This window comes from Vigna umbellata, chromosome 6 (assembly GCF_029865625.1).
Source record: "Vigna umbellata cultivar VRB3 chromosome 6, Vumbellata_1.0, whole genome shotgun sequence".
Taxonomy (NCBI): domain Eukaryota; kingdom Viridiplantae; phylum Streptophyta; class Magnoliopsida; order Fabales; family Fabaceae; genus Vigna; species Vigna umbellata.
Genome location: NC_142170.1, coordinates 2929031 through 3001119, shown reverse-complemented (window position 1 = coordinate 3001119; position 72089 = coordinate 2929031). Strand labels below are relative to the sequence as shown.

General features: G+C 32.9%; 3 protein-coding genes, 2 long non-coding RNA genes and 1 pseudogene across 7 annotated transcripts; 2 read left to right on the top strand and 4 right to left on the bottom strand.

Annotated features, from left to right (window-relative positions):
* Positions 1-1883: 1883 nt before the first annotated feature.
* Positions 1884-4404, bottom strand: LOC148196585 (uncharacterized). Its single transcript, XR_015780403.1, has 2 exons — positions 3943-4404; positions 1884-2082 (listed from the first exon to the last, which is right to left on the bottom strand). It is a non-coding gene; the product is annotated as an uncharacterized LOC148196585 (long non-coding RNA).
* A 2239-nt stretch (positions 4405-6643) lies between these two features.
* On the bottom strand, positions 6644-9164 carry LOC148196584 (uncharacterized). Its single transcript, XR_015780181.1, has 2 exons — positions 8703-9164; positions 6644-6842 (listed from the first exon to the last, which is right to left on the bottom strand). It is a non-coding gene; the product is annotated as an uncharacterized LOC148196584 (long non-coding RNA).
* A 4867-nt stretch (positions 9165-14031) lies between these two features.
* Positions 14032-17895, top strand: LOC124828780 (RING/U-box superfamily protein). Of its 2 annotated transcripts, XM_047302155.2 has the most exons (7): positions 14032-14189; positions 14430-14510; positions 15384-16208; positions 16577-16971; positions 17095-17178; positions 17282-17449; positions 17535-17895. In XM_047302155.2, the coding sequence occupies exons 3-7, from the start codon at positions 15416-15418 to the stop codon at positions 17679-17681; spliced, it is 1587 nt and encodes a 528-aa protein (XP_047158111.1). In that variant the 5' UTR covers positions 14032-14189; positions 14430-14510; positions 15384-15415; the 3' UTR covers positions 17682-17895. The 2 variants fall into 2 exon arrangements, with proteins under 2 accessions (XP_047158111.1, XP_047158112.1); XM_047302156.2 differs by lacking the exon at positions 14430-14510 and having other exon boundaries at positions 14034-14189.
* Positions 17896-32135: 14240 nt separating this feature from the next.
* On the bottom strand, positions 32136-37768 carry LOC124821253 (uncharacterized; annotated as a pseudogene). The gene is made up of 3 exons (XR_015780249.1): positions 37604-37768; positions 33596-33976; positions 32136-33514 (listed from the first exon to the last, which is right to left on the bottom strand). The product of XR_015780249.1 is annotated as an uncharacterized LOC124821253 (transcript).
* A 2937-nt stretch (positions 37769-40705) lies between these two features.
* Positions 40706-66644, bottom strand: LOC124828781 (uncharacterized). The gene is made up of 10 exons (XM_088093390.1): positions 66403-66644; positions 62077-62772; positions 61743-61859; positions 55809-55891; positions 54366-54802; positions 50672-50847; positions 41840-41925; positions 41634-41767; positions 41093-41392; positions 40706-40927 (listed from the first exon to the last, which is right to left on the bottom strand). The coding sequence occupies exons 2-10, from the start codon at positions 62446-62448 to the stop codon at positions 40737-40739; spliced, it is 1896 nt and encodes a 631-aa protein (XP_087949516.1). The 5' UTR covers positions 62449-62772; positions 66403-66644; the 3' UTR covers positions 40706-40736.
* On the top strand, positions 55994-58210 carry LOC148196583 (uncharacterized). The gene has a single exon (XM_088093391.1). It carries the CDS (start codon positions 56932-56934, stop codon positions 58207-58209), a length of 1278 nt encoding a protein of 425 aa, XP_087949517.1. The 5' UTR covers positions 55994-56931; the 3' UTR covers position 58210.
* Positions 66645-72089: the final 5445 nt, after the last annotated feature.

The window sequence follows — 72089 nt, the reverse complement described above, 5'->3', positions numbered from 1 at the left end:
TAGGTTTTCTTAAACTTATGTGCCTATATCTAGAGGTACAAAAAGATTATGTAAACATTTTTGGGTTTAAGGTTTATTTAAGAGAAGATTCTATCCGTTTTTAGATTAAAACTCTGATTCTTATCAAATTATAGAAAATTTTCACTTAACTTATCAATATGCTAGATTGTGGTATCAACATCCCTCTCTTATTCCACATTCTTTTTTTATTTATTTTGATTGTGACTCTTGAGAATTCAAATTCGGTTATACTCTTTTCTAGACATGATCCTATAAATCATAATAGGACATTAACTTTGATCTATAAGAGATTCAATGAGAATGTATTTTCATTCTCCAATCTACTTTTTTCAATCTATCTCTTTACCTTTCTTTCTCCTCTGATACTTTCTTGATAACTTTACTTTAAAGAACCTTATGACTAGAGATAAAACTTTAATTCCTTTTATAAATCAATATCCATTAAGTTGAGTTTCATTTTATCTTTATTTTATTATAATTTCTTATAATAACCTATAGGTCTGTATATCTTATTATATCACATTTGAGTCCATTATAATATTATAAATGAGTCCTAATAAAATTAAGTTGTCAATTAATTCTAACAAAAAATAGTTAAGCTTACTTACGTAAGTTTATTCACCAGTTGATTAAAAATGGGTCAGTTCGATATTATTTACTTTTTTATGAATTAAAATAATTTTTAATCTAATTCAACTCACCATTGATAGGTTCACCGATAGGTTAGTAGATTAATTAACGTTATTTTGTTCTTCTAATTTATTTGATATTTTTATTGTAATATAATAAAAATAAATTGAATTATCTTCACTTATTTCTTTTCATTGTAAAGTCAAATTGTTCACTTACTTTACTTAAACATTATTATAAAGAGAAAAAAACTAAAATGTTAGTCTAAGTACCTTTGAAAAAAATAAATTAAATATTTAAATTATTTAAACATTATTAAACAATATTTTAACATTTAAAAAGATTAAATTATCAACTTAAATAATTAAAAATAATAAATAATTATAATAAAAAAGTTGATAAAAACAAAATAAAATATTCATATCATATTACTTTCAACCCGGAAACTCATTTAATCAAAGAGTTAAGTTAGATTCGGTTTTCTCTACAAGTTGTTTCTCTTTCTATGTATATAATTTAATATAAAAACAACATACAATATCTAAAAATAATCTACCAACAGAAAAACATAGTTAATTTTCTTTTTACATGTTCCACTCAGCCTTGATCTAAGTATCAATCAAGTTATTATGTATTTTATGTAAGAAAACTCAATTTCTCAATTTGTGGTATTCACCTTAATTTCATCTTGGTTAAGCCATACAGGAAATTTGTAAAGTTGCTTTTACTTTAATCAAGACTGTACGGTATGTGATTGCTGAGGATCCACTAACACTGTTTCAGCAACAGAAGACACAGACTGCACAAAAGGAGAAGAACTGAACAGTGGTAAAAAAAAAGTTATTTTCCCATATCAGCTTCAACTTCCTGCTGTATATTCAGATAAGTACACAAAATGATGAAACATTTTGATGCATGCTTTTTTTCACTGTGACAAAACATCAACTTTAAAAATACCAATAAGCTATATATTTTTTTACCAATTAAAAAACATTATATATATATAGATGTGATATGAATATAACTAATTAAGTCTATTGTAGTTAGAAGATAGTCTTTTTACACTTGATGTTGAATTTGTGAATAAAAAACTTTCACAATATATAAAAAAAATTTAGATAATTTTTAGGTGGATAAGAGATTAAATTTGTTAGTTTCATGAAGCAGAAGCAAGAGTTTGAGTTCTTGAACATTGGATATTTTCATTTTACCTATTGTAACATCCCAATATCTCACACTGGATAATTCATAATTTATATATTGTAACATTACATTTACGGTAATATCCCGTAATCTCACACTTATAAATTCACCGTTGATATATTTTAAACTCAGATTTCAACTATAAACTCCTAAATATAACTTGAATTCTTCTAACTTATTCTTCGATCTCTTTCTTCCTTGGTATTGTTTCAGACGACATTCCTTCATCTGCTCCCGTATAACGAATTATACGATCATCGCACATACCCAAACAAAACAAACACAAACAAGTAGGGTGAGCTAACATGCAACAAATCATTTATAAAACATATATAATTACCTTGATATAAACATCATATAATAATTATGTTCGACACTCTCATACCACAATTCCTATTAGACACTCGTCTCACAATACCCAATAGACACCACAATACCCAATAGACACTCATCCGGATGATAAGTTGATGAGCGGTCACGGGAGGTTATGCACTTGTAATGACTTCTACTTCTTCTTTTTTTTTTTCTTTCTCTCTTTTTTTTTTTATATACAAATACACTTTCAAAATACTTCATACCATTCACAAGGTTAATCCCCTCACTATGTCCAAAACCGGCACATAGACCAGGACCTCCTGCTCCTCTCACCACATAATTCATCCCTCTCTACTTGAGAATAGATGATTATTAGAGTATCAGGATAACCTCCAACTACGGGACCCTCAACATCAACATATACACAAATACCATAACATTTACTTAATCTCTCCACAAGACTCATACCATACTAATATTCCTCAACTCACATTATACCCCTACAAAATCTCCCCATACTACTCATAACATGTTCAGATGCATAAATTCAAATGCAGTATAATAAAATACAATTATCGCATAAATCACAATTATAATTCATAATTTCATATCTACCACAATAACATGAATTAATCAAACATTTTCATTCCAACAACATATTTTGCATAATAATTTAACAGTACAAAATCTGTTCAATAGGATTTAAGTTAAAAACTTGTCGAGTAGACTTCCAGGAAAGAGAGGTGCGTCACAATGGACAACTTAAGTACCAAATCTTTCCTTAGCCAAAGCGTTCCTCAACTAGTTTTTAACAAATTTCTTATTTACAGATTTAAAACAACAGCATATAATATTAACACCGAAATTTAATATAGATATCAAAAAAATCGAAATTAAGCAATATTAAGATCCCTGAGAAGATACGAAATTAATATCTCTAAATCTGTAACTCCGATTTCAAATCTGATTGGTCACAATAATTCACTATTTGTTATAAACTACATATTAAAATTTCAGGTTGATCCAACGGTTAACTAGATAGATATTGAGGTTTTACCGAGGTAACTCAAGTGCAGAATTTTAAGTGGTTTTCGGTTATACTCAAAATGCGAAACTAATTTCCCTAATCACAGACATTTAATTACAAATCTGAACGGTCAAAATGACTTAATATGTCTTATGAATTACATACTAAAGTTTGGGCTCAATCTAACGGTAGATGAAATATATATGAAATTTGTACCATGATAGCTTAAGAACAACAATACAGTGTTCATCCGATTGTTTCACACTTTCGAAATTTCTTTCTCTAAACATAGACCTTCAATTACAAATCCGATCGGTCAAATTGTATTAATATGTCCTAAGAATCATATATCAAATTTTGAGGTTGATCTAACGGTTAAATAGGTCAAAATCTATATTTTTACCGAGACAACTTAGTAACAGAACTACAGGGTGACTAATTTACTCAAACTTGCAGTATTTATTTTTCCAAGTACAGACTTCTATTTTCAAATCCGAACGGTCAAAGTTTAGTAATAGGTCTTAGGATTCACATACTAAAATTTTAGCTAAATCCAACGGTGAAAACAATTAATAGAAAATTTTCACAACAGTAACTCGAAAATAAGAAATTATAATAATGAAAACTAAATTTATATAAGTGAATAGATAACTACCATTACCAAAATTTTAACATACTCATAACTCATATTCATTATCATAACATGGATAAAAAAAATCATAAACAAGAAGGATTAGCTCCCCTACCTCTATTCCAGACTTAATCTCCTGCTCCGAATTTGTTTCCCCGAAACCCTTCAGAACCTCTACTCTTCTTGCAACTAAAAATTTCTCCCTAACTCTTTCTTCTCTATTTCTCAAGCTCTCACTTGATTCCTCTTTTCTTGGTGCAAAATACCCTTCCCTCCCATGGCTATTTATAGTAAAAAAAAATTTACTATTCATTAATATTTTAATATTATTTATTATTTTAATATTATTTAAAAATAATATTTCAATCATTTTCTCACCAAATCTGATCCTAATTTCTACCTACTACTTTCTTCCATGCTAAGGAATCTTAATGCTGAAAATTTATTTTTACTATTTACTTTTTACTATTTACTATTTACTTTTTACTATTCCATTTAAAAAATTTTACTAAATAAGTTACCAAAAATTTGAACCTCTCCTTCTAAAATTACTATAATTTTATATCCAAAATTTACAATTTTCTATCCATTAAAATTATTATTACTAATAAAATACTAAAATTTACTACTATAAATATATATATATATATATATATATATTTTTTTATGGGTCTTACATTCTCCCCAACACAAAAAAAATTTTCGTCCTCGAAAATTCAAAAATTCGAAATAAAGTTATGATTATTTCACCTTATCTCCTAGTTTCCTTGTAAATTCATTTACTCTACTTATTTTGTGCATCAAATTTCTAGCATGTCAAATTTGAAATGTATTCACGAAAAAATTAAAATCATAAACCTTCAAAACACTTTTACTTGACACTTTTAGCCCCATGAAAACCACCATTAAACATACCTCACTAGTCTCAAAATAATTCATTAATGTTTTAAAAGAACTCATCACTCATAAACTATTAATCACAAGATTTCATAAAACTTTTCATTCCTACTATAACAAGAAAGTAATTCTCCTTATAGATCCCTATTTAAGACTTCCATGACCCCATTAAACTCTAAGAATCATTTTTTTTTTTTTTCCGTAACAACTTTCCATTATTTAATACAGTTTCTACTCCTAGAAATCGTACGCCTCCAAAAGCCACTTATGTTTACCAAAATTTTATACTAGATTGCTCCACCTTACCCTATACTTCTATTTTCCGTAAAATTTCTAATTACTCTGATGATTACACGGAGTCCAAAACACTATTACTAAACAATTCATCCTTATGTTTTCTTTTCTATACCCATTTAACAAGGACTTGTCCAAAAATAATACTTATATTGAGTATGCTTTATAACATCCATAGAAACTCTTCCACACTTAAGATTATGCATCATTTCCTTCACTCGTCCTTGATGAACTTATCTGATTCTCGATAATATTGCATTCACCCTTAACTACACTTAATGTTCAACAATCAACTCACAATTCTTGAAGACCATAAACTTCTAAAAACATATTGTAACATGACCAAACTATCCTTTCGATCATACCCTAGACTGCAATATCTATCCTTCACTTGCATTGGTCAGACATCCCTAAAATACTCATCCTCATCCTTTACATCACCATTGAGGTTTGAATACTACCACATAACTATACCTGATGAAATTTCTCCAATCACAACCTACAACTTCTTATTTATTCCAAATTCCCTAATCACATTGCAACCCTCCTTTTTATCTATTTCCAAACTCTTCTTCTTCCTTATCTTGTCATGTTCATAATAATATCAATTCAACCTACACTACCTCAACTAACTTTAATATTCCAAAATCAATAAAATTTATAACCATAAATCATGACATTTTAATCCTATCATAAAAATACCAAATATTTGCATAAGCCGAAAGCCAAAATTTTCGTACCTGGATTTTCTCCACTACTCCTCATACCAAATTCACATATTCTCAAATCTTATCTCTAATGCATTTACTGAAAAAATCTAACCATCTCCTTTTAATCATCCATTTAGCTTAGAATCCTTCCAATACTTCATTCTTCTCTAAAGACATCATGTTCTCTTAACTTATAAATTTCTCCTCCTATTAAACTTTCTCTCAATCCTCTTTATGCCTTATACAACTTCTTATTTACTCTTCTTCGTCTAATATTTGATTTATTCTTAATCTACTTCAGTATTCCTATCCCTTTTTATTTTAAACTTTATCTTCAAATCTTCCACCATTTTCTTTCTTCAGATTCCAATCATCGCTGATACATCAATCCATGTTACCAATCTCACACAATGCCACTCTGTTTCTCATCAATACTTCCTTCTCTTCTGACTTCTAACGTTACTGATATACTAAACCAAACTGATTTCTCAAACCTTGCCACATTCCTGCTTATCCAAAGCTTATCTTAATCTAGCCTTTGAACTCAACTCCTTTTTGTGAAACGTAAGATATCTCATCTATTAATTTTGTTCTAGAAACTTCTAAAAAATTTACTTCTAAACACCAACATCTTCACTCATCCATTGAAACTTAAACTCTAGTATTATATCTCCCTATCAAGGCTTTAACTAATTCTAATATATTTCCTCAAACCCTCAGAATTAAGAAAGGAAAATCATCTATGGTAAAAGTCATGGTAATTAGACACAATACTCTACTATCTAGATTTAGAGGAAATGGTAAATTATACCATTTAGACTCAATTCTTCACAGAGAAGACACGGAAGACCCACAACACAGAGGTCATCCTAAGGACGAACTGCTCTGATACCATTAATGTAACATCCCAATATCTCACACTGGATAATTCATAATTTATATATTGTAACATTACATTTACGGTAATATCCCGTAATCTCACACTTATAAATTCACCGTTGATATATTTTAAACTCAGATTTCAACTATAAACTCCTAAATATAACTTGAATTCTTCTAACTTATTCTTCGATCTCTTTCTTCCTTGGTATTGTTTCAGACGACATTCCTTCATCTGCTCCCGTATAACGAATTATACGATCATCGCACATACCCAAACAAAACAAACACAAACAAGTAGGGTGAGCTAACATGCAACAAATCATTTATAAAACATATATAATTACCTTGATATAAACATCATATAATAATTATGTTCGACACTCTCATACCACAATTCCTATTAGACACTCGTCTCACAATACCCAATAGACACCACAATACCCAATAGACACTCATCCGGATGATAAGTTGATGAGCGGTCACGGGAGGTTATGCACTTGTAATGACTTCTACTTCTTCTTTTTTTTTTTCTTTCTCTCTTTTTTTTTTTATATACAAATACACTTTCAAAATACTTCATACCATTCACAAGGTTAATCCCCTCACTATGTCCAAAACCGGCACATAGACCAGGACCTCCTGCTCCTCTCACCACATAATTCATCCCTCTCTACTTGAGAATAGATGATTATTAGAGTATCAGGATAACCTCCAACTACGGGACCCTCAACATCAACATATACACAAATACCATAACATTTACTTAATCTCTCCACAAGACTCATACCATACTAATATTCCTCAACTCACATTATACCCCTACAAAATCTCCCCATACTACTCATAACATGTTCAGATGCATAAATTCAAATGCAGTATAATAAAATACAATTATCGCATAAATCACAATTATAATTCATAATTTCATATCTACCACAATAACATGAATTAATCAAACATTTTCATTCCAACAACATATTTTGCATAATAATTTAACAGTACAAAATCTGTTCAATAGGATTTAAGTTAAAAACTTGTCGAGTAGACTTCCAGGAAAGAGAGGTGCGTCACAATGGACAACTTAAGTACCAAATCTTTCCTTAGCCAAAGCGTTCCTCAACTAGTTTTTAACAAATTTCTTATTTACAGATTTAAAACAACAGCATATAATATTAACACCGAAATTTAATATAGATATCAAAAAAATCGAAATTAAGCAATATTAAGATCCCTGAGAAGATACGAAATTAATATCTCTAAATCTGTAACTCCGATTTCAAATCTGATTGGTCACAATAATTCACTATTTGTTATAAACTACATATTAAAATTTCAGGTTGATCCAACGGTTAACTAGATAGATATTGAGGTTTTACCGAGGTAACTCAAGTGCAGAATTTTAAGTGGTTTTCGGTTATACTCAAAATGCGAAACTAATTTCCCTAATCACAGACATTTAATTACAAATCTGAACGGTCAAAATGACTTAATATGTCTTATGAATTACATACTAAAGTTTGGGCTCAATCTAACGGTAGATGAAATATATATGAAATTTGTACCATGATAGCTTAAGAACAACAATACAGTGTTCATCCGATTGTTTCACACTTTCGAAATTTCTTTCTCTAAACATAGACCTTCAATTACAAATCCGATCGGTCAAATTGTATTAATATGTCCTAAGAATCATATATCAAATTTTGAGGTTGATCTAACGGTTAAATAGGTCAAAATCTATATTTTTACCGAGACAACTTAGTAACAGAACTACAGGGTGACTAATTTACTCAAACTTGCAGTATTTATTTTTCCAAGTACAGACTTCTATTTTCAAATCCGAACGGTCAAAGTTTAGTAATAGGTCTTAGGATTCACATACTAAAATTTTAGCTAAATCCAACGGTGAAAACAATTAATAGAAAATTTTCACAACAGTAACTCGAAAATAAGAAATTATAATAATGAAAACTAAATTTATATAAGTGAATAGATAACTACCATTACCAAAATTTTAACATACTCATAACTCATATTCATTATCATAACATGGATAAAAAAAATCATAAACAAGAAGGATTAGCTCCCCTACCTCTATTCCAGACTTAATCTCCTGCTCCGAATTTGTTTCCCCGAAACCCTTCAGAACCTCTACTCTTCTTGCAACTAAAAATTTCTCCCTAACTCTTTCTTCTCTATTTCTCAAGCTCTCACTTGATTCCTCTTTTCTTGGTGCAAAATACCCTTCCCTCCCATGGCTATTTATAGTAAAAAAAAATTTACTATTCATTAATATTTTAATATTATTTATTATTTTAATATTATTTAAAAATAATATTTCAATCATTTTCTCACCAAATCTGATCCTAATTTCTACCTACTACTTTCTTCCATGCTAAGGAATCTTAATGCTGAAAATTTATTTTTACTATTTACTTTTTACTATTTACTATTTACTTTTTACTATTCCATTTAAAAAATTTTACTAAATAAGTTACCAAAAATTTGAACCTCTCCTTCTAAAATTACTATAATTTTATATCCAAAATTTACAATTTTCTATCCATTAAAATTATTATTACTAATAAAATACTAAAATTTACTACTATAAATATATATATATATATATATTTTTTTTATGGGTCTTACACCTATGAATAGTTGAAACGAAAAAAACAAATGTATAAGATGATGAGTATAATGAATATTATATTATTTAAATAATTTATTTCCAATCAAATCAATTAATTTATATAATTTTTAAAAACATATTCTTTTCTACATTTAATCTCACTAATTTATATTTTAATAAACACTTAAATATTTAATTTTATTTTTTTTATCAATTTCGTTTTTCTATTTCTCTATTCAACATCAAATATGGTGAGAAAGAAATAGCTATTAATGTATTAGAAAATGTGATAAGTGTGTGTTCAGCTCATTAAAACATAAGTTAATGTTAAAAATAGAAAAAAAGATCTCCATTAAACACTGGGATAGATTTTCTGCAGTCAAATCTATCAGGAGAAAGCAATGTGGATTCATCTTATAACCTTCTATAATTAAAAAAAAATAAAATAAATGAAATATTTTAGTGGTTAAGATGAAACTCTGACTTGATATCCAGAATTAACATGTATTGGTTGATGAATCACTGTTCTCTATCTGGAACATTAGATCTCTCCCTTTCAATTAGAAGAACAACAAATGTTTAAAACAGTGTTATTGTTTGTTAAAAACTCTTATCTAAGAGATCAGAAATTATATCAGTTGTTGTTTTGTTGTGATACAAAGGAAATGTTTGGCCTCAGTTAAGTAAGTTGCGTGAATGTGAGGTGTTCATCAGCTTTACTTCAGAAGAAAACTTTAACGCAAAAAAGCATTCCCACATAAACATGGTTTTTCATTGATGGATCAACAATAAATAAAACAAAATATATTTCTGAATTTCAATCCTATTATCCATATACACAAAATTTCATCCTAGAATTTAAAAAAAAATATATAATATTTGTTGCAATTGGATTTGAAGATTGGTATTTCTTTGAGGTTGTCCTAGGAATATACCTCCATGTCCCTTGTACATCTTAATTTTGCATAACTGCTCTTTATAACAATAAACATATGGAAGACATGAATTGAAGAACAAAGTTAAGGATTGCAGTTACCTCAAAATGCATGTCAAAGCATTCCCAGGCGTTTCACTTTAGAACATTTACTTATGGGAGTTGCAAACTAAACATAAGAAAGTGGGGCACTAAAAGACAAGATAACCTTATTTAATATTGTGGTTAAAGAAACTTATTTGAAACGTACCCATAACCTTTGCATCTGAACATGAAAAACAAATTTAATCAATTAAATTAATAAGGTATATTAATGATTCTATATCAATAACTGTATTGTTTGTTTTTTTATCATCAAATCAAAATCAAAATTTGTCAAATTTGGATTATTAAGGTCTTTATAAAGATTGACTATCAATTCATTTATTCAATCCAGATGAAACTAAAGCTCTTTTCTTAAAAGAAATAAATAAGAAATACTATATGTTATGTTAAGTTACATAACCATAACATATTAGAAAAAAAAAGGCTATAAGATTAAAAAAATAAAATCTTATAAGATTAAAAATAAAATCTTATAAGATTAAAAATAAATAAAATACTTAAATTACAGAACTCTATCTAAAATTAAATCATCTTTTTTTTTTCTTTTTTCTCTTAGTTTTTCTTTTTGTCACAAGTTGTTTTAAATTATTCTTATTCACTTGGTTATCCAGGTTTACATGTTTAATAAACTTAATAAACATCCTTACACATTATTACTTTACTTTAATCTTATCCATTTTCTACTAGGTTCTCCTTACTAATTATATATATAATTGTAATAATCACTTTATTTCAAATTTACATTTTATAATAAATTTAAATAAAGAGCCTTCTATGCAGTGTATGTGCAATTTTGTACAAATTTTAGTAAATAGATGGTAAAAAGATAAAAGAAAAATATATAATTTAATCTTAACTATTTGTTATTTTTATGGTAATATAGAAATTTAAAGTATTTTTTTACATTTAAGATTTTCAAAGTTATTTTCATTTAAAGTTATATTATGTATATAAATATTATTCTTTTTCTTATTTATTCTCTATTTATATTTTCTAAGATGTGTATGTTTTTAGTTCATTTTAATTTTAATTGTTAACATCCATTTTATATTATACTATCAGTATCTATTCTAATAAAAAAAGTATTTATCTCAATAAAAAAAATCATTTCTAACGTGTTTCATCGTTTCATCGTCTACCACGTGCTTCTATGCATGTATTCCATTTGTTATCTAAACATTTTATATACTTTTTTTATGTTAATATTAATCACACAAAATTACAATGAAGCTGTGATCATGCATGAAATGACATAGACATGATCGGTGAATTATGTCGTATTTGTAAGAAATTCAGACTGAAATTTCACCATTTCAAAATATTCTATTCTATCTTACTTTTTCTTACATTAAACACGTGTCAATTAATATCTATGATAAATTAACACTAACGACAAACTAATAATAAAGAGTTGGTGGTATTGAGAATAGTATAGTCCATTTGCGCACATAGTATTCTATGAGTGAAGTTAAGGTGAAGAATCAAATTACTGCATTTGTAAGAAAAAATTCAGAATTGAAAGAAAAAAACAAGGGAAAAAATAGTGAATATTTCAAACAAATATTACAAATATTTCATAAAAAAGGAATAAAACAAGAATTCTTCTTCCACGTCTTCAACAGCCATGCACCACCGCAATGAACACCATTCACTATAAAGATGAATGCAAAGATATGAATAAATTTTTAAGAAGAAAAAGAAACATGCATGTTAATAATTTGTTTGTAGTTGGAGGAGAGGGTTCACACTTCGAGATGTCGTGTCGTTTTTCTTTAGTCGTGTGGTTTAAAATAAATAAATTAAAATTAGATAAAAGAAAGAATATACTTTGGCATTTTTATTATACTTTTCAGTCTTGTAAATATTATGTATTTTAATCTAACAATAAAAACACTTGTGATCGGTGTTTTGTTTATATTATCCCACGTTAACTTAGTTTTACCATTTTAATAGTAATTTATTTATTTTTATAGGAGACACAAGTTGTTAATGTGGCAAAATTTAGAATACAAATTTATAGAAAATAACATTATTTATGGAAAAAGAAAAATAACCAGAAGAAAGGTTTGTTATAATAATCAACGAAGTGTGTGTTAATGGCAATACATTATTAGATTGAGAACCTAAAATACCTAATCCAAGACTATTTTTTCTTACATAGAATATCTAAAAATGAATTTTTAAAATATATAAGCAAACAAATAGGAGTATCAATTCATGTAATAAAAAAATTAAATTATGTCATTTTTCAACCACACACACTACATTAGACATCAACTAGAATTTTTTTATGGTTTACATGGTGAAGTTGGTTGAAAGGTGAGGACTTTTGATAGTTTACCAAAAACAAACCTATTACAATTCTAGGAAATCAAATATTAGTTGATGAATTGTTACATGCCTTATCATCTACACATTATTTGCATGTGATAAATAATATGGTTTCTTTTAATTAAACCAACAAATTGGTAAATTTCTTTATTTCTTTTACTTTCATAAGCACATTAAAAAGGAAAACTCAGTTTTTGAGGTATGTATTGTGGGTATAATGTCATAAATTCAATTACTTTTATTTTCCATAAAAATGTCTCGTATTCATATAAAAAATAGTTTTGACACAGACAAATAAATCTTTTATTTTTAAAAGAAAAATAAGCTTGATTAAATAATGTTTTTATTAATTACTTGTCATCATCCCTCTTACTTGCCTTGCATGTCAAATCATTTTTTGTCTATTGATTGAAGAAACCCATTCAAAGGGAAAAAACTGAGACTGATCCACTCCTTAAATTATTACTTCAATGGAGTGCTGTAAAAAATATACTTAAATTATAATAATAAGTTATGTAAAATATTTTTTATATTATCATACGTATCACTCGTTATTATATAATAAAACTTTAACTTATGTAAGATGTTAAGAGGCTTTATACAATGATTTTGTTTGGAAGTTTTATATCGACTAGAGATAAAATCAAAATATAATATATAAGTGAGGTGCAAATCACATCTTACAAGCCAATTTTGTAGAATTGAATTAGGTTTAAAATCCACCTTCTAATATGGTATCAGAGTCATGGTTAGAGCCTATCTTAAGGAGTTCTATGTGGGGATTCTATTCTTCTATTCCACCCGCTATCGGATCGTTATCGGACCACCCAATTTCTACTATCACGCAAGAGATGTCTATACCTCGACGTGAAAGGGTTGTGTTGGAAGTCTCACATCGACTACAGATAAGGCCAAAATATAATATATAAGTGAGGTGCAAACCTCACCTTACGAGCCGATTTTGTGGGGTTGAGTTAGACTTAAAACCCACCTTCTAATAGATTCAATTATAAATTATTATATATGCTAATTTAATTTTATAATAATTACTTTATAATATGTTTATTATGCTTTTTAATTAACTAACAGAATAAACTTTTTTCTTTAACATGTATAAATTGAATTCAAACTACAATTTTCAATTTTTCTAATATTTTTATATGTGGTCAAACAAATAAAAATTCATAATTAATTTAATAAAAATAATTATACACAATGAATTATAATGAAATAATGACATGAAAAAATTTTAAATATATATATATATATATATATTATTTTGATAACCTACAAGTTTAATGGAAATATAATTAGATTTTGATTTTCTCCCTTACAAAACTGCTCTATAATAAAGACAAAAGAGCAAAAAAAAAAAAAATAGCATTAATTCTTTTTTTTCTTATTACAAAAGGATCATGAAATTTTCTCTCCAATGAAAGGCACGATCCTCTCCTCCTCCATATTCATTCTCTTCCTCTCTCTTAACCCCTCTTGCTCTTTCTCTCTCCCCCCTTCCTCTATCCGATCCTTCTATCACCGGTTCTAATCATTCTCGCCCCCCTCGAATTCTCCCTCTGGTAATTCAATTCTCTTAAAATCAATTGTTCAATTTTCTTACCCAACTTTTCTGCCCCTTTTGCTGCTACTTAGGGTTAAAATTGTGTCATTTTTGTTCTCTGATGAAAGGAAGAAACTTGCATTCTTGGGCTGTGATCACATTCACCCGATTTTAGTTTCTGACATTTTCCGTTTATAAATTTGCCTTTTTGAAAGAAAAATTAAAAAGAAACCTTAATCTTTGTGTGAATTTTCAACAGAGTTGATTTTGGGGGTGTTCCATAAGTTATATTGATCTCTGAAACTTAGAAGCCGCAAGCTCTTGTTTTGATGATAATAAGGTACGGATTGTTATCTGTTCTTTTGATGTTGTTTGGTCGGTGATGAATTTGGGAGGTTGATATGGGTCAAGTACTTTCTTGTTTGGTTGTGACTCTTTGAATTAATTAAAGAAAGAATTTTTTTTCTCTTCTGGGTGGAGGATTTTTGTTTTTGTTTATGTATGCTCATAATTGCTCTCATCATTCATAGGCGTTATGAAATTCTTTACTTTTGAACTTCGCATAATGATTACAAGGTCTTCAAATTGCATGTATTTTAATTCTTTTACAGAGTCATTTATAGCACTCCTGAAGGAATTCTACGGGGTTCGGTCTCTTTTTTCACTGAAATGGATACTTTTGCTGTGTTTTTGTGGGTTGGAGTTGCCATGTTTATACAGCAGTTTGCTCTCCCTTGGAAGACGAAGCTGCATGTTTCATGTCCATTCAATGTTTCCTTGATTATTTCACATGTTTTCCAAAGGAATTCCTTTGCTACTAACTTACCTAATACCAAATCCTTTGCTATGCATAGGGTATTTGTTTTGTTGCATGCAAATTCTGTGTAATTGAAGGAGATTGGAGTAATTATATGAATGTAGACGGGTGTTTTTTGGACACCCCTGCTTACTTCATTTGGCAGCATTTTCTCATTAAGAAAATTAAATCAGGAAAAATATAACCATTTAGAGGAGAGTATTGTTATATTAATGGAAGCATTATGTAACCTGGAATGATGAAAAAATTTCCATAATGTTGAAATGAAATATTTGACTTTGATAACATTTTATCTTGTACTGAATATTTGCTTTTGTTACATGTAGATTTGGTTTTAATCTTTTGTTCCTCTGATGTGTTTCTTACCGGTTTCATTCACTCTGCTTGGAATATCAGGATTAATTTGCATCCAGGGAAATCTCTACATTATGGATCAAACAACGGATTCAGAAATGGATCAACAGAGACGAGGCTATCATCATTCTGAACCCTGTATCCTTACTAGAGGAACCGCAAACATCTCACAGCCGAATAATATGCATGCAATGGTGAGAGCTTCTGGGAACACAACTAATGTTGATTCTCACTTTGTGCCAGATGCTTATGACAATGCTAGGATGTATGGTGTTACACAATACAATGGCATTCAGCATCCCCATAATCTTGATATGGGTGTGCCAGCGGCAGCCAACTTATATTATTCTGGCATTAATCCTTCTTCTGGTGCTGGTGTTTTCCCTCTGCCTCTAAATCACAGAGCTTCTGAGCAGTTGCCTGGTTCAAGTACATTTGCAGTTGCTGGGGTTTCTTCAGATAATTTTGGAAGAAGTTCTGGTTTCATGGATGATGTTAGAGGTCCCTACAAAAGGAAAATTGCTGAAGGGATGAGAGGAAATTACCAATATTTTAATGCATCATCTAGCTCTTCAATTGCTCCTCCTAATGCAAGACGCACTGCTGATGGTGTTGCTATGATGGATGCTGCACCATTTTCATTCCGTGTCCCTTCACTTGTGGAAGTAGGACCACATGGTAGTGCATGGAGCAGGGCAGGTGAGTCTATCATGGTGCATGACCATAATCATATGATTCATGGAAACTATTTAGGACAGCACTTTCAGCCAGCTGCTCCTCCGTGGTTGGACCAGCAGTTGAACGGTAACAATAATGATGGCCATACTACACCCTGGAATCAGTCGCTTCCAATGCCTTATGTACAAGGTATTTTTTTCCTCTTCATGTGTTTTGTGGTTCTTCTTTCAGTGATTTACTATCATTAGTTCATTACTTGGATGTTCTGTTAGTGAATAATTTGCAAATTTCTTTCTTGTTTTGTCGTGAAAAAGTGTTAATTGCAGCTTCTTGAATGTTGTTTTTCAGTCAGGCAATAAATTTATAAGAAACCTTGATTTTATATCCCCTTAGTTTCCACCTAAGACTGGAGTTAATGCATAGGTGTTTTTTGTGTGATGTATGATCTGCCTCCTATGTTGTCAATTAAGGGCCAAACGAAGTGCTCAAATTTTTCTTTGAAGTTGTTGTGTTGGTTATGAGTTTAGGTTTTCTGACTCTCTCCATACTATTTTCAGCACCTACTGTAAATGGAGGTTCATTAGATAGTGCAAGTATGGGTTTGCAGAGATATCATGATCCAGCTGGAAGCCGAAATGGCCTCAGGTTTCCTCACCCTCTTCCTGTCAACCAACAGCACCACAATTATCATCACCCAGCAATGCCTATGCAAGGAGTAAGAGGTCATAATATCAACTTTCACCCTGCAGTAACTGCAGCATCATTTAGAGTTCCAATAAATCCTTCACGCGGTGTTGCTATTCCAGCGCAGCCTGGTTTTGAGCTAGGTCCTAGGCATGTTGGCCCTGCACCATCAGCCGGCTTCCGGATTTATCGACCTAATAGAGGGATTGTGCCTGAGACAACTCTTGGACACCGAAGTCTTCCACCTGTGGGCTTCCTCCAAGTTGATGTAATATTTCCTATCTCTTAATACTTTCTTTATAACTCTAATGCTGTCCTTATGTAAAAAGAATAATACTATTTTTATTCATTATAAATATATTGATTTTCTTGTCAATTACAACTTGTGCAGGATGTTGCTTTAATTGATGAAGTGGGAAATTTAGTTGACCATCACAGAGATATGCGCTTGGACATTGAGGATATGTCTTATGAGGTAAGTATAGAAAGATTGGTATTGTATTTTCCTGTCAATGCAGACATGTGTGATAGAGGTTGTAGATAATTTGTGAATAATTTACACTTGAAACTCATGACAGGATCTCCTTGCATTGGGTGAGAGGATTGGCAATGTTAGCACCGGTTTATCAGAGGAAACAATCACAAATCAGTTGAAAACAAAATCCTATTCCTCAAGTGCTACTGGTATTAATCTGGAGGAGGAAGCTTGTGATGATCAGGAAACAGATTCTTGTATAATATGTCAGGTATGAACATTTAGAAACAGATTTCATCAGTATATGTCATGTACTAATGAATCAACCCTTACTAACTGGACTGTTTATTCCACAGGAAGAATTCAAGAACCAGGAGAAGATTGGAGTTCTTCGATGTGAGCATGAATATCATGCGGATTGCTTAAGGAAATGGTTGGTTGTGAAAAATGTCTGCCCCATATGCAAATCAGAGGCTTTGACTCCTGGAAGGAAGGATGTATAGAAAGCAATGAAACCGAACATCTTTCTCTTCCTGCTTAGTGCCTTAATTTATTTTTGAACAGAATTCATATTTTGTTATGTATTTTGTATATGTACTTGCACATATATAGACGTCATACTGCCCAACTCATTTATTGTTGGCGCCAGAACTTTGTATCTATCAACTTGTACAGACTTTGTTCTGTTTGATGAAGTAACTTCAGGTAATCATATCACCACCTGCTTCATTAATCATTTCGAAATGTATGGGGTTGCATAGCGTTTATATATCGCTGCTTGTGCTTTTGGATTAGCTGAAAATAAAGTTGCTTTTATCAAATTGTCTTGTGTTTAGTATGTGATTTAGTATGTGATTAAGCGCAGTTTTTTTATGAGCCACGAAAATGTTTTTGAACAGATTCTTCCATCATGTTGCTTTGCATGTGTTTTTGAAAGAGTGAAAGATAGAATCGATTTTGGGTAAAATTATTTTGAAATGATTTAAGACTTTTTATACTTTGACGTTTTTCTTTCAAGAGTTAGTGAAAATTTCAATATAGTTTCTGACATTTTTATATAAGAAGTTATTTAGAATTGTTACAAACTGAGTTGAACAACCATTGTTGACTTTCACCGCACATGGGATATAAAAAATAGTCACATTTACAAAACATGTAAACGCGTCTCATGTTGATGGAAGTGTTTGTCGACTCGTTTTTTAACACATGGCATAATATTTTTGCACGACATTCTCATGTGTTTAGTCAGAGGAAATTATGTAGTCCCAAAAGTATAGGGTGTTTTTAAAAGCATGTTCAAAGAAAGAGAAAAGCCTCGTTTTAAGCCTTTGTTTTGGGAATGAGATCAAACATGGTCAGACTTTGGTCCTAAACTGTGTGACCTGGTCACAGTTTGACTAACCTGTTTGGTCAACAAACGTTGTAGTATTGCTCCACTAGGCCCTTATTCTGAACCTAGGAATATTGTCGTGGGAATGAGTCTATTCAAATCTTCACATGTAATCACTAAATTATACCAATATGTTAGATATTTTACATTAAACATTTATTATTATTAAATCAAAAGTTATATATGATAATTAATAAAAAATAAAAAAAAGACACATTTTTTTAACTCTAGCTCTAGAACATAATCTCTAAGGACGGAGTTTGGAAGAGAAGTAAACACAATCATCTTGCATGGAGGACTTGATTTCGCATTCTATATTCTCACTTATTTATTTTATTTAAAATGGTAAAAATATACAGATCATGTGTAAATTAACCTTAGGATATTTGTAAATTATTTATGTTGCTCGTTTTCGATAATGAATGCAACTACAAGCATATACACTATTAAAGAGGATCATGAATACAAATCACAACAACGACATCATTATTCTTAGGGTTTAATGATATTTAGATTATTCTATTTTAGGTGATAAAACAATTTATTTGTTTAATTTATTAATAAAATAAATTTATTTATCTATCTACTATAAAAAGGTTAATTAAATCTAATCTATCCCTTTAATTTTATAAATAATTAATAACTGAATTCATGTGATACCGATAAAAAAGCGTAAGATCATAAATCAAAATATTGTAATAGATACGATGACATCTCATTAAACACGCCAAATTATATTTTAAAACAAATTGTACGTTTGATAAAATTGAAAAATGAAAAATTTAGATATGTTTATTAATGTTTTGTTTATTATTATTAAAAAAAATTGATTTTTTTTGTAATGTTATATTTTTATGTGAAGTTAATGATGTTCATGTATTATTGATGATATTTGATACTGTATCACGTGTTCTGAAAGTATGAATGTTTGTCTTCACTATACCGTTCGTTCTAGTTATTCGTCCGGTCAAACTTAGAAGTTATCGTATTAAATGTCATCATTTACCTCTCTACTTTAAACTTATATTTATAGATTTTTGAGTGAGTTTCATATTAGCGACAGTTTAATTATGACTCAGTTAATAATAATCACACTTTATCGAAAGTTAATCAATATTGGGTTTGATAGTTGATCGTTCAATATGTAGATTACAGTTGTTCAATCAAGGGATGATCCTTGTGATCATGTTTGTGACATGACTTAACTGTTTGGACCATTCGGTCTAATGTTAACAGGACAATCATATGATATATTTATTATTATTTTTGTTAACTTCTTTTAAAAAATGATAATATTTTAGTCATATTTCACAAATGAGTTTATTTTAAGTAGAGAAATGGTGATGAATAATTAACCATCATAGTTGACTTTAATATTAGACAAGTCACAATATTCATCTCTTACTTGATTCCTTTTTTTTACATACCAAAAATAATATTATAAGATTGAAGGTCTAAAAAGTAAAAAAATTGAATTAAAATATCAAAGCAAATATAATAACATCCTTTTAAGGAATTAAAAATATATTTAAACAAAATAAAAATGTTAAAAAGTTGTAAAAAACTAAACTCGGACAAAGAGTTTCATAAGCATATATTTATAAGCTGAAAATTTTAAAACAATTCATACTTAGCCATATAATATCAAATATAATAAGCACACAACTAAAACGAACTAGCGAAAGTATGTATTCTCTTGAACTAGAATTGGAATAAATCTAACAAGTGTTAACAGTGGCTGTCATTTACCAAAATGAAAAATAGTTAATTAACACATAATCTTTTGCTAGCATCAATATATAGTACAATAATAAATTATAACTTAAAAAATTTATGAAAATATTATTATTATCATGAAACCATGTATACTAATAAAAATACTAAAAATTACTAAAATTTGTTGGTGATTTTATTAAGAGATGTAAAACTGATAAAATTGAAGAGCTTAGCTTAAGAAAAATCTATCTATGAAGTAATTATCTGGTTTAGCATAAGCTGATTATTTTTAATTATCTTAAGGTTTGATCAATTTACCATTTCTTTGTGCTCTTAGAAGAAAATTGAAATTTTTTTTGAAAAAGCTGTGTGAAGCAACGATTAGAAAACGTAAACTCTTATGATAGCTGAATAACAACTACCATACCAACAAAAAGAGCTTAATTAGTCTCTCTCACTAAACTCTATAAAATGTAATAATAAAAATAATAACAATATCATCCTATAATACCTCAATACAATTACCTAATCAACAATGATAATGTTATAGAACAAACTAACCAAACTTTATAATATACTCAAAGACTACAATAAACAAACAATAAAGTCATAGAGAATAAAAAAAAACACTTATGTATAAAGACTAAATTAAAAAAGTTTAATAATTTATTTTATTTCAAATTTTTAAAATTATTTTCAATTTTGTTTCATTATTTTTAAAAATTTTATTTTTATTTTTGGTTTTTACATGATTTAACGCCAATGTAGTATTTTCTCTGTCATTAAATTATGTAATGAAAAAATATAACGTGACAACAATAGCAGAACATATAAAAGATAAATATTAATAAAATGAATTAATTTGTAAATTGTTTAAATTTTGTAAATTTTAAATATTGTTGACTGCAATGTGGTTCCTTTAAGTAAACGTGGGTTTCTCGTTACCTCCTTGTGGGTTTGTGTTTAGTAGGATTATCTATTTCGTTACTAATTTGCATTAAAGGTGAGGGTGCCGTTGAAATAAATAAAATATTTTTATGATGTTTAGTTCATATTAAAGTTTTAAGTTAAAGATAATGTAAATTTATTATATATTAAATTCATTTATTATTATTCATTTATTATTATTTAATTATTTAAATAAATCTCTTTCAAAATATTAAAGTTATTAGTTTGTCTTGATAATAGAGTTATTAGTTTGAATGATTTTATTATCAAAAGTCTTCTTTAAAATATTTATGAGTTTAACGTTAGTGACATTATTTTATTTGTTTAAGATTGTTGTTAAAAATCTCACGTTTTTTGTGAATAATGTCAAACTATGATGTATAAATGAATTTAAATTTCATTTTAAAATCAATTTTATAGAATTAAGTTGAATTTAAAATTTATTTTTTAATATGATATTAAAATTTATTTAATTTTATAGAATTAAATTGAATTTAAAATTTATTTCTTAATATGATGATATTAAAGCCTATTTGAAAAGTAACAAAGAAAAAAAAACAATATTCCATTTAAATAAATCAATAAAGACTAATACAAGCTACCAAAATTTAGATTACTATATCCAAAACATAATTTTGCTAGAAATGGAAAGTTTCTCACTTTCTTTTAAAATAAATCAATAGAATATTCCATTTTTATTAATGAATTGAATTTTCCCTTATTTAATAAAATATTAAATATATTTTTCATTCATTAACTTTTATATAAAATAGGAATTAGTTTAATTTTAAAATTTTTAAGATCAATTTATTTAAAAGATATTGTCTTTTAAACCAATTTATTTAAGACCAATTTTGAATTCATCAGTAAAAATATTGGATAATGTAAAAGATAGAAATAAGAGTGTTTCATCCTACACCTCCAAGATCTCATCCTGCACCTCAAAAAATTCCAATTTTAACCTTTTGACATCTCATCCTGCACCTCCAACTTTTTCAAAATTTTATTTTTAACTTTAATAAAATTTTCCATTTTCTTTTCTTTTTTATTAAAATCAATCTTCACTATCTTAATAATAATTTAATTTAATTTAATTTAAAATTTAAATATTATTTAAAATAATTTTGTATTTTAATAATTATTAAAATATAATTTATATTATAATAATAGTTATATTAAAAACATAAAAATAAAATAAAAATAATAATAATAATAAGAAATAATAGTAATAAATTTGATTTAATATATTCAAATATATTAAATTATAATAAAATATTAAAATAAATTAAATAATTATTAAATTTTAAATAAAAATGAAAATTTTAAAAAACTTATTTATATATTAAAATCTATAAAATATGTTAATACTTTTGCTTTTTATTTAAAATTTAATAAATATTAAACTTAAATAAAAATTATAAAATTACTTATTATATTTTTATATTTTAATAATTAATAAAATATAATTTATATTTTAAAATAGTTTTATTAAGAAAATTGAAAAATGATAACTAAAATAAGAATAAAAATGAAAATAAAAATAATACTTACAATTATATTTAATATATTTAAATATATTAAATTATATTAAAATATTAAATTAAATTTAATAATTATTAAAATTTTAAAAAAATAAAATTTTGAAAAATTTGTTAATCGGATATATTATCCGATAAGTTATGAATCGGATATCCATATCCGATAAAGAATGGTTTTTAAAATTTTATTTTATATATAAATTTTAATAATTATTTATTTTAATTTAATATTTAATATAATTTAATATATTTAAATATTTTATTTAATATAATTTTTTTGTTATTTGATAAATAATTATTTTAAAATTTTATTTATTATTTAAATTTTAATAATTATTTAATTTAATTTAATATTTTAATATATTTAAATATATTAAATATTTTATTTAATATAATTTTATTTTTTTGTTATTATTTTTATTTTAATTATTTTATTTTTATATTTTTAATATAACTATTATTATAATATAAATTATACTTTAATAATTATTAAAATATAAAATTATATTAAATAATATTAGAATTTTAAATTTAATTATTATTAAAGTGGTGTAGAGTTTTTTAACAAGAAAAAGAAAAGAAAAGAAAAATATATTTATTAAAATTAAAAGTAAAATTTTTTATAAAGTTAAAGATGTAGGATAATGATGAGATATCAGAAGGTTAAAAGTGAAATTTTTGGAAGTGCAAGATGAGATCCTAGAGGTGTAGGATGAAACAGTCAATAAATAAACCAATCCAATTTGACAACTTAGGCCCAGTATTGTCTGTAAAAGAAATTGTACATATAGTTTAACTCTTTTAAGCTAAAATTCAATTTCTTACCATCTCATTAGCACTTAAATTTTCTACACAAATTTACACTAATTTTACATTTAAATTCGAAGACCACCACTTGAATATGCTTTATGTGCTCTAATCAATATTTTAACTTATTAATTTTTTTAGAATAAAAAAAGTAAAATCCTTGCCCGTTTAAGTTCAGAGACCGTCAATTTAATACCTTTTATATGTTCTGTTCAACTCTATGGTTAATCAATTTTTTTAACTTATTAAATCGTTTTAGAACAAACAAATAATTTTTTAACATAATTATAATCTTATCTGAAAACAACGATTATGACTAGATGGACACCTACTTAATTGTTGTATGAACTTGTAAAATATAGATTTTGTAGTTGATGTAAGTTATTCCTAATTTGTTTTCATCTTTAAAAAATGTTAATATTTGAAAAAGTAAATCACAATACCTAAAATCAGCTTGCTTTTAGTTATAGTTATTTGTGTATATATAGTATATTTTTATCCCAAATTTAAAGTCATTTCATTAAAGAAAAATTATTAAATTGGTATACTATTTTTAAGGTTTTATTAAAATTAGGTAAAATTACCTATGTTAGTTGTGCTACAAAAGTCATTAACTGATAAGATAAAAAAATGTAAGTCTAATGATGAAACATTCACTTGAAGATATAATACTAGAATTTTTTTTTTTACAAAATTGTATAAGTATATTTTTTTCTTGTGTTTTTTCTTATAAAACACATTTGAGTTTAATTGGACTTTCTTTTGGACAACTAAAAGTAAAATAGCACACAACAAGGTAGAATTGGATAACGAGTTACGAATTACCTGGTTTAAGATCATTTTTTCCATGTTTTTAAGTTTAACATCCCCTTAAATATGAAGAACAAGTGGTTTATGTATCTATAAATAACACTTCTCACATATTTTTGTAGCTTACAATTTTTACTAAATGAAAATTGATAAATTTATTTGTGCTTGTTTCTACGGTCACTTTAAATGAAAATTTTCTTCTACTTTCGAAATCTTCTCCAATAAACTGTCCTTAAAAAATAGTATAATACGAAGACTCACTAATATTTAATATCATAAATAATATTAATAATGTAGAATTTTTTTTATGACAAATAAAATAGACAATTTTTTACAAATGTTATGGTCAGTAGTACAAAAACAGTGTATAACGTCGAATATTTTTAGCCTTTCACGTCGAATTCGAGAACGAAATCATATTGGAAGACGTTAAATTGACGTCGAATTTAAAAAATTCGATGTTTAACGTTAAATTTTTTCAATATACAACAATAAGTTAACGTCGAATTTTGTCAACGACCTTAATCAATTATTTATTTATTTATTTTAATTAATTATAATCATTTTTTACAACTCTATGAGACCTGAAAAGCATAACTATGAACGGTAATATAGGATCAACAACAAATAACAATAACAAACAACAAACAAGTTCAATCAAATAAAAAAAAACAAGTTCAACCAAACAACAACAACAAACAAGTTCAACAAAAAAAACAACAAACAAGTTCAACAAATAAGTTCTTCAAAACGAAAACGAAAACTAACCTTCAAAAGGTGGGTTAATCGGAATAAAGTGTTGCTACCAGTGAGAGAGGAAGCAGAATGCGCCTATGAATGACAAGAACACAAAAATAATCTGTGAAAACAAACGAAAATCATACCTAAAGTAGTTAATTAACATGCATTTGTATCAAATGAAAGAAAGATTACATGTGATGGTCGTCAAACTTTGTTCGAGAAAATTTTGAGCAGAGAAGAGGGTCTCATGCGCTAAGATAAAGTGAATGAATTTTCAATCTCTGGCTCAAATTTTTATTGAATTCACTAACCTTTTGACGTCTAACGCTGAGGCATTCGACGTTTTATATCCTTTTACGTCTAATTATAATTCTAAACGACGTTTAATAGTTATTGATGTATCATATGAAATATTGACCGAGTGGTTATAAACAACCAACCGGATTTTCAGGTAATCTCTTTATATCTTATTCTGTTTATATTTTATTGGGCTTATATCAGCTTAGGATCCATGAGGTAAATTATAAATACAAAGCCAGGACCAAAAGCCAGGTACGTTCCACTTACGCATTATTCACTCTATGCTACTCTCAAATATTCAATAGTGATAATCATTCACTAAATATTCGACTAAGAGCCGAAGCTCTCCAAATCACACGCCTAACTTGAGCGTCAGAGTATCTTTTGCAGGTACATCCTCCCATGTCAAGAAGGAGACCGATCGGTTTTGTGCCAACACTGATCGGCCAATAGTAGGAGTTTGGAAGCGAGCGAGCGGCCTAGACACGTCAGCAGGTTAGTCTCTCGGTCCCAAAAGTATCTACCGAAACATTTTGGTGCCCACCGTGGGGCCGAGCGGCAAACCCAATGGTGACCACGAGGAGCATGGAGGAAGAACAGAACACCAGAGATTTGATAGCGCAAATGCAAGCGCAGATACAGGCACAAATAAGAACCATACAGGCACAGGCGCAAGCACAACAAGAGATGCAACGAAGGCACGCGGAGGAGATTGCAATATTGAGAGCAGAGCGAGGTCGTGCCGAACGGTCAGCTCAACACTCGGAGTCCACAGCCGATCGGGGTAACAACCATCACAATGATAACGATGGAAGTCGTAATCAGCAGCCATCTCGGCATACTGACCCGAACGGTCGGGGAAGGAGAGAATCATCCCCCCTACGAATTGATCGACCCTCCAGTCTACTCCCTTTTACGGCGGCCATCATGCAAACTCCAATGCCCGAGAAGAATCCTCCTGTATTGGATAAGTATGATGGCTCGGCAGATCCCGACAATCATCTCCGGCTTTTCACCAATGCAATGGTGTTCTACACGGACAATGATCCGATTATGTGCAGAGCCTTCTCCTTATCACTCAAAGACGAAGCATTAGAGTGGTATAACACTCTTCCCTCAAACACAGTGGATTGCTTCGCCATGGTGGAAACCCTTTTTCGAAGGCAATACGCCGCCAATCGTAGTCAGGAAGTAACACCAGCGGAATTGGTAAATACTAAATAGGATAAAGGAGAAACTTTGAAGGCCTTTATGAAAAGGTATATTGAAACTGCACGGCGAGTTAAAGAGGTAAATCAGTCTTTTATCATCACCAATTTTCCTTCATGTCTAAGACTAGGGTATTTTGCTGAAAAATTGTATGCGCGACCGCCAAAAACTATGGAGGAGCTCCAAGAATGAATAGTTGAATTCATCCGCATGGAGGATATGCGAATCTCACAAAGAAAGCGACAACAAGAAGTTGAGGCAAGTGGAGGTAGAAAGGACGGTAAGCGACCGTTCAACAATAATGGTAAAACCGGGGAATCTCCCCGAACGTTTAAGTTTCATCACTATACAACCCTCAACACACCTAGGGCAAAAGTTCTTGAAGAAGCTCTAAACGCTGAACTTCTCACACTCCAAACGAAACCATCTCCAAGATACGCAGATGAAAGGAAGAGCTGTCATTTCCATCAGAATCGTGGGCATACTATAGAAGAATGCATTACGCTGAAAAACGAAATAGAACGTCTCATTCGGGCAGGACACCTCCGTAAGTACATACAAGAAACAAGAAGAAGTCCCGAACGAACGCATCGGAAGAGCGAACGAAGGCGAGACTATCGCAGTCCCAGTCGTCATCGTGAACGATCGGTTCGTGGAATTATAAACTGAAGAGAGAAATCCCAAACTCTATTAATGTCATATTTAAATTCTTGATTTAGACTTTTGTTATTTTCTTAAACTTTCATTATGAAATAAATAAAACCGAGCAATTCACGCTCGAACATTAGTTACCAGTTTCGTTCAAGAATTTCGTAGTCAACATTAAAGCTCAAGTCCGAGACCGAGCGGTAAATCCCGCTCGGTAGAGAGGTAAAACCCTCTCAAAGTCGAACGGTAAAGCCCGTTCACTAGGAAGCACTCCTAGATCAAAGCAGAGAGGTAAAGCCCTCTCAAAGTTGAACGGTAAAGCCCGTTCACTAGGAAGCACTCCTAGATCAAAGCAGAGAGGTAAAGCCCTCTCAAAGACCGAACGGTAAAGCCCGTTTCCTAGGAAGAAGTCCTAGGTCAAAGTCGAGGACCGAGAGGTAAATCCCTCTCGGCCGAGAGGTAAATCTCTCTCGCCAAGAAGTTCAAGTCCGAGACCGAGCGGTAAATCCCGCTCGGCAGAGAGGTAAAGCCCTCTCAAAGCCGAACGGTAAAGCCCGTTCACTATGAAACACTCCTAGCTTAAAGCAGAAAGGTAAAGCCTTCTCAAAGCCGAACGGTAAAGCTCGTTCACCAGGAAGCACTCCTAGGTCAAAATCAAAGACCGAGAGGTAAATCCCTCTCAGTTCATATTGAAGGCCGAGCGGTAAATCCCTCTCGATTCATGTTGAAGGACGAACGGTAAATCCCTCTCGGTTAATGTTGAAGGTCGAGAGGTAAATCCCTCTCGGTTAATGTTGAAGACCGAGAGGTAAATCCCTCTCGGTTCCTGTTGAAGGACGAGCGGTAAATTCCTCTCGGTTCATGTTGAAGGACGAGCAGTAAATCCCTCTCGGTTAATGTCGAAGGTCGAGAGGTAAATCCCTCTCGGTTAATGTTGAAGACCGAGAGGTAAATCCCTCTCGGTTCCTGTTGAAGGACGAGCGGTAAATTCCTCTCGGTTCATGTTGAAGGACGAGCGGTAAATCCCTCTCGGTTAATGTCGAAGGTTGAGAGGTAAAACCCTCTCGGTTAATGTTGAAGACCGAGAGGTAAATCCCTCTCGGTTCCTGTTGAAGGACGAGCGGTAAATCCCTCTCGGTTCCTGTTGAAGGACGAGCGATAAATCCCTCTCGGTTAATGTCGAAGGTCGAGAGGTAAAACCCTCTCGGTTAATGTTGAAGACCGAGAGGTAAATCCCTCTCGGTTCTTGTTGAAGGACGAGCGGTAAATTCCTCTCGGTTCATGTTGAAGGACGAGCGGTAAAACCTTCTCGATTAATGTCGAAGGTCGAGAGGTAAAACCCTCTCGGTTAATGTTGAAGACCGAGAGGTAAATCCCTCTCGGCTCATGTTGAAGGGCGAGAGGTAAATCCCTCTCGGTTCATGTTGAAGGACGAGCGGTAAAACGTCATCGGTTTGTCTTTACATGGAAAAAGTTCTAAAAAGAACTCTCCTCAACCACCAACAAGAGCGGTAGGAGCTCTCCAAGACAGCAAAACACAACCTCCCTCAAACTCATAAGTCCTATAGTTAACCACGGCTAAAACCGAACGCTTAACTCGGACTTGGGGGGCATGATGTATCATATGAAATATTGACCGAGTGGTTATAAACAACCAACCGGATTTTCAGGTAATCTGTTTATATCTTATTCTGTTTATATTTTATTGGGCTTATATCAGCTTAGGATCCATGAGGTAAATTATAAATACAAAGCTAGGGCCGAAAGCCAGGTACGTTCCACTTACACATTATCCACTCTACCCTACTCTCAAATATTCAATAGTGATAATCATTCACTAAATATTCGACTAAGAGCCGAGGCTCTCCAAATCACACGCCTAACTTAAGCGTCGAAGTATCTTTTGCAGGTACATCCTCCCATGTCAAGAAGGAGACAGATCGGTTTGTGCCAACACTGATCGGCCAATAGCAGGAGTTTGGAAGCGAGCGAGCGGCCCAGACACGTCAGCAGGTTAGTCTCTCGGTCTCAAAAGTATCTACCGAAACAGTTATATTTATTTACAAAATTGTCACCGATCATTTTTAACGTTGGCTATTGAGTGGTTAGACATTGAACGCATGATATTATATGCTAATTTTACACTAATGAGTGTCATAGTTGTGAAATCATAGTTGTCAAACTTATTATGATTGTACTGTTTATTTGTCATAATAAAAAATTGAAAACCTATAATTGAAAATCAATTTACTATCACAGTTACTTGTTTACCTGTCATAATAAGAACAACTTATGAAATCTTTATATTACATATCATAATAAATCAACCTTACATTTCGGTCACCTCTCGTGTTATAGCAGATATTTGGAAACCTACCATAATAAATGAACACTTATTATAATAAGTAGACATTTAAAGTTATCATGACCGGTAAATATAAACTACGTCATAGTTAGACTTTTACGATTTTACATGGTAGTATGTTAACCCTTATAAACATCAATCGAGGAGCAAAATAATTTAAACACCTAAGACATGAATAATGAATTATCCACATACTCATTTGAAGCTTCTGATTATACAATGCTTAACCAATAAACTCATGTAACCATGTAGTTAGTTATCTATGTTTGACATATTGAGTTTTCATATATTATATAAAAAATATATTTTTATATCATAATCATATATAACAATCTTCATCAAATATATATCACGTCAAATATTTAATGATTTTATTAATTGTTAACTTTTGTAAAAAAAAATTTCAAATTATCACTTCTAACATATTCTCTATAGTCTTTGTAAAAGAATAATATTATTTTGTAGTTAAACCAAATAGATTTATCTTATTAGATTTCTTTGTGTATTGTTTACTTACCAATTTTAATGTTGACCCATAAATCATTCAATAATATTCAAAATTGATGTTAAACATTATATTTTGTATAGATTAAGAAATATGAATAATACATTCTCTATTTGTTTTTAAATTATATTTGTTATTATTAAAGTAAGTTTATGTAATATTAAAAAGAAAAACAGAAAGCATGTAAAAAATTTATTCATTTAAAATGTTCTAAATAACAAAATTATAATTAAGAAAACTGCTCTTGCTTCTTTTTATCAAAAACTATATCAAAATTGGATAGTTTTCCTTTTAAAATTATAACAGTAGTATACTTGCCTATAAAAAATGTCGTATACTTATATATATATATATTTATATATATATAATTGTCATGTAAGAAAAGTTTGAAAAAATAACTGTAAACAATAAGTTTTTAATAACTTTTGTAATCTTGAATAATTTTGTTACAAATTATACAATTGAATTTGGTAAAAGTAATAACAAGTTGAATATAGGTTTAATGCATCATTTATACTGCATGGAGTTTGAGTAAGGACATATTTTTAAGCTCAGCACAGTTAAGGTTTGTATACCAAATATACTAAAGTAGGTTAGATATTAAATCTTTTCTATTGAATCTCTTTAATGTGATTTTCTAAAAAAGAAAATTAGTATTTTCTTAAAGAATATCTTTAATAAGTGAATCTAAGTTCGATTTATTTATATTAAAAAATAAATTAAAAATATTCAAAATCAACTTCATGGAGCACATAATAGATATGTATCTTTAAATTTCACCAACATCTTCTTCATACAAATCAATCATTTTCACATAATGCTAAAAAAGGTTTTCTGGCCGTTTTCAGAAGCTATGAACGAGTTGCTTGATAAATTTAGTGACTTTTGAGCTTCATTTCATGAGGGGAACAATTCATTACCTTTCTACAAAATTCTCCCACTAAATCTACTATTTTCTTAGTGACAAAAGTATTGAATGCATTTTAAATTCTCAGGATATTAAATTTGATCCATACATTCATTTACCTTCTCTAATAGCATTTCCTTTCACGAATAAAAACTCAAATTAACAGACTTCAATATAATGCAAAAGCAAGTAAAAGATAAAATTCTTAGTATGTAAACAAATTCAATATTCTTAGCTTTGTTTCTTCTCATTCATAAGAACGTTTCATATTCCCCTTTTCTTCTGGCACCCCCTCATTGCTATTTGGTGGAGAGAGCACCGTGGGAAAGAACACCATGTGGAAGCAGTAAATGTATTAACTTCAGGTATCCCACATTCGCACTTTTGACACGGTAGAGGCTGCCTCGGTTGTGGACCGAGGCAAAAGGGATAGGATTCTGCCTCGGTTCAAAAGTAACCGAGACAGTAGGATTTTGCCCCTTTTTTTTTAAATGACTTTTCGCCTCGGTTCTCTTTTGAACCAAGACAGTATGTTGGAAAATTCAACAAAAAAAAAATCTAGCCAATTTCTTAACATTATTTGCAGTAGAATTATTAAAACATAAAAATCTTGTAAAATTAGTAATTTCTTAACATTATTTGCACCTATATACTTATTTCATCATAACATCAAATAATATATATATATATATATATATATATATATATATATATATATATATATATATATATATATATATATATATATATATATATATATATATATATATATATATATATATATATATATATATATATATATATATATATATATATATATATATATATATATACATCAAATTTCTAAGAATTTATATAAGCAACTATAAAATGTATCACAATCAGCAGAAAACTGTAATCACTTCAAGCAAATTAAATCTTAAAAAGAAAAAATTAATGAAAATAAAATCATAAAAAAAGAAATTACATCATAAACTTATCTCAATATTTTTAGATTTCAATAAATTTTAATCAATAAAAAAACTTATTAAAAGCAAGGTGTTAGTAATTCTCTCCACAATAGTATGACATCATGCACCGAATACAAAGGAAATTCATTCCAGAGAAGATATTGATCATCATCATCATATCTAGTACAACATTGTTGTTCCACTGGTATTGTTCCATTTCACATTAAAACTATACAAACTATATACGTAAGCAAGCACCAAGAAAATCAGTGCTCCAAGTATACAAATCTGCCTCTAAAACAAAAGATTAGCACAATATCATTTCATTTTCCATGTACTGATATGGAAAGACCTGTCTATCAATCCATACACACATAGTCTTAGAGCATTTTCACAACCCTTTTTCTTCTTAACAATGGAATCCAACATTCTGGGGTAAAAAGAAGAACAAAAGTTATCAATATATGAGCAAATTGCTAAGTATAAAGGAATGATCAAGTCCAAATTGGAGTTCAAAAGCAAGTTACTTACGTGTAATCCAATAGCTACATTGAGAAATCACAATGATGTGTGGACCCTACTGAATGCACACTGATGTTGGGCTTTAGAGATGCAAATATTTATGATCAGAAAAAATGGAAAAGTGATAGACCACAAAAAATTTCCATCTGATTTTAGTAGGGTCCTGGTATACAAGTAATTGAATTTGTTTAATCCCTGACATTTAGCTGACTCCACATAGCATTTATGAAGCAATCAAAGTCATTTCTGTATGCAGTGGTGATCAAGACTCAGTGATTCCATTAACAAGTTCGAGATATCTAGTGAATGGATTAGCCAAGGAAATTGGACTTGAGACCACAGTGGCCTATAAAGCCTGGTTTGAGGAAGAACAAGTAAATAAAAACAAATACTTGGAAGGCAATATTTACAAAATTGAATTCCTGTATAGATTTGGCATTCACTTAACCTTGATTTGGAACACATATTTCAGGTAGTAGGATGGACACAAACATATGGGGACATCTTATCATATGCCATCATAAGAGGAGCATCTCATGAAGCTCCCTTTACTCAACCTCAAAGATCACTACTGCTACTAAAAAAAATCGAATATCAACTGCTTACCATCATCTTCCAAGCAAGATACCCGGTTGACCCTCCTTTATGCCCTTCTTTATCCTCCGAAGCATAAGGGATTCCGCGCCTCAAAACCTCTTCCACAAACAAGACAGCTCCTTCCTTCTCCCCCATTCATCTTCCCCAGCCCCACTCGCATTGACGCAAACCCCTATTCCTTTCTCATCCCATTCATCCGCAACATAACTTCAATCCCTGCCAACCTTCCTCCTCTAAGGATATCCAACAGTGCCCCTATCACCCCTCCAAGCGCAAGGCTGACTTTGATTCCCTCTCCAACGCTTCCTTCCGCCACTCTGTTTTCGCCACCTTCACCCCCTCCAGTCCCTCGCGTCGCCGGTCCCCCTTCCCCTACTTTCAACCTCATGAATAGATCTGAATCAAGAAATCAGTAAAAAAAAAGAAATTGAAAGGGAAAAAAAGGTTGAACCTGATGTTGGAACCTGTGGTAATCGCCCTTCATCTTGAGGTAGAAGATCTTAGAATCGCCGGAGGAAGCCGAGGGAATAAGGCGAGAGTTGAAGAGCTTGAGAATACCATCGCAGATGTTGGAGAGCTCGGACTCGACCTTGGATCGGTAGTCGCGGATGACGGTGACGTGATCCTCGTTGTCGCGGCTCTTCCTTCTGCTCGATCAAGGAGATGATGCGCCACGAGGAGGCGGCGTAGGGAGGAGGCGGCGTAGGGAGCAGAAACGCAGAAACGTCTGAAGTGGTTGGAGGCAGCAAAGGAGGAAGCAGCGTAGTTGTGTGGAGGCAGCAATGCAGGGGAAACACGCGAAGAAGAAAAACAATGGCATATGTTTTTACTGCCCTAGACCAGGCCTACTAACTCGGTTCCCAAAAACCCGAGGCCTACTAACTCGGTTCCCAAAAACCCGAGGCAATATCCAGCCTACTGCCTCGGTTGTGCTGCCACCCGATGCCTAATGCCTTAAAAAAAATTTATTAAAAAAGCATACGCCTCGGTTAGGGGAAACCGAGGAAGTATGGGGAATATCGCAGAGTTATATGCTTTGGTTCACTTAGATACCGAGGTAGTTACTGCTTTAGGCACCAGTTAGTGGAGAACCGAGGCGTATACCTTGGCTTTTATTACTAAACTATCACCGTCCTTCTATACGCTTCGGTTTTTACGACACCGAAGCGTATATGGCGCGTTAGAAACTCCTTTTTTTACTAGTGTGTTGCTACTTTGAAGTTCAAGCAATCATTCTCAAATACAACATATCAAACAATAAGTGAAGGAAGGAGATAAAACTTGATTGTCCAAACGAAAACAGAGAATACATAGATAGAGATAGTTATGAACAGATAATAACAACATAGAGAAGATATAAATCAGTGGGAGATGACAACGTCTTCCATCGACGACATATGAGAGACAACAGCATGAAGGCAACGATGTCAACAACGTGAGGAGGCAATGACGTTGACGGCTTGGAAACAACGTTGTGGGAGTGACCATGAAGAGAAACAAAGAAGTTGCTTGGAATGAATTGAAGTAAGAGTGAAATTAGGGATTTGGACATACTATCACACTATCATTGAGCTAGTTATAAATACTTATTATAACAAAATTTCCAAAACTTAGCATAATAAGTGTTAGTATAAAGCTGAAGAGAAAAAAGTTTTGATGATATCTCAAAGTCAAGTCTCAAATGCTCTTTTTGCAAAAAGATCTTTGACTTGTCTAGTCTTAAAGTTTTTGTAATTTAATAGATTTATGTATAGGATGTGGTTTATCTTTAGATTCTATATATTGTTTGCCTTAGGTTGCGTTAAAATTCATTTTGAATAAGAAAACATCATTTTTTACTCAAGATAATATCGATTATCAACTTATAATAATCGATTATCAGTAATCAATTATGACTTGTCATAATTGATTATCACAAGCAATTGTGAGAATTTTTAAGCAAGGTTTTCCCCCTGTTGTGCATTCATTAAATGCATAATCGATTACCATAAGTGGATAATCGATTATCACACGCTAATTAGTTGATAACGGATTTTTGGAGATATCCTTAAGTGAGATCTCTATAAATTGGATTGAGACTCTCATTCTAAAAATAAAGAATACAAAATATGTTTATTTCGAAAATCTTATCTTTTTAGCTGTGTACTTTGATAAGTGTGTTCTAAGGTTTGTGTAACCCTTGTGGTTTGACTTTTAGAACTTGGTGTTGGTATAAAGCGAGAACTTTCATGAGAGTTGTGATTAAGTGTTATTGTTGTTGTTGAGTTGAAAGTCTGTCATCCTTTGTGAAGATTCAAAGGAGGTGTTCATCATTTGTGAATATTCAAAAGAGGTGTTCATCCCTTGTGGGTTTAAAAGGAAGTGAGTTTCATCTCTTGGGATAACAAAAGAGGTGTCCTAACCTTAAACTGTTTTATTTTCTTTGTGATTGTAATAGTTTGTTGGTTTGTGATAGTGAAGAATTAATTCTCATTTGAGATTAACAACCGGACGTAGGATCTATGTTATCCGAACCAGTATAAAAATCACTTGTGCAATTTTCTCTCTTCCTTACTTTTTTATTTGTTTAAATTGTTGTTAAGAAATTTATATTTTACGAGAAAATTATTAAAAGTATTATTTGCGATAACAAACCAATTCTCCCCCCTCTTGGTTTGCTGTACACGCTAACCATTTCGCAATATGACTTTGACAATAAGTTGTGAACATTATTTCAATTTTGCCACCGCATCCAACTTACTATGACATGTGGATTTCACATGTTATAATAAGTTTTCCCTTTCGACTAATGATGACAGATCCTCTTTTACTATTCATAATAAATGTTAGTTATATTACAAAAATTTTAATGTTGAACTTATTATGATAAATTTTCTTTTACTAGTTATAATAATTCTTTTATTACAAAAATGTCACTAGTCAATTTACTATGACAAGTGGATATCACATGTCATAATAAGTCATTAATAAAATCCAATTTTTTGAACAGTGTACATTCCAAAAGTAATAACAATTATGTAAGTTAATTATTCAATAAAACATTATACTAATTTTAAGGACAAATTTTAACACATAGTTTTAATTAATAAGTTAATACTTCATCATGACAATTGATAGTGGACAAAAATACTTAATTTCAAGAAAATAAAAATCGAATACACAATAAAATTAAAAGTTACACATTTAATGAATTATTGGAACTAACAGTGAGAATCAAGAAAATGATATTTTATAATTGATAGTGGTTTAAAAATAGCGATATTCGATAATTTTAATATTAAAAGGGTATAAGTTAAATATTTTGTATTATAAATGAGTTTCATTATGTTAAACTTACACGATCTCTCTGTAAACCACTTTTTTATAGTTCTCTAACTTCTTTCTAGGACTTCTCTCTCTTTGTTCATTTGTATGAAGATCAGAGACCACTAAAGTGATCCTCTTGGCAAACTCCTTTCTTTTCGATCAGTTTCTTCTTTTGAGTAAGTTGAATTTGTGCTCCTTTTCCCTTGGCCAAATGTTTTTTGGTTTACATGTGACCTCCTCTTTGTTGCATTTATGGTTTTAATCTTCTATATGAGTTACCATTGATCAGTGACACACTATTATGATTGTGTTAAATGAAAATGTATAATACACATTAGTGTACGAAAAGTTTTAACTTAATTAATTTTGATGATTTTATTCAACTTTTTATTTGTATATATTGTTTAAGTGAAATGTAGATTGCTCAAGTGATAAAATGGTAAGAGGAAAGCCTCTAAATCTAGATATTTTCCTATTTTTTTTATGAAGTAAACTAGTTTTTAATTATTTAAATATTGTAAAATCATAATATAATAATATATCCTATAGTTGCAAAGTTTTACTAAAGAAACTAGATGATGTTGTTAATGTGGATGTTATGAAATGAGACGAAATCATTGTTTTTAGTATGAAATAGTAGTTACTGAGAAGGTGACATTATTTTGTATGAGTACAATATAAGAAGTTATGAAATGTATCAATGGGATTGAAATTTTAGTAGGAGTCTAAATTATAATTTATGGGGTTTGTGCTCTTATTTTAAACTGATAAGTCACCCAAATTAAGTGAATACACAAAGAGTTAACCTAACATGTATTCAAGCTCATTCGAACATTGCCAAAATTATCAGAATTTTTAATTAGGCTTAATAGCTTATTTTGTCCCTAATTTTGCTTAAATTTCTCAAATACGTCCAACCTTTGAAAAAGTGTTAAATGCGTCCTCATTTTGTAATTTTTGCATCAATGAAGTCGTTTCGTTAAATACAAATAAACGGAGTTAAGAGAATAATGATGTGACAGAAGACGTGTTACTTTGTAAGTATATTTATGCTGACGTGTTAGTGAATGGGTGCAGAGATGGAATTTAGGGGTGCACTTAGTATTTTTTGGCTTAGGCCCAAGCCCTCTTTATTTTTTCTCTTTTTCAGAAGGTCTCTTCTCCACCTTGCAGCTCTGCCCTCCAACGTTGTCGTGCCTCCGCTGGCTGGCCAAAACTATGGTCGGCGGCACCGATCGTCGCCAGAGACACCGCCAGCCACTACGGCGCTCCTCCCTTTGTGCGCGCTTGAGGTAAGCTCTGACACTAACTGACGAGGTTACAGGCGCCATCAATGATGCTCTCCCGCACAAGCCACTATCGCGGCCAAGCCATGGTTGTCGACTGATGAGTGCATATTTATGCCCACATTTATGCTTTAAAATTCAAATTTTTGATGGGATAATTGTGCTTAAATGCTTGATTTTAAGTGAATTTGTAATGATTGGAATTGTTGGGTTTGGGAAATAAAGAGACGTAAAAAGTGAGTTTTAGTGCATAAATTATTCTTAGATGTTCTAATGTTTATTTGTATAGCTGAGAATATAAGTTTTATTGGTCCAAATGGCAATTCAAGGCCCAAAACAGATTTTATTTGGAAAATTCAGAAGGGGCTAAAGTGCAGATAGAGGAAATTTCAGGGTATTTGTGCAATTTTGGAAAGTCAGAAAATCTAAAAGATAAAATTCAGTTGTTGAATTTAATTTGGGAATATCAACAGAAAATATCTTCCAAATAATTTTATCATTATCTAAATCTTTTAGTTATTTGGAAGATATATGATATAAGATAATTGAGTTAATATCTATCAAATATTCTTTAAAACTGATTTAATCTAATGAATATTTGAAAGATATAATATATCAACAGAAAATATCTTATCAACAAACTATTCAGAGTCCAAGCCCAATCAAGCCTTTATACAAGGGAGGCAAAAAAAGGGACTTCACCTAATTCATTCATTCTCTCATACTCCTCTCACTTTTCTTTCATCTTGTATTCAACTCCATTCATGGAGAGCTAAGCATTTAAGGCTATTCTGCTGTAATTCCATGACGGATTCTGAGGTTACGTTCAGTTAATGCAATTGTTTACTTTGAATATTGATTTAAGTTGTTCTCTCTATGTCTTTCATCTCTCTATCTTGTTAAAAGCAAAGATTTTTGCATCATAATGTGTTTGAATCTACATGCATATTGATTATATGAGTTTTAGGGTTTCTAGGTTTAAATTGAGAATCTACTTTGATTTAATTTAGGAACTTTCATATGATTAAATGGTTTTTACTATCAATTGAAAATGTACTTTGATTGATTAGTAATAATTTCAACTATAATCAATTGAGAATTTACTTTGATTGATTAGTTTTTAATTTGGTTAGGAGATTTAAGAATAGACATGATTAAACACAATAGAATTTGATTGAGAATGTACTTTGGTTGAATTTATTGTGAATAATCTAGAAAGGTTTTGCATTTGATTGAGAATTTACTTTGGTTAAATGCATGATCGCCCTCAAATTAATTAAGAATGTACTTTAATTAATTTAAAACTTAAACAATAATCAATTGAACAATTATCCGTGAATAACCGATGACGAATCTACCTTGGAAAAGCAGTGGAATTAGCCTATTTCATCGTAACTATTTTTAAGTTTCTTATTTGTTCTTTAAACATTCTCCAAACATCACCTTTATCCATAAGCATTGCATAGCATTCGTAAGAGTCAAATATTCAAAAGCAATTCTGTGTTCGTTGGGAGACGACTCAGGGTTACTTTAGCCCTATCTACCTTCTTGAATACTACTTGGCAATACTAAAGTTGCCTTGAAAAGTAGTATTAATTTGATAGCTTCAACGACACTAACTGACGAGGTTACCGGCACCGTCAATGATGCTCTCCCGCACAAGCCACTATCGCGGCCAAGCCATGGTTGTCGACGTCTTCACAATGCGAGAAGCCCTGTTTGATGGCAACGTTGTGGAGAAGAGTGGGCTTGCGTTTGCGGTATGGTGGCCTCCGTTCTCAGGTGGTTTCGCGACAACAGGGCTTGTGACTAAAGGTTTCGATTTTGGGCTTTGCAAGAACGCTTCTTCTTTCCCAAAAATTTCTTCTGGTTTTGTGGTTTCATTGTAGGGGAAGCATCATTGCCATTCAAAATGACAACCTTGGGGTTTTGTCGAAATTGGGTTTCTGAATTTCGGAAATCTTGAGTCTTTGATTTGATCTCGAGTTGGGATTTTGTGCTTCTCTACATGTTAGGGCTTGAATTGGAGCTTCTGTTTCTCACGTTTCATAAGTGGTTTCTGATTTTGGGAATTTCTCGGTCAAGAGTTTTGTTCTTGTGTTCTTGGTCATTTTAGGGTTTCTGATCTTGTTTTGTTTTTACGATTAGCGATTATGAAGTTTTAGTTTTCGATTTCGAGGTGGTTCTTTGATCGATGTTTCTTTATTTTGGTTTTTTCTATTTTGGCTGGGTTTGAACGTGTAAGTGATTATACGAGGATGATGAGGATTTTCTAAGGTATGAGTGAAGGTAGTGATATTGGGTGATGAATCTGAGTGTTACTAGGAGTGATGAATCTAAGTGTTACTTTTTTTTAGTAAAGAAAGTGAAAGAAAATGAAATCAAGACCATGGAGCGTGAAGGGTGAATTACTTTTCACGCCAACCTCTAATCACTAACAATAAGCACAAATATATCTACAAACACATCAACACTATTTTCTGCCACATCATTAATCTCTTAACTCTGTTTATTTATATTTAACAGAAAGGACTTCATTGATGCAAAAATTACAAAATGAGAACGCATTTAACATTTTTTTCAAAGGTTGGACGTAATTGAGAAATTTAAACAAAACTAGAGACCAAATAAGCTATTATGGGATTCGTGCTCTTTATTTTAAACTAATAAGTCAGCCAGATTAAGTTAATACACGAAGAGTTAACCTAACATATATTCAAGCTCATTCGAACATTGCCAAATTATCAAAATTTATAATTACTTAAATGTCTTGTGACCTTTAAGAAATAATAAATATGTTTAATTTATTTATTTACATGATACTTTTGCATAATATTCAAAGAGTTGTTTATGAGATTGTATGCTTTGTTAAGTTTACTTTAATTTAAACGGTGCTACTTTATTTGTTTTGTGATCTAAACTTTTATCTGATCCTCCCATTTTTAAAGGTTGAAGGGAAAGACGTCATCCAAGAAACTGATATCAAGGAAGCAAATATAATTAAATTACTATATTAAATGTTTAATTTCTTTCGAATTTTTTTATAAATTCCTAATGAATTTCCCCTGTGCTTATCCAAGAAAGACAACAACTCTTTATCATTTTCTTTCTCTAAATGAGAATAAGCCTTCTCAACATAGCTGAACTCGCGTCCATACATGTACGATGCACATGCTGCTTTGCATGTGAGTAACTGCAAATCACCTGAGACAATTCAAGAAAATTCATTAGCATGACTAAAAAATAAAACAATAGTGAATGAACATGCAACAATATTTCTAGTGAAGTTTATATAGACACTGATACTGTAACTTCACTGTCACTTAACATGGTTGGAAGAGTTAGACCATTCCAATGATATGATTATACCTGATTCAATCTCTGATTCTAGCTTGCTATTGCTGAAATGTCTTGTTATCCACCACCTACAGCGAAGATACCAAGATTTTCCCGATGTACCATCCGTAAATATTTTAGGGGTTTTGTCAAAGGAACGAAGTTGCTTGTGTCCATTTTTAGTTTGCATGGGGCATGAAGACATACAGTCTTCTTCGTAGGAATACAGTGTTAAGAAACATGAAGATAACACCTTCCACGTATTGTGTTCTGAATCTGTAGCATCTAAATGTAAAGCAATCATTTCCAGCATAGACTCAAGACTATACTCTCCTGCAAAGTACCAAGGAATCCAATCAACAACATAGACATCATGTATTATTAAGCATATAAGATATCGCTTAGTCTGTAACAGAAGAAGAAATTATCAGAGCAAATATTTCTAAATCCCCCATTTTTCTTTCATTAACTTCTTTCTCCATCTCTTTTCAAGTTGACATTGGACTCAACTTGAGAGAAATAGCGATATAAATTATTCAAATCATACAAAAGACATGATTGAGAATGAAGGTACCATTTTGGTGCATCTTGATTAGTTTGGCTAAGGCATCACTACATGTTGGATCCTTCTTCAATATATTCTCAAAACAGACAAGAAGCATGCCAGAGTTGTTTCGATCAAAACGCTCCAAGAGAGCAGCCCTCACTCTACAAGGGTATGCACATCAGTAACTTAAATAATCATAACAAAGAGCACCTTATAAAAGATAAGGGATATACCTTAATGGCAATACAGAGGCTGCATTACAGCACTGCTTCTCAAGCATATTTAGAGCCTCGTCAACTTGTCCTCCCATTAGCAACAGCTGGCAATAAAAAATAAAGTGAAGCCATTTTTTATATCTAAAAGATTATCCTATGCTAAAACAACTGTCAAATAACTTCTATAACAGACGCAAAGTAGGGACGTGCATGTGAATCCAGGAAAGGGAATACGCTGTGAGAATTGCAAAGCTGAACGTAATCAGTTGCTTTGTGCAATTTCAGATTGATAATTTCTATATTTTGTCTTCTTACATGCATTGGATATATATATATATATATATATATATATATATATATATATATATATATATATATATATATATATATATATATATATATATATATATATATACACACACACACACACAAGAGCTTATTGAATGAGTAGCTTATTCTACGGAACAAATCCCTAAAATTGTGGGATTGTTATTCTAGTAATAATAGCAAGATACAGGGAATATAACAAATTAAATACATTGAAATAATATTTAAAGTTTCCTAGAAAATATTTTGACACTCCCCCTCAAGCTCGTGAATAAGTGTTTTCCATTCCCAGCTTGGATATAATTCTTTCAAAATTATTGCTGCTCAGTTCTTTGGTGAGTATATCAGCAAGTTGACCTTGAGTGGACACATATAGGGTGCAAATCAAGCCACTATCAAGCTTTTCTTTGATAAAATGTCTATCCACCTCAATATGTTTAGTTCTATCATGTTGTGATGGGTTGTGTGCTGTACATATTACAGATTTATTATCACAATATAACCTCATTGGTTCATCCCACTTTATCCTTAAGTCTTCCAATATAATCTATAGCCATAAAAGTTCACATATTTCTTGGGCCATTGCTCGAAATCCTGTTTCAACACTAGATCTAGCTACCACACTTTGATTTTTGCTCTTCCAAGTTACTAGGTTTCCACCAAGAAAGGTACAATATCCGGTAGTTGACCTCCTATCCACAGCTGAACCTGCATAATCATCATCTATATATGCCTCAAGACTGGCATTCTTATTTCTTTTAAACAAAATTCCTCTTCCCAGAGTCCCTTTTAAATACTGGACAATTCTAAGTGCAGCTTGTAAATGTGCTTCCTTTGGTTGGTGCATAAATTGCTAACTAAGCTCACAGCAAAGGCAATATCTGGCCTAGTGTGAGATAGGTAAATGAGTCTTCCCACAAGTCTTTGATACATTTCTTTATCAACAGAAACATCCTCCTCTGCACTTCCCAACTATATATTTTACCTGTCTCCTGTAGCAAATCAATGATATACTTTTGTTGGGATATGAAGATTCCTTTCTTGGAATGGGCTACTTCAATCCCCAAAAAATATTTTACTTTCCCTAAAGTCTTGATTTCGAATTCCTTGGCAAGGCATTTGCTCAACATTTGTTCCTTTTTATCATTCCCAGTAATAATTATATCATCCACATAGACTAATAGTATTGCTACTCCCCTTGAATCAGAATGTTTGATGAATAAAGTGTGGTCCCCTTGGCTCTGTCTGTATTTAAGACTTGTCATAACTTTGGTGAATCTCCCAAACCATGCTCTAGGTGACTATTTGTATTTAAGACTTGTCATAACTTTGGTGCATGTTCTTATTCCTTTTCGAAGAGCAATTGGGAGGTCTAAATTATGATCTATTTGTTCAACTGGTTTTTCAAAAGGAAATTCATCACAAGCAATAGAGTTAGAATTTATAGGATCAGAAGGAATTACCTTAGGTAATGTTGTAGGGTTGGATTCTTGAACATGAGTAGATCTTGGAATGTGGCCTTTTCTCTTCGTGTATACACCAAATTTTTCCCAAACTTTGTATTATCATGAGGTTTAGTTGTTGGTCCTGTAGATTGAGGTATTTGATTCACCTCTACTTGTTCCTCTTCAGCTTCATCTTCACATATAATGGTCATATCCTTTTGAGTTTTTGTTTCTGGTCCAAAAGACAGATTTGGTAATATAAAAGGCTCATCTTCCTCTCTTAAAGTCTCCCCTGAAGATGAGATTGGTCAAAGTAGCTTACTCGTTCATTGAAAGTAACATCTCTTGAGACATGATTTTTTGGATGGGGAATGGAAACACCTATACCCTTTTTGTGTGGCTGAGTACCCCAAGAAAATACATTTTATTGCCCATGGGTCAGGTTTTCCTCTTCCATTACTATGAACATGTACAAAGGAGACACACCCAAAAATTCTATGTTGAAGGTTATTTGTATGGATTATATGTGGGTAGAACGAGTTTAAGACTTCCATGGGGCTTTTTGAGGATAAAACAGTAGAAGGTAATCTATTAATCAAGTAAGTAGCACTGAGAATAGCTTCCCCCCAAAATCTTTTTGGAACATTATTTTGAAAAAGAAGTGCTCTAGTTTGATCTAATAAGTGCCCATATTTTCTTTCTGCAATCCCATTTTGTTGGGGTGTGTTTACACATGAGGATTCATGGATTATTCCTTCCTTTTGACAAAAAGAATTTAGAGTATGATTGAAGTAGTCTTTGACATTATCAGACCTAATTATTTTTATATTAACCCCAAATTGATTTTTAATCATTGAAACAAACTGGAGAAAAACTGAGTTGACCTCAGATTTGTGTTTAAGAAGGAAAAGCCATGTTACCCTTGTACAATCATCTATAAAGGTTATAAACCATTTAGCCGCGGAAGTACTAGGAATATTAGAGGGACCCCACACATCCGTATGAACAAGATAAAATGGAGAATTGCTTACTTTATTACTGATAGGAAAAGGTACACGCTTGTGTTTGGCAAGTTCACACACCTCACAATGAAGATCTTCTAGATTTAAATTTTTAAACAAGGAAATATTAACTTTATGACCCAAAATGAAGGATATCCCAAACGACAATGAAACAATTGGATTTTTTCTTTGTTGGCCATGGAGGATTCAGATATTAGAGAGTGACTCTCAATGGGCAGACTCAAATCTTCCATGTACTAAAGGCTATTCCATTCTCTAGCATGTCCAATCGTCCTCCCTGACTTCTTGTCTTGCAATATACAAGAGTTACTATGAAAAACTACATTACATAAGAGGTCCTCGATAAGTTTTTGTATAGATATCAGACTTGTGGATAACTTATGGACATGAAGAACATTTTTTAGTATTATGATTGGGGTTATTTGGACATCTCCTTGTCTAGCTGCAGTTATGAGGGTTCCATCAACTGTAGAAATTTTCTTGCTGCTGGGACATGGGGAATATGTGGAGAAGTGTTTAGGGAATGGTGTCATATGGTCTGTGGTTCCAGAGTCTAGTATCCAATAATGGACAAATGGGCTATTTGAGACATTAAATCCACAAGAAAATGGAAACTTACCAGAGTATGTCAATGAACACGTACCTATGGGTTTTTCAAATTTACTAAGAAAGGACCTTACTCTTTCTAACTCCTCATGGTTGAGTTGTACAAATCCTTCTTGACTTTCAGGACCAGTAGCAACATAAGCTTGCCCCCCTCTCCTTGGAAGGCCTCCTTTGTGACCCCAATCTTTACTTTGAGGTTTTCCATGTAACTTCCAGCATTTATCCCTTGTGTGACGTGGCTTGTTGCAATAGGTGCACCAAACTCCTTCATTTTTCTTTTCTGTTCTTGGAAGAGGACCTACTTTTTTTGTTCTACAACCAGGACTGTTGCTCCTCCAACAAGCATAGCTGAATTATCCGCAATTGGGGTCTCTAGCATAAGACTCCTTCTGCTTTCTTCACTCCAAATAATTGCCATTACTTCATTGAGTCCAGGAACCTTCTCCTCGTCTAATATTTGGATTCTGACTTAATCATATTCTTGGTTTAGGCCTACCAAGAAATCATACACCCAATCTTGTTCAATGTATTCTCTTAGAATTGCTGAATCCTCATAACACTCTGCCTTTATGACCCTGCCTTTATGACCCGTAATGATCTAACTCCATCCATAAAGATTTAAGTTGATTAGCATATCCTGTAACAGTTTTAGTGCCCTGTTTGGCAGCCTTTGTTTTTCCTTTCACCTCTTTTGCCTTAGAGTAGGTTTGCTCTATTGCAATCCATATAGCCTTTGCAGAAGTGAGGAACATGCATGTATCGCTAATTTCCGAAACCATTGAGTTCCACAGCCATGCCATGATAATGGAGTCTTCTTCATCCCATGACTTGAATCTGGCATCTTCTACTACAGGGGCATCTTTAGTGAGATGGTTGACCTTTCCTTTCCCTTTTAAAATGGTCTTAATGAGTTGAGACCATTTAAGATAATTTTTTCCATTCAATCTATAAGCTGAATGAACATTCAGCAATTCTCCGTATTCTGGAACTTGTCTACATTTTCCATTTCAGCCATTACAAAAATGTGCAATTAAGGCACAAAAACGAAGACGGATAATGTGCAGGAATGAAGGCTGGGATGGAACTCTGGGGTTGGGCAGCAATGAAGATTGTGATGGACCTCTAGGGTTTGGGCAACAATGAAGGTTGTGATGGAACTCTAGGGTTAGGCAGCAATGAAGGCTGCAATCAAAACACACGGTCAGAGGCTCCCAAGGATCGGGAGTTCTGATACCATCTTAAATTTAGGAGAGAGAATATATTATTTTCTATATTTTTGTCTTCTTACATGCATTGGATATATATACAAGAGCTTATTGAATGAGCAGCCTATTCTACAGAACAAATCCCTAAAATTGTGGGATTGTTATTCTAGTAATAATAGCAAGATGCAGGGAATAAAACAAATTAAATACATGGAAATAATATTTAAAGTTTCCTAAAATATATTTTGACATAATTGATTTCATTTAATACAAGCTACTGATATTTCCACAACGTGTGTAACAAAATAAGCACATGGAAGGAGTGAGAACCAATTAGTTAGCATGCAGTTGCACAAAGGACTTTCAAAAGCTCAGATACAAGGACATAGTTGTCTTGTCTACTCGGGTTAAACAATGGGAATTGCAAGGATTGAACCATAATCATTTTATATATTGAGGCTCTAGTACAATGTTAAGGACATACCAAAAGCTTCTAATATTAGAGGCGGTAGATGCCTATAAACAGTTAAGGAAAGCAGAACGATATGTCAATTGCCACAGGAACAAACTACACAGCTAGTACGAAAAACAAAGAGCTCCTCTTAGTGTTGAAGATGGTTTTGGCGTTTTGCAGAAAGTTCCAAAGAAATTATTAAAAGAAGGTTGTTCCATCTTTTTCTGTAATGCAACAACAATAATAATATGCTATAGGTGCATTAAGCATTTAGGTAAAAGGACGAAACATAGTTTTAACATACATCATAAGGATATCCTTTGAAAGGAAAGCACGAAGACATCATTGTCCTAATACAACAGAATCAAGGGATGCAATGTTAATATTTAGAATGAATTGAAACCTGGGTACACTCCACATGGTTTAATGCAACATTGGCATTCCTAAAGGATACAAGTAAAAGCATTACTTTCCCTTTCATTTCATCAATTCCTTGAAATGGTCTAATGGTTTCACATTTCACTAGTTCAACAAACACAAATTACTCGAATAACAATAAAACATACTAAAATATCCATTATGTATGGTAGCAAAGCCATTAAGTAGGAAAGAGTTGAAAATAAGACTTATTTATTATTCTCAATCATGAAAAATACATTCTCATATCCTCTATTTGTAATAATTTAATTCTCCTAAAAAAGGAAATAAGGAAACTAGAAAACAAAATAAAATAAAATATTATATATCTATTTCCTCTAATTAGGAAGATTCTAAAGATATTTTCTCTAATTACAACACTCCCCCTCAAGTTGGTAAATGAATATCAATCATTCCTAACTTGCCTACAAGATCTTGAAATCTACCCAGAGGAAGCCCTTTTGTAAAAATATCTGCTATTTGAAGTTCTATAGGAACATGAGTTGTAATCACAAATCCTCTATCAAGATTATCTTTGATGAAATGTCTGTCAATTTCAATGTGTTTGGTTCTGTCATGCTATACTGGATTATGGGCTATGCTCATAGCAGACTTATTGTCACAGTGTAGTTGCACCGGGTTTTGCACTTTGACTTTAAGATCATCAAAAATTATTTTCATCCAGAGTCCTTCACACATTCCTTGAGCAAGGGCTCGAAATTCAGCTTCTGCACTAGAACGGGATACTCTATCTTGCTTTTTGCTTCTCCATGTTACTAGACTATCTCCAAGAAATACACAATACCCAGAAGTAGATTTTCTGTCAGTAATAGAACCTGCATAGTCAGCATCAGTATATATCTTCATAGTCAATGTGTCTTCCCTTTTGAATAATAACCCCTTTATTGGACTTGACTTCAAGTATTGGAGAATTTTGTCAACTGTTTGCATGTGTCTCTCTCTTGGATCATGCATAAATTGGCTCACTACACTCACAGCATAAGCAATGTTTGGTCTTGTGTGTGATAGATAAATCAATTTTCCTACTCTGATATTGGACCTTCTCTATAGGAGCACTTTCTTCACTTCCAATTCTGTGATTCTGTTCTATAGGAACTATTGAGGTTCTACATCCCAGCTTTACTGTTTCTTTGAGAAGATCAAGTACATATTTCCTTTGGGAGATGAAAACTCCGTTCTTGGAGTAGGCAACCTCTATTCCAAGAAAATATTTGAGTTTTTCTAGGTCTTTCATTTCAAACTGAGCTGCCAATTTATCTTTTAATGCCAATTTTTATGTTTCATCATCTCCTGCAATAATCATATCATCCACATAGACATGTAATAGAGTGAGTTTACCTGTAGAAGAGTGCTTTATGAATAGAGTATGATCTCTTTGGCTTTGGTCATTAGGTACCTCCTGACCATCCAACCGATCGGTACCTCCTGACCATCCAACCGATCGGTACCTCCTATATTTGGTAGGTCATTAGGTACCCCCAAAGGAATCATTTTTACTTCAGACATCCCGTAGAATGGAACTAGGAGTCTCCGGTTACCTTCTTTGAGAAGACGACGGCGTGTGGGTCACATCGAGAAGAGGAGCAAAACCTTCAAACTCAGATCTACTCAAATATAAGCCAAACGGGTCGTCACCAACCCCTAGAACAAACTCAGGAGGCTCCGGCAACCCTATCTATGGCGGCGGCGGCAAGAGGGTCTCGCCGGAGGTGGGCACGTGGGCTACACGCGCCGGCGACGGTGGAGGCGCATGGCAACTCGTGACGGCTCCTCTCACGGAGTGACTTTCGACGTTGTGGTCGTCGGTGTTGGGCGCACCTTTCGGCCCTATCAACGACCCCAACCGGCGACAGCGGCAGTGGTCGGATAGCGGCAGCTGTGCAACTGTTGCAGCGGAACGGAGCCCCAAGATCGGGAGCTTTGATACCAAGTTGAAAATAAGACTGATTTATTATTCTCAATCATGAAAAATACATTCTCATATCCTCTATTTGTAATAAATTAATTCTCCTAAAAAGGGAAATACGGAAACTAGGAAAACAAAATAAAATAAAAGATTATATATTTATTTCCTTTAATTAGGAAGATTCTAAATATATTTTTTCTAATTACAACAGAAAGTTATAACCAAAAACTTGCATAGCAATAAGAAAAAGTATGAAAAGGCAGCAAGGACGGGTTGTTGACAACAACAGCATGGTTTATTATAGTGCTCCTATAATTTTCAGGAATTATGCAAAGAATAAATGCATTGCACTTATCAACACCACAATAAGACTTGCAATTTTACCAAAATAAAAGAAGATTAGGTAAAACTAAAAGTAATACAAAATTATTTATTTGAAATGACTTCAAATTTATCTTGATTCACTTAAACAAAAAGTTTCAGGTTATTTCCTGTTGGAAGTCTCACATCGACTAGAGATAAGACCAAATTATAATATATAAGTGGGGTGCAAAGCTCACCTTACAAGCCCGTTTTGTGGGATTGAGTTAGGCTTAAAGCCCACTTCTTAATATGGTATCAAAGTTATGGTTAGAATCTATCCTAGCAAGATCTATGTGGACATTCTGTTCCACCCGCTATAGGACCACCCATTAAATTCTACTCTCATGCTCGAGATGTCTATACCTCGACGTGAAGGGAGTGTGTTAGAAGTCTCACATCGACTAGAGATAAGACTAAATTATAATATAGTGGGGGTACAAAGCTCCCCTTACAAGACGGTTTTGTGAGGTTGAGTTAGGCTTAAAAACCGTTTTCTAACATTTCCCTATCGGTGAATGTATCAAATGATTGTAGAAAAGATTCATATTAGCTGCAGATCCTAATTAAACCTTCTAGGCGGTGTACAACCCAAGACCTAGAGTTACCAGGCCTTGGCCGAGAACCATCATGTTCCAGAACACTTAGCCAATAGGTAACAAGTAATGAAAATAAACTAAATCATATAACCAAATGATTAAGGTATAAATATGATTTATCCCAATTTAACTATGGGCCAAGGTGACATTATTCACCATCATGGCCCAAACCCATTCAAAAAGTATAAATTTTTAATCACTTCATTTGAGTATTTAATTCTTGAAATTTCCATCTCTGATTATTGAATTGAGTATTGGGAAAATCTTATGCAGATATCCTCCATTCAGTTCTGAGGACAAGTGCTACAACGCATGGAGCACCCAAAGCAAAGCTTAAGACAAAGTACTTTTGAGCAAGTACAGGAGGTAATGTAATAAATTATTGCTTCAAAAGTTATGAACCTGATTTTCAGTTTAACAAACATGAACGAAATACAAAATGATGTTTAGGGGCTACATCAAAGTTACTTGAAATGTATGATCTATACCTGTACCAATGGAAGTAATGTTGCCGAAGCAGAAGGTTCTGAGTTGAGAGCTAGTTGCAAATATTTCACTGAATTTTTGTAATAGTCATTAGGCTGATCTATTTGCAAATACATGAACTCCTCCAAATTGCTCTCATCAGAAAAATGCAAGGGCAGCAACCACAAATCAAGTCCCCCTATGTAAATGCACGAAAAGACATTATTGAAGTTACTAGTACTTGAGATTTAGACTGTAAAATAATTCCAGAGGGCTTGATTAATCCCTCTCATAATCTTCTATTTATAAGAATAAATTGATACAAAAGTACATGATAAATAGGGTAACCCTAGACACAATATAATCATGATAAATAGGATAACTCTAGACACAATATAATCATGATAAAATAGGATAAATATCCTAACACTAGTAGACCAGAGAGTAATCGCTATCAAAACCAAGAAATGATGAGCAATAAGCTCTGAAACCAATTTGAAAAAAAATGGTACCAGACTATAACAAAAATAAAGAAAAGAAAGAGTAAAAGAACAGAGAAGACAAGAGACTGTTTATGTTACTCACTAAATAATGAAACAATTATAGAAAACAGCATACCCAGGAATTTTGAGGAACCTGTTCCTCTCAACCAATGCACAAAAATCCCATACTATACTCCCTTATCCTTTATATATACCCTCATTACAGTTTGTCCTCATAAAAAGCTAACTCCAACTAACAAGCTGACTTACTAAGTGTCATTTAGTAAGTTACTTAAGATACCCATCATTGTTTCTCTTATTTCTCCTATCAAACTCTTAGAATTTGGATTTGAGCCTAACTCAACTCCAAAAAACTAACTCATGGAGTAAGGGTTAACCCCCACCATACTTTAATACACTAGTTTGATGATATCACCAATCAATGTTAAATTTCCAACTTATAAGGACTGCACATCTCAAGTGTGAAATTAGTAACTGATAAGGGCTGGGGAATCAACTAAACTTTTTATATCATATTAAACCATTTCTTTTGCAGATGTGGGCATAGGGATCTTGACTTTGCCTTGACTACTTGATACAGATCTACACCCGGAACAAACAAGAAAGGAGAATAGATTAATGAAATATGAAAGCTCTAAGATTATTCGCAAAAGAGGAAAACACAGCAAGATAACCAATCCTACTGCCCAGAGCTAGGCTCCTCTAGAGTAACCAACAAGGTTCTCTGTTCAACCAGACAACAAAAGACCCCTCCGCTTCTCTCCACACCTGATACTAATAGCAGAAAACTATTCCTTCTTTCTGTCTCCTCTAACTAACCACTACTCTAACCAGACCACTTCATTACCCCTACTCTTATTTCTCAAATATACTCTTCCCCATCTTGAACCGTGCTTCACTTCATGGGCTAGAGGCTCGTTGGGCCCAATTACTCTTTGGGCAGGAACCTATCAATACCCTCCTCTTGAAAAACTGTCTTGTCCTCATGACTTAAGCCTGGAAATTGACTTCTAAAGTAATCTCATACTCCCAAGTTGTCTCCTCTGCTGTTTTTCCCTTCCAATGAACCAACCACTGGTTAACTCGCTCCCCCCTCTTCATAATACTTTCGTAAGCTAATATTGATTCAGGCTCCATGACTTCCACATTTTCATCTTCTATCTCTGTTGGTAGTTAATCTACTGTTTTATGGTCAGCCACTGCCTTCTTAAGAAAGGAAACATGGAACACAGGATGTATCCTTGAAGAGGGTGGTAATTTCAAACGACAGGCAACTACTCCAATCTTCTCTAGGATCTCAAAAGGACTGTAGTACCTTGCACTTAGTTTGGGCCTGATTTTACTCATCAGAGTGTTGATGGTGTTGTTGAGCTTAAGGAAAACCATATCACCCACCTCAAAACTCCTCTTTGTATTCGTTCAATAGAGAATTGAAGAAGTATATCGTACGTCCTTCCATGCACAACTGAGCAAGGTTCATTGTCACGACTTCATTGGTTCCTTGTACCGTAAAAGAGATTTCAGCTCCAGATATCCAGCCTGCAGGATCTTCCCCACTAAACATTGGCAGTTCTATTTTTTTCACTGATTGACGAAACTCAATGAGCTCATCCCCTTCTAAGGATTTCAACCCAAATGAGGTCCTCCCATAATTCTTCATGCTTTTTGCATCTTTTGAACCAACAAAGCCCTTTCCACCCTCGTTCATACTTTTGATAAAGTTGCAAATCATAAGCTCCATCAATTTTGATTGATTATCCGCAGCTTCCTTCACCATTACTTCCAACGCATTTCGATTAAGAATTGTTTGAAGACGAATCTCCTCCATTACTGCTTTCATCTTCGTCAATTCTTCTTCGACGAGATCAACATGCGATTCCATTGCAACTTCATATGTCGGTTCCCCTTGTTTCTCTTTGTTCCCTTTCTTTCTTGGTGGCATTCACTGATCAATGAAGGGTGTCTGACATCTACACCCAGAACAAGCAACAGAAAACAATAGATGAATGAAATATATGGCAACAACTCTAATATTTATGTCCAAAAGAGGAAAATACAGCAAGATAACGAATCCTAATGCCCAGAGCTAGGCTTCTGTACAGTAACCAACAAGGTTCTCTATTCAACCAGACAACAAAAAAGCCCCCCCCCCCCCCCCCCCCCCCCTCTCTCCACAACTGATACTAACAGAAAATATTCCTTCTCTCTCTCCTCTAACTGATCACTGTTCTAATAAGACCACGCCATTACCCTTTCTCACATATACCCTTTCCCATCTTGAACCATGCCTCACTTCATGGGTTAGAGGCTTGTTGGGCCCATTTACTCTTTGGGTCCTCTCACTACTAGTATTTTTCTGTTACCCATGAAAGCAAGTTTCCCTTACAATATTCTAAGTAACTCGTAGAGATCATTTTCTTGGATGCGATTGAAGATATCGCTTCTTGGGCTCCTATTTCCCTCCTTCTACATTTTGTTTCATATTTCCTCAAATCACTCTGCATTGGGCTTCTTGGATTTCTCCGGGAAATCTCTCTACTATATCATAACCACAGGAAGAGATATTCCTATAGGGAAGCCTAATGGAGGCCTATAGAGAGATATTCTTGGATTTAAGCTCTCTATCTCAAAATGATTAATCTAATGGAGGCCTATAGAGAGATTTTCCTATAGGGAAGCCAGTCTGAACTGAAAATATCTAAGTATTTAACACAGACTTCTGAAAATTATAAACAGATTAGCATGGGATATTCAAAGGGAAAGAAAATTGTCACCCACAACAATTTAGAGCTCTGATCCAGTGAAAGCATGCCAGTTGGATTATATCACACTCAAAACAGAAATGGATAAAAGAAAAAACATGAAGAGTCTCAGTGCCGAATCAGTGGCATTGTCTGAAGTTTCAAGTAGTCAGATGGAAACTCTACACCCTCATTTTCTTTATCTCCAACATAAACCATAGTAATAGGGGAGGGGTTGTTTAACAAGCTACTCTTAGGTTGCTGCAAACAAGTAATACTTGGCAAGATAAAAATTACAATCTAGCCTTATTAGGGTCATGAGAAATATCTAAACAATATTTTCAGTCCAAAAAGAAAAATTAAGTAGGAAAATCCATATAAAATCATATAAGCATATACACATTCTCATTCTGGTGTGCATGACAGAATATAGATATTCCACCTGTTCAGTGAAAAAAAAAAAAAACACATACCAAGGCCGTCTAAGATATCTTGTGTAAGCCCTCCACTGTTAGAAAAAGGGTCTCCAAATCCGTTTTGCTCTTCAGAATTTAAGTAAAAACCTTCTGGCTGAAAGTTCTGATGTGTTTTTTCTCTTTTATTAGTACCAACCTCTATGTCTTCACTGAATACAACATCCCTAGATATATGCTTATCATTCATGATAGAGGCATCTGAATCACGTTGACAATGGGACTCAGCCATGTGGGATTCAACTGAATTATACCGCTCTGACTGTCCAGTTTTATTGGTAAATGAGTTCTCCATATGTGAGTTCTCTTGCATGTCAAAGTGGTCTGTGTTTCTCCACTGGAATTCTTTGGGGATAGAAGAATACCAAAGCTCATAGAATGTCAAACCCATCATCATCTTCAACACAGGATCAATATCAACTTTGTTTTGTTCAATACTGAAGGAGAAACCAAAAGACAAAAATAAATGGAAAAGAATAGAAAGAACAAGGGAATATAAAGAAAATAAATTAGAACCTGGTGACCCCCTTATAACACTATTTTTCAAACAATGACATGTTATTTAGTATTTTTGAAGTGGAAACCACCATTAGTGAAGGAAAACTATTTGTGAATGGAAAGTTCATATTAGAAGCCATTTCATAATACACTTCGGTGCCAAAAGCATAACACAATAATTTGGTCTTGTTTGACTTAATTCACATATATTTGGGCGTGTATCTAGTACTTAACTACGCCAGTAGGGTACTTACTAGGCAACCTAACCTATGTATATTGAATAAGATAGCAGAAAATAAATGAAACAAATTGCAATTATAATTGCCAGAGTATTGAAACTGTTATATTCAAACAATGCATCACTTGGGCACTTCTTGAATGATGAGAACTCTTAAAGCTAAGTGTCTATCTAGGACATCAGACAATTAAAGGTATCTTTAAAAGTCACCAATAGGAATAATCCATCCCCAAATTTCCAGGATGAGACCAATCCCAAATTCATCTTTGTCATTGGGGCAGTGTCAATCATTTCGAATATTGACTTTATGCAATTATGTTTGTTTTTCTACATTGATAAAACTTACCTACTATAAATACTAGTAAACAAGGGCAATATTAAGCAGCATCATTGTTAATTAGCTTGGATTTTATAACAGGCAGTCAAGTACCAAGGTCTCTGGAGTAATAGAATTAAGATACTATTCCAAACTCTCAAGAGGAATTGAACACCAATGATAATTACCATTACAACCTTATCAACCATTATGAGAAATTTAGGTTTTATTGAAAAACATACAACCCTGGTAAAAATATAATGACAATGCCAGGCAACCAGCTCACCACATTATTTAGTAATGAGAAGTTATGAAATTATCCACTCTTGGCATCATGGTTCAACACATAATATTCTGCGAAGAGAAACACATTAAAATTAAAATTACATACCATAAAGCAAGCTGGTATGCATCCCCTGCATTGCCTTGCATAAGACAGAAAAAAATGAACTCAAAGTGGACTGCGTATCTGCTCTGCTCCATAAACAAAATTCTACATTAAGAACTGAAGACGAAGCAAATCAAGCTTACAATTTGAATGCACAATCGATGTCTCAATTGCAAAATATAATTTATTTATGTCAGTGGAGAGTTTGATGAGATTGTTTGCAATGGAAATGGTAGAGCTTCCCACTAGCAAGTTTAAACATAACATGGGACCAAACATATTATCACAACCTGATTGCTATCATACAACTTGCACGTGAAAAAGTTAACAAGTTAATAATTTTGTTAGAATAATTATTAAGTCTACCTATGATTAGTATAGCAGGGCCTAAAGTAGGTAGTTGTGCGTTGGGTTATCTATAATGATTGTTCCTAGCAGTCTAGGACAATCTCTTCATCTTCTACCTATCTATTGTATCAGATTTTTATCTATATAAATAAGAGAACTGAGAAGGGTCTTCTAAGCCCTTTAAGAACTATTTTTCTCTGTTTTAGATCTAAAGTTGGTATCAGAGCAGGTTCATCCTGCTCTGGTTTCTGTCTTGGGTTGTCCACCAGCACTGTCACTGCTGTTTGCATCTGTCCGGTACCGTTCGCCGTTGTCCGCGGTCTCACCACTATCTGCAGCTGTCAACTGCAGTTTTGTAGTTCTTCAACTTGGTTGTCCGCCACCTCGCATCTGTCCCTTGCTGTCCATCGCCGTTCGCCATCGTGCGCCCCCGGCCGCCATCACTGTTCCGTCCGGCAACCACTGGATCTGGTTCGCCTCTTCACACGACAGCCAACCCCACCGGTGGGTTCGCCTGATTCTCCTCCACGCTCCGCCACGCGCCGCCTCTTTGTGCGCTACGAACAGACGCGTGTTGTCCACGCGCCGCCCTCTGCTCATCGGAAAGTCGCCGCGCCACCTCCATAGCTGTCACCCTCTGCTCCTCTGTCTGTTCTACCCCTCAAAATATTACTTTGGTGTGTCCAGAAGCTCCCCTTTAAGAAAACCCTAAGAAACCCCCTAGGGTTTTCTGGTTCTTCACGGTTTTTCTGGTTCCTTCTCCTCTTTTTATCAAAGAATGGCGTCTGGAAGTGCTCTTTCTTTCTCTGGAAGTCCCTCAATCACTTCCGAAAAGCTAAACGAAAAGAATTATCTATGTTGGTCTGCTGCTGTGGAAATGTGGTTCCTTGATCAAGGACATTATGACCACCTCGAGCAGGATGGAAGCCAAGTACCTTCTGACAAAGCTGAACAATGGAAACAAGCTGATTTCCAATTGTGTGCCCTATTGTGGCAATCTGTGGAACCCCGGCTTTTGATATCTCTTAGAGCCTTCAAGACATGTCACACTTTTTGGAAGAAAGCTCAAAGCATTTATGCTAATGATATTCAACGTCTCTATGATACCGCAAACAAGCTCGCCTGTCTCAAAATGACAGACCATGATATGGTCTCCTTCATGACTGAAGCCCAAGCAGCTGTGGAAGAATTGAGAATGTTCTTGGAAGTGGAATCTTCAGAAGATATCAAAAAGAAGCTTGACAAGTATTATACGGTGATGATCCTCTGTGCTTTGCATCCAGATTTGAATCACATCAGAGATCAACTTCTGACAAGTCATGAGGTCCCTTCCTTGGAAAGCTTGACCACACGTCTTCTTCGTGTTCCCGTGTCTCAATCTCAGGAAGCTCATGAAACAATGGAACCATCTGTCATGGTTGCCACGCGAGGAAGAGGAGGACGTGGCACTAGAGGAGGAAGACGTGGAGGTCGAGGACGTCCACAGTGCTCTTACTGTAAGAGGGTGGGTCACACCCAAGAAAACTGCTACTCCTTGCATGGCTTTCCTTCAAAAACCGCCATTATCTCTATGGCTGAAACTTCCACTTCCAACTCCAAGTTCACTGAGGAAGAGTATCAAGAGTATCTGCGATTAAAGTCTAACAGTTTGGCGCAATCATCTCAGTCCCCAAGTACGTCCACAGCTTGCATTTCTCAATCCATGGAAGGTCTACATTCATGGGTAATTGACTCGGGTGCTTCTGATCACATTTTTGGTAATACCTCATTGTTCTCAACCCTTTCCCTCCAAGAAAAACCCCATTTCATTACCCTTGCAAATGGCTCTAGAACTTGTTCAAAGGGAGTCGGTCATGTCTCCCTGTCTCCCTCTCTAACTCTGAAATCTGTTCTTTTTGTCCCTAATTGTCCATTCAATTTAATTTCATTGTTCTCAACCCTTTCCCTCCAAGAAAAACCCCATTTCATTACCCTTGCAAATGGCTCTAGAACTTGTTCAAAGGGAGTCGGTCATGTCTCCCTCTCTAACTCTGAAATCTGTTCTTTTTGTCCCTAACTGTCCATTCAATTTAATTTCCTTAAGTCAGTTAACCAAAATGTTACATTGTTCAATAACTTTCGATTCAAAATCTTTTTTTATACAGAAGCGTGGCTCGGGGAGACAGATTGGAGAAGGATATCAAGCTGGAGGTTTATACCATTTTGGATCTCGTCCACGGGTATCTTGTGTCGCAGCTCTTCCCCCTAAAGTGTTACATGATCGGTTTGGCCATCCTCACTTGTCAAAGTTAAAAAAGATGTGTCCTGAACTTAGTGGTCTTCAGACTTTAGAATGTGAGTCCTGTCAACTAGGAAAACATGTTAGATCTGTCTTTCCAAAAAGGTCTCAATCAATGTGTACTTCTAGTTTCTCTATTATTCATTCTGATGTTTGGGGACCTAGTCGCGTCTCTTCTTTTGGTTTTAGGTATTTTGTTACTTTTATTGATGAGTATTCTAGATGTACTTGGGTTTATCTAATAAAAGATCGCTCTGAATTGTTACCCATTTTCACATCCTTTTTGAATGAAATCAAGAACCAAATTGGTCACGTAATTAAAGTCTTAAGAAGTGATAATGCTAAAGAGTATTTCTCATCAAATTTTTCTTCACTTCTTAGCTCCCATGGTATTTTGCATCAGTCCACTTGTCCTCATACACCCCAGCAAAATGGTATAGCCGAAAGAAAAAATAGACACTTGGTTGAAACGGCTCGTACCCTTTTGCTTGGTGCTAATATTCCTGTTCATCACTGGGGGATGTCATCTTAACTGCATGTTTTCTTATTAATAGGATGCCCTCCTCCTCTCTCAATCATAAAGTTCCTTTCTCCATTCTCTTTCCCAATGATCCTCTCTTTCACACCTCTCCTCTAGTCTTTGGTTGTGTTTGTTTTGTTCATGACATGTCTCCGGGGCTCGACAAGCTCTCTGCTTGTGCGATCAAATGTGTCTTTTTGGGCTATTCTCGGCTTCAAAAAGGGTATCGGTGTTACTCTCCTGAAATCAAAAAGTACTACATGTCTGCCAATGTTACCTTCTTTGAACAGACACCTTTCTTCTCTCCCTCTGTTCAAGATGTTCATATCCTCCACCAGGTCTTTCCTCTTCCAGTGGTTGAGTCTAATATCTCCAATGCCTCAGTCAATCCAAGTCATGCCCAAGGTCCTCCTGAACCTTCCTCTCCACATATTGATATCCTTCGACATAGTACCCCGATGAGTAATCCTCTTCTAGAAAATGGTGGATCTCCTCCTTCAGATTCTTCTCCATCACCATCTCCTGTCACGCCTCCTAGTGAAGATGATTCTGGTTGGCCCATTGCTCTCAGAAAAGGTACTCGTTCCACTCGAAACCATCATCCCATTTATAATTTTCTTAGTTATCACAGAGTGTCGCCCTCCTTTTATTCCCTTTTATCCTCAGTATCTCCTGTGGTTATTCCTAAAAATGTGAAAGAAGCACTTGATCATCCTGGATGGCGACAAGCCATGATTGAAGAAATGCAGGCTCTTGACCATAGTCACACTTGGGAGCTTGTGCCACTTCCCCCGGGCAAAAAGGCTGTTGGTTGTCGATGGGTATATGCAATTAAAGTCGGCCCTAATGGTAACATTTATAGGCTCAAAGCCCGGCTGGTTGCAAAAGGGTACACTCAGGTTTATGGTCTTGATTATTGTGACACCTTTTCTCCCGTGGCAAAGATGACTACCATTCGATTGTTCTTTGCAATGGCAGCCATTCGTCATTGGCCACTTCATCAGTTGGATATCAAAAATGCCTTTCTCCATGGTGATCTTGAGGAAGAAGTTTATATGGAGCAACCTCCAGGATTTGTTGCTCAGGGGGAGTCTGGTATGGTTTGTAAATTAAACCGATCTCTATATGGGCTCAAGCAATCACCACGTGCTTGGTTTGGAAAGTTTAGCTTCATTGTTCAAAAATTTGGGCTAAAACACAGTGAAGCAGATCATTCAGTCTTTTATTATCATTCGTCTCCCGGGAAATGTGTTTACTTGATAGTATATGTTGATGATATAGTTATTACAGGAAATGATACTGCTAGAATATCTCAATTGAAGGAGTACTTGTGTAGACATTTCCAAACCAAGGATCTTGGGAGCCTCAAATACTTCCTAGGCATTGAAGTAGCTCAGTCAAAAGATGGAGTTGTAATCTCCCAAAGGAAGTATGCTCTGGATATTTTGCAAGAAACAGGCATGATTGATTGTAGACCGGTTGATAGCCCTATGGATCCAAATCAAAAATTAACAACAGAAGAAGGTGAATTATTCTCCGACCCGGAGAGATATAGGAGGCTAGTTGGAAAACTAATCTATCTCACTATTACAAGGCCGGATCTATCTTTTGCAGTTGGAGTGGTTAGTCAGTTTATGCAAGCTCCATGTGTTGGCCATTGGAATGCTATCATTCGCATTCTAAGGTATGTGAAAAAGGCTCCCGGGCAAGGGCTCTTATATGAAGAAAAAGGAAGTCTTCAGGTATCAGGATATTGTGATGTTGATTGGGCAGGTTCTCCTATTAATAGACGATCTACTACTGGATTTGGAGGAAACATTATCTCATGGAAAAGTAAGAAACAAAATGTAGTGGCTCGATCAACAGCTGAGGCTGAATATAGGGGAATGGCTTCATTAACATGTGAACTTATATGGGTGAAGCAGTTCCTTCAAGAGCTTAGGTTCTGTGACATCCAGAGTATGAAGATGTATTGTGATAACCAAGCTGCTCTTCACATTGCATCAAATCCAGTGTTTCACGAGAGAACTAAACATATAGAAATTGATTGTCATTTTGTTCGGGAAAAGTTATTGTCAAAAGAAATATGTACCGAGTTTGTTGGATCAAATAACCAACTCGCAGATGTGTTAACTAAGTCATTAAGGAGACCTCGGATTGAGTTTATTTGTTCCAAGCTTGGTACATACAATCTGTATGCTCCAGCTTGAGGGGGAGTGTTAGAATAATTATTGTTATATATCATCATTAAGGCTTGTCTGCTAGACCATTAATGAGTTGTACCTAGTTCTGTACCTAGAGGTCTAGTGCAAACTCTTCATGTTCCATGTACTCTTGTGTTTTCAATATTATAGAAGATAATGAGCGGGATTTGTTAAGCCCTCAAGAATATATTTTATCAGTTTTAATCTCAAGTATTTGTTGAGTACTTGATGGCTAGCTATAGACTCACAAGTCACTGCCACCAGGATCATTGTTTTTCCTTAGCTAGATCCCTCTCCCCTCTTTCAATTAGAGTTTTCAGAATACAACAGTTTCAGAACTTGCTATCGATTATTGAATCAGATAGCCTACCTCTCTCTTGTGAGTTACCATCAATAACAATTTTATCAGGCTTAAATAATATGATTTCTGTTTCACTAAGAAAAAAATTAAGGTCATAAATAACCTTTAGGTATTTCAAAACAAGCTGTAAGTCAGAAACAGTTACTACCTAACAAAGCAAATTTATAAACATTTAACAATAAAGGTAACAACTATAAAGAGTGTAGTTGGGGAGTCTGAAACATACCTGTAAAGGCCAAGTCTTCATTGATCCAATTTTTTTCGACCAAATATCATAGAGATTCTTGATTCTTGTGGGATTAATAGAATTATTTTTCACACGATTAAGAAGCTCCATTAAAACCTAAACACAGATCAGCATACATGTTAGTGTTCAGAAACTAACTAGGATATCAAGAATAGAAGAAATTATAACAACAATATATAAAATCATATTAATCAAATAGGTAGCAATTATCATCAAACAAGTAAAAAAAATCAGCACTTGAAAAGCAAATAAAACTTGACACCACACCACATTCCCAATTCCACAAATAATAAGAGCAAGGGGGGGAGAGTACCCAAAATTTAAGACGATTTCTGAAGGGCGAGGTCTCATTAAGTGTGCCCTTTATATAGGCACTGAGAACACCACTGGCTTCGACCCAGTGATGCTGGTTGACGAGTCTGCGCAGCAGGTAGCGCAACCTCGTACGGTGTTCCTTCCTCAGAGGTTTGGGACCCAATCCCAAGACGTAGGAAGGCCTAGTAAGAGACAACAAGATTTTTTTTGCTAGCTTCTCTCGCGAACCCATTTGCCCTTCCTCGTCCACCATGAAACTCTTCCTCTTACGTTGCTTTGATTTCTTCGCCGTGGAACCGTCATTAATGGTCCCAGGTTCTGCGTCTGACAAATCACTTTCCATTGATAACAAACTAGAGACACTTTGCATTATCCCAACACAAGCTTTGCTCGAAAAAATAGTCAACTGCTCTTCAATGTGTGATTCACAACTGATTTCTTTAATTAGAGGCCATCAAAGTGCTTAAACCCTAAACCCTGTTGGTAGGGTTTAAGCACTATGATAATGGGTATTTGTTGGTGGTGTTGGGCGCGTTCTTGGTGGACCGGTATTGCTGAGGTGTCGGTGGTGTATGGTGGTGGTGCTGCCGGTGGGGTTTTCGTTAGTGGCTGATTTGTGGTGCTGACCACTTTGTCAGTGGGCGGTGCTGTGGCTGGATGCGTTCTTGGTTTTTCGTTCTCCTTCACATCAAAGCTGCACAGCCAGAGTAAGTTCATATGCATAGTAATGGACTTTAAGCAAAAGGACTAGTATAAATAAATATAAATATATTTTTACAATTATTAAAATTTAGATAGGAATTAATTTTATGGAAATCTATAATTAACATTTTATTCAACAGTAATTACATCCATTAAAACATTTCATTCAATTAATCACACATTTTTATTCAATTATTGTTTTAACTAATCACTCTAAATTTTATTTAACTAATAATAATAGTATTAATAGTTATTTCCACTTTAAATCATTTTTTTATAATTTAATATCTAATTAAAATTATTTCAACGATCACATTATATATATATATATATATATATATATATATATATATATATATATACACATATTCTTCCAAAATACCTAATCATCAACACTCAACGTCGATCATAGCAAATACAATGTTTTAAGGCAAAGACCAGACGTACACAAAATCTTTCATTCCAGATCTTTATCTAATAACTATAACCACTATGTATTCAAACCAGCATATGACATCAGTGAGTTATATTCAGCAGTAATTTCCATCCATTTAGTCAATTTAAGATCATTACAACCTGTACCCTGTAATCAGCGTAAGATGACCAACAAAGTATGCACAATTATGCATTCTAGATACTAAACAGTCAGCTAGTATAATTATATACACATAGGCCAGGTTTTAAATTTATGTCTTTACCTATTCAAACTTTCAACCAATTAATCCCCTTGACCGAGTTAACGAATTGAGTCTGAGTAGGTACTTTAAACTAACCTAATTAGTCTAATATCAGTAACTACAATTTAGCGATTGCTATGATCCTAATACCCATGATTACTATTAGTTCCTTTTTATACTATCAGACACCCATGCAAAGATACTTCACTATAGCTCATAATATGCAGGGTAACTTAGCTATATATATACATTGCATAAAAAAATTCACGAAGGTTTAATGTTCATTACAATTATTCTAATACGTGAATTACTTAATCTGTCAAACTTGAAATAATCCTAGAATTGGTCCATATACGTTACCAGCAGTTTCACAGAAATTCCCTTTGTCCATATATAAGCTTTCATACCTCATTGTAACAGAACATAGCCTAAAAATTACATTCTCAATAGCCCAATTTCAATGCCCAGTCAATAACCAATGCAATCACCACCTGACTCAAAGCACCTAACAGGAATATAACATTATAAGGCTTGAATTAAACAAATAACATACTCAATTATATTACAGTACCTCATCACGAACATTAATTCACTTTTAAAGTTTATCTAAAGGAAGGCCTAAGCATTGTAGATACCACTCACCGAACCACAAATTTCACTCAAACATTCAAAGGAAACCGATCATATGTTCAGGACCTTTCTTTGTTAATTATAGATTATGCTATGCACTTTAGTGCACTCAAATGGAGCCTACCCTCTAGGACTTGTTCACTTCAACCACGTAACCATGTGACTAAAATAGTATTTTGATGCAAAGCAGAACAACACCAAACTCCAAACCATTCTCGTTAAAACAAAATACATTAAACATATAAGATCAACATTATTTCTGACCAAAAGTCACACTAGCAACCAACAACGTTAATCTCCAAGGCAAAAGAACTCACCCCAACTTGGACTTAAAAACACCTCAATCTAGCTATGCAAAGAGGCACATAACGTACAAATTATCCCTCACTTCAATCATATAATTAAAACCACCTTTAATTTAATAAAATTGACACACATAAACCAGGGTTATGTTCTGCAGCATGCTCAGACCATTCAACCATTGAACTATATATAAAAAAAAAAAAAAACAAGGCAACGTCAATAATACCCATCAGACCCTTTCGTTAAATCCTATATTCTAGACAACACTAAAGTGTTCATTTAATCTAGACTTATAAACATATAGCAATGTTAGTGACTATCATAGTACAAGAGGTATCAGTGCAGCAAGGCATTAGTGTCATGCAAAAAGAACAGCTTACATAAATAACATTTTCAGTTCTCAAGTTATTCTGCCAAGCTTAATTCACATTCTCTCAACCACATTTCATCAGCTGAACATGTATATCATATGAGGGCAATATCATATCCAGGAATTATTAGGCAAATAGAAAGTACACAAATTAATCAGATATCCAAAAAGATAAGCAATCCAAATACAAGTCTGAAATAACGTAATCACTTGTACCTAGCAACAAAATTGCACGCTTTACCCATTCCAATGTGTTTTTAATTCAACTTTTACTCCTAATTAAACCAACCCTCATGCTTTCATACTTTATGACAGTAGAGTAATAATTCTAAAAAAAATTACAGTCCATTCATTTACAAGGTATGTCACCAGTAATAGTCTTGCTTTTATTTATTAACTAACTAATTATTTATGCAAGGTGGGGACACTAAAAGAATGAAATTAAAAAGAAAAGAATTAAAACTAAAATCTGTAAACTGTTTAAAAGAAAATGAAATGAAAGAATAACACCTAAACTAAAATAATGCAATAATGAACTTAAAATGATCTAAACTAATGAATCTGGATATGCAAATTAAAGAAACCTAGATGCTCAACATATGAAACCAATGAACAAATGAATCTCTTAGTTATATGCCTATTCTAGAAATGTAAATGTAAATGCAAAGACTAGATTTTCATGTACAGAACCAAATGGAAAGAGATGTAAAATCACAAATGAAAGAAACAGACTAAGTATATTAGGCAAATGTAAAAATCAGAGGCAAATATGCAATGGATTGGAAGAAAGTCTCAATTACTCTTCAGAATGACATTCTGTAAAAGATGAAGCCCACTTTGGGGTCTTCTTGTTCATATCTCAGAACTTGAAATGGCAATTCTCACTCAATTATCCAACCAATGCACACTTAACTCAGAATTTTACATTCAACCATAGCTAATCATGAAAACCTATTCTAAGAACAAGTAACAGCAATTACCTATGCTAAATTCAATCATCAAGGACAAAAAAAATCAATCCTAAACTACAATTCATCACCATACCCATAACAGAAACCAAATTGATACAATCAATGCAAGAAACATAAAAGGAAAATACGAAAATCTAAAATCAACTTCAGAATGCAAAATTAACAACTACAAAAGCTAGAATCATAAAATCTCGTGCAGAATAAATACCAATCAAACAGAAATGTAAATTGAATTAGAATCTAAAATTGCAAGTAAAATGAACTATCAACAAAGAATAATTCCAGAATGAACTAAGCATCGTAGAAAAAGAAATTTCACTATTTCAGAAACAAGAATTACAAAATAATCGATACAGGAAGACTTCAAGAATGATCCAAGGTCTGTCACCCCATGGAACTCCTCTAAATAATCCAGAATCAAGAACAAGATCTCTATATTCTACGAAAGCGAAATAAACCCTTGCTACTTTGAAAGCAAATGAAAAACCTACACTACTCTCTCAGTCGCGATCTCGAATCGTTCCGTGGAGTCTGTCACCCTCCACTTCTCTCTTCGTTCCTCGTGGAGTCTGTCACCCTCCACTCGATACCCCTCAAAACTATTTACATAACCCCTTTATATAGGGTCTATCAGAACAAGAAAAACAGAAAGGAAAAGAGGAATAGAGAACCTCTGAACGCTTTGACGCTTTGCTTCCCATCGGACGGTCTATTTTCGCCTTCATCACGAGCCCTCCGATCATCTTCTCTTCGGTCAGCTCCGGTCAGCTTTGGTCAGCTTCTTCTCCTTGCAGAACAACCTCTGGTCACGTGCTATGGAGCTCGAACTCTACTCTTCTCTTGCTAACCCTACGCGAGAGGGTGCTCTCTGCCAAATGCATCACGAAGCAAGACCCTTGCAAAGACTCCTCTGCCAGGCCAAAACGTCGTTGCACTAAAGTTCAGCCCAAATTGCAACAGTCCAATCTAATCAGGCCCAATTTCTTCAACCCAACAGCATTGCAGACTAATCCAATTCTTGCGGGAGTGTTGCTCCCTCCACCTCCACAGCCTGCTCTCTCCACCTCCCCAATTATCTTTAATTCCAATTATATCCTTAAAGTTAAAATTTTTTATTTTTATTATTTTATTATTTTAATATTTTAATATTTAAATATAAACTAATATAAATATACATTATTAAAATACATTAAAAAGATATTCAAAAATAATAAAACAAAATATTAAAATATCTAATAAAATAATAACAGAAACATAAAATTAAAACAAAGCTTAAACGGATGACATCCTTCAACGGATGTCAACATCCGTTTAAGGCGAAACGGATGTCGACATCCGTTTTGCCTTAAACGGATGTTGACATCCGTTGAAGGATGTCATCCGTTTAGACTTCGTTTTCATTTTACGTTTTAGGGTTAAAGGATTATTGGAAAGATTATTGGAAGGATTATTGGAAGGGTTTAGGGTTTAGGATTATTGGAAGGATTATGACTACGTACCTGGAGAGGAACCACGACAAGCACATTACACCACAAACGCACTGCACCGAAAGCAAGAGGAAGATTGCTTGATAATTCTTTTCACGATCACTGAGCTTTGCAGAAAAATATTTTACTCATACAAAGAACTACGTAGGTTATCAGTGAAATATGTTATAAATGAGTAAAATTAAAAAACAATAATTCTAAAAATAAAATTTTACTGAGGGGCAAAATAGTAAAGGGAAGGTGGAGGGAGAAGGCTGTGGTGGTGGAGGGAGCAACACCCTTCTTGCGGCTCAAATTGATGCAAATATATGCACGTTGAGAGTTACTCCCTTCTCACCCCAACCACTTCCTACACCTCTCCAATTGTTTTTAATTACAAAATTACCCTTTTCATTTTAATCTTTTACTTTTTTTTATAAAAACACTAAATCCTTAACTCTCATTTTCATTGATAGCCGCGCAGTCCCACCCTCAACTCTCACTTTCTCGCTTTCTCTCCAGATCTGTTTCTTCCCATCCCATTCTCCATATTCGTTTCTCATTCTCCATATCTGTTTCCACTTCATTCATTTTTTCTTCTCCATTTTGGTCCCTTGGTTGTGTGTTCGTGATACGGTGGTGGTGCGGTGGTTCTGAGCACTGTTACGCCTATCGGAGTTTCTCTCTCGTGTCTTTTTGTTAAATAGTTTTGAGAATGAGGGTTTGTGCTTTGGATTTGCGGTTCTGTAATCCATTTCTGGATGATGTTTGTTTTGTGACCCAATGTTGCTTCTGGATTCATGCATGTCGATTTTATGCTTCATTTTTGTCCTAAAATTCTGAGTTCGATGTCTCTTTCAAGTGATTTGTTGTTTTAATTGAAGGGAATATTTAGTATTTAATGAAAATGAAAATATTTATTAGATTGAAAGCATATAACGTGCATTAAACTTTAATGTTATTAAAATTTGTATTCTTAATATTTTAGCTTTTTGAGTTGATAACTTTTGGTTTCCCTCACGGTTCTCTTTCAAAATCGGAGTTGTGTTCTTCCCAAGCATAAACTACTAGAGGATTGCATGTGCATTTTGATTCAACCTAACATATCATTGCATTTGCTCGTGTGTTTCTGTGAATGTAATGTTTAGTCATTTTTTATCGTCTAAGACCATTCTATATCACTTCTATGTTGAGCGGATGTGGATATGCGTTTACTTCTTAAATGGAACATCCGTGATATCGACATCCGTTTGTCCCAACATTCTCTACAACAATCATTTGGTGAAGCTCTCTGATGGGAACAAGATGAGCATAAGACAATTACTTGAAGTAGTGTTTGGGTACAAGCATGATTTTTTGTGTGTTAGAGTTGTTATAGTGGTTGGGTTTTGCATATTTTTCGCAGTTATATTGGCCTTCGCAATTAAATCCTTCAATTTCCAAAGGAGATGATGGGATAAACTTGTTAGTTTTTTAGTACCTCAAAAAATAAGCGTGACATCTGTATAGCGATATGATCATAAGATAGCATTAATAGCCTCTGCTTTTACATGATTCAGGGAAATATTTGTTGTAAAGTGACCTATTATTGGTTCATAAGGTTTGTTAGATATAGAGTCTGATATTACTCATTGGTAAAGACAGATTTTGGTGAAAGTGAACAATAAAATTATATAATTATCTCCTTATTCTGCCACATGATCCTATCCTATACATTATACTTCTGTTTCTTCATTTTTTTAATCTCTTATTGAATGCTTTTAAGAACTCTATTTTCATTTGTATATTGAGGATGTGTGGTGTTTTTAAAATGCAAACAATGAAATAAAGAGAACAACCTCGAATACGACTGCGAAAGAGATTGAAGATTTTAATTACCTGATTTCACTAAAAAATGATTCAAGATGCAAACCAGTGTTGATCTAATATAGCAAAGTTTATAAATAAAATAGTAATATCTCAACTTAATAGCAAGGTAAGAAAGCAACTCTGAAAGCTTAGTGATTAAGCAAAGAATTATACGTTGACATAACAGTTCAGTAAGTTTTCATTCCTCCATAGTCTATGTTTCAAACACAGAAAAATAGGAAAAAAAGTGTAATCGATAAAAAGAAAAAAATTCTATATATATTGATAACAAAATTATAATTGAATAAACAACAATGATTTCATTCAAGCGGTTGGTTGATTGTTGAGTAAAATAATAAAAATAGAAATTAAATATTACTGAAAGATAAAAGAGAAATAAGAAGATGTAGGGAGTAATGTGTGATGGTGGAGGGAGCAACAGTCTTGCAGATTCAGCACAAATTAGATGGGCTCAAATCAACACATCATTTTCACATGGATGTTTCAACATACACCTTCAGTACATCGTGCATCTCAGATAATTTCTTTTTTAACCTTAGTAAATACTTTTTAATTTTTTTTCTTTTTTATTAAAATAACTATACACCCCTTTAACCCTACACCCCTCTAAAAACTTTTTAAAACTATGTTTTTTATTTATAATTTAATAAATATTTAATTTAATTTAAAAATTTAATATTATTTAATATTTTTTCACATTTAATAATTATTAAAATATAATTTATATTATTACAATAATTATATTTTAAAAAATTAAAATTAAAATCACTAAATTAAAAGTAATAAAAATAATAATATAAAATCCAATTTAATATATAAATATATTAAATTATATTAAATTATTAAATTATTATTAAATGTTAAATAGAAAATAAAATTAAAAAAAACATCAGAGACCATTTTAATAATTATTAAAATATAATTTGTATGATTATAATAATTATATAAAAAAATTAAAATTAAAATCACTAAAATAAAAGTAATAAAAATAATAATATAAAATCCAATTTAATATATATAATTATATTAAATTATTAAATTATTATGAAATTTTAAATAGAAAATAAAATTTAAAAAAAAAATCAATCATGGTATGAGAGAACATATTTATCGGATTTAACGAAAGTTTTTTAAACTTTATTTTTATTTTTATTTTATTAACTATTCAATTAAATTTAAAAATTTAATGTTATTTAATATATTTTATATTTAAATAACTATTAAAATATAATTTATAATATTATAATAGTAATATTAAAAAAATTAAAATAAAAATAATAGTAATTAAGAAATCTAAAAATTTTGAAATGCTATTTTATTAATTTAATATTTTTGTTTATGTTGAGATGGGACGGAGATAACCGCTTGAAGAGTTCATGTCTTTACCGAACGTCCTTCTTGCTCTTGCTCCAATAATCGATCGGTGTAGGGGGTGACCTGCAGAACACACTCACTCAAGTTAGAATTTTTCTCGTAGACCTTTCAATAGTGAGTAAAAGTGAGTTTACCTCAAAATTTAAACCCTTATTTATAGAGTTTAAAAGAATCTGACCAATTAATTGACCTCTTAATGATTATTAATGCAAACCTTAACTGCAGTAGCCGTTGTACATTAATTGCACCTTAACTCTGCTCAACGGTTATTGGAACCGAGCGGTCATGAGATGCTTTATGGCATGTCAACCGCTCGGTCCTTTGTTAACTCATTGGCAAGTGTACCAAATCGTATCAAGTAATATAAAATGATAAGACCAAGTATCTTATCCTAGCAGACTCACGACACTAGACAATTGTATAGTTACTTAACTAATTAAGACTGAAAATATATTTTGTTGGTTTTTTAAATGCAAATGCAACAAAAGTAAATATGAATGCAAATTGATCAATTGAGGCTAAAACACAAATGAATGGATGATGTTGATAATATGAGATGATAATGTTGTTGGGGTATCGATTTCACCATCCTTACTTTCATGCATATAAGAATTCATCTTCTTCATTAAATTGTCAACGTCACTTTCTAAATTACTTAAAACTCGATCCCTCGACGAAGAAAGCTTATCCTTAATTATTAGACCACAATCTCTTGCATTCCTAATAATTAATTCTGCATTACGAATAAAAGCTTAAGACAACTAAACCTCCTATCCCCATCGCTGGGCAATATTGCTTTTAGGAGAAATTCTCCAAATCTTGGTTTCTAGGTATTTCCCAATAACAAAGAAAAACCAAATATAATAGGCATAAAGCAAAGGAGAAAATCCCTAACAATTAATGAAAGAAGCATATAATAATTCAGAACAAATTCAAGTACATGAGAGTTTAGAGGTTACATCTTCCCCAACAACAAATAAGATTAGTTCTCCATCACCATGAAGAAACTAGGTGTACAATGGAATGAAAGAGATAGAAAAACCCTAGGGCGTGCAAGTCCTTAAATAGAGCAAAAATAAAGTCCAAGCCCAATAACGCTTGCGCTCAGCGCCTCCACTTAGGACAGCCGGGCGATCTTGCGAGAGGAGTGGCGCTCAGGGCCCCTAAGAGGGTGCCCAGGCGGTGTACGACACAAAGAAGCTGACACTCAACGCCTTTAATGGGGCGACAAGGCGGTGATGCGTGACATCCTGCGCTGAGGGCCCTTTAAAGAGGCAACCAGGCGTCCTGCGACCTTCTTCATCCTTCTTCTCTAATACTTTATTTGTCCCTCTTGAGTTCCAACTCGTTGATATTTTTGCTCTTCTTCCAAATCATACTGATAACCTACAAAATTAAGGGAATTTAGTGATAAAATCATTATTTATACCCTCTGCTCACTTAATCACAAAACTAAACTAAAACCATGAGTTTAAACAAGCTTCTAAGTCAAAAAGAGTTGATTTAATATCAAAATTACATCACAGATAACGGTATTTTCAACCGTTATCATCCTTTCCAACTATTTTGCCACCTTACCCAATCCGTCCGCTATAAGCTCGTAGTAACAATTTTAATATATTTATATATATTAAATTAAATTTTATATT

Bases quoted from the DNA above. Each gene is read 5' to 3' on its own strand.
- LOC148196583 (XM_088093391.1), top strand. From the start codon at position 56,932: ATGGCGTCTGGAAGTGCTCTTTCTTTCTCTGGAAGTCCCTCAATCACT.
- LOC124828780 (XM_047302155.2), top strand. From the start codon at position 15,416: ATGGATCAAACAACGGATTCAGAAATGGATCAACAGAGACGAGGCTAT. The intron at 16,972-17,094 runs GTAATATTTCCT...CAACTTGTGCAG, and splicing joins TGGGCTTCCTCCAAGTTGAT to GATGTTGCTTTAATTGATGA. The intron at 17,450-17,534 runs GTATGAACATTT...TTTATTCCACAG, and splicing joins ATTCTTGTATAATATGTCAG to GAAGAATTCAAGAACCAGGA.
- LOC124828781 (XM_088093390.1), bottom strand. From the start codon at position 62,448: ATGCAAAGTGTCTCTAGTTTGTTATCAATGGAAAGTGATTTGTCAGAC. The intron at 41,926-50,671 runs GTATAGATCATA...TTTTATTGCCAG, and splicing joins CATTACTTCCATTGGTACAG to CTGTTGCTAATGGGAGGACA. The intron at 40,928-41,092 runs GTATAATCATAT...GAATTGTCTCAG, and splicing joins AGAATCAGAGATTGAATCAG to GTGATTTGCAGTTACTCACA.